The sequence below is a fragment of the Nomascus leucogenys genome, chromosome X (assembly GCF_006542625.1).
Source record: "Nomascus leucogenys isolate Asia chromosome X, Asia_NLE_v1, whole genome shotgun sequence".
In the NCBI taxonomy this organism is placed as follows: domain Eukaryota; kingdom Metazoa; phylum Chordata; class Mammalia; order Primates; family Hylobatidae; genus Nomascus; species Nomascus leucogenys.
Genome location: NC_044406.1, coordinates 6,337,117 through 6,409,205, shown reverse-complemented (window position 1 = coordinate 6,409,205; position 72,089 = coordinate 6,337,117). Strand labels below are relative to the sequence as shown.

The 72,089-nt window shown below is 39.9% G+C and overlaps 1 protein-coding gene across 2 annotated transcripts; it reads left to right on the top strand.

Moving 5' to 3' along the window:
* The first annotated feature begins 39,915 nt into the window (after positions 1-39,915).
* PNPLA4 (patatin like phospholipase domain containing 4) lies at positions 39,916-68,906 on the top strand. 2 transcript variants are annotated; one of them, XM_030807434.1, is made up of 7 exons: positions 39,916-40,039; positions 41,569-41,761; positions 45,591-45,685; positions 45,841-45,976; positions 55,587-55,652; positions 65,517-65,669; positions 66,968-68,906. In XM_030807434.1, the coding sequence occupies exons 2-7, from the start codon at positions 41,582-41,584 to the stop codon at positions 67,097-67,099; spliced, it is 762 nt and encodes a 253-aa protein (XP_030663294.1). In that variant the 5' UTR covers positions 39,916-40,039; positions 41,569-41,581; the 3' UTR covers positions 67,100-68,906. The 2 variants fall into 2 exon arrangements, with proteins under 2 accessions (XP_030663294.1, XP_003261040.1); XM_003260992.3 differs by lacking the exon at positions 39,916-40,039 and adding an exon at positions 40,266-40,423.
* The last annotated feature ends 3,183 nt before the right edge of the window (positions 68,907-72,089 follow it).

The following is a 72,089-nucleotide window of genomic DNA, read 5'->3' as shown; positions in this document are numbered from 1 at the left end:
AAAAAGAGCCCGCATCGCCAAGTCAATCCTAAGCAAAAAGAACAAAGCTGGAGGCATCACACTATCTGACTTCAAACTATACTATAAGGCTACAGTAACCAAAACAGCATGGTACTGGTACCACAACAGAGACATAGACCAATGGAACAGAACAGAGCCCTCAGAAATAATACCACACATCTACAACCATCTGATCTTTGACAAACCTGACAAAAAACAAGAAATGGGGAAAGGATTCCCAATTTAATAAGTGGTGCTGGGAAAACTGGCCAGCCATATGTGGAAAGCTGAAACTGGATCCCTTCCTTACACCTTACACAAAAAGTAATTCAAGATGGATTAAAGATTTAAATGTTAGACCTAAAACCATAAAAACCCTAGAAGAAAACCTAGGCAATACCATTCAGGACATAGGCGTGGGCAAGGACTTCATGTCTAAAACACCAAAAGCAATGGCAACAAAAGCCAAAATTGACAAATGGGATCTAATTAAACTAAAGAGCTTCTGCACAGCAAAAGAAACTACCCATCAGAGTGAACAGGCAACCTACAGAATGGGAGAAAATTTTTGCAATCTACTCATCTCACAAAGGGCTAATATCCAGAATCTACAATGAACTCAAACAAATTTACAAGAAAAAAACAAACAAACCCATCAAAAAGTGGGTGAAGGATATGAACAGACACTTCTCAAAAGAAGACATTTATGCAGCCAAAAGACACATGAAAAAATGCTCATCATCACTGGTCATCAGAGAAATGCAAATCAAAACCACAACGAGATACCATCTCACACCAGTAAGAATGGCGATCATTAAAAAGTCAGGAAACAACAGGTGCTGGAGAGGATGCAAAGAAATAGGAACACTTTTACACTGTTGGTGGGACTGTAAACTAGTTCAACCATTGTGGAAGACAGTGTGGCGATTCCTCAAGGATCTAGAACTAGAAATACCATTTGACCCAGCCATCCCATTACTGGGTATGTACCCAAAGGATTATAAATCATGCTGCTATAAAGACTCATGCACACGTATGTTCATTGCGACACTATTCACAATAGCAAAGACTTGGAACCAACCCAAATGTCCATCATGATAGACTAGATTAAGAAAATGTGGCACATATACACCATGGAATACTATGCAGCCATAAAAAAGGACAAGTTCATGTCCTTTGTAGGGACATGGATGAAGCTGGAAACCATCATTCTCAGCAAACTATCGCAAGGACAAAAAACCAAACACTGCATGTTCTCACTCATAGGTGGGACTTGAACAATGAGAACACATGGACACAGGAAGGGGAACATCACACACTGGGGCCTGTCATGGGGTGGGCGGAGGGGGGAGGGATAGCATTAGGAGATATACCTAATGTAAATGACGAGTTGATGGGTGCAGCACACCAGCATGGCACACGTATACATATGTAACAAACCTGCACATTGTGCACATGTACCCTAGAACTTAAAGTATAATTAAATAAATAAATAAATAATAAAAAAGAAAACGTACCAATGGACATTCATCTTGGCTTTTTTGAGGACAGTAGATTACATTTTTCTAATCGTATCCTCCTATCTATCTTCATTCACAAATATATGTGCACCATTTTGTGTTGATACATTTTTTTGGAAGTTTATATTAATTAACCACCTCTAACAAGTTATTACTCTACTTGTAAAGTAAGGGAGAGAGAAGTACAAGAGGAACGAACAAGACGGATTTCATTTTGTGTCTCCTCTCTGCCAAACCCTGCTAGGTATTTCACACATATTATCTTTCATTAGCTCACATTTATGGTTTAACACTCAAGAGTTACAAAAAAATAAAACGCATAAATTCTGCATAATTAAATGTGACTCCTGAGCAGAACATGCTTTCTCTGCTGAGACTGGCAGCTGAGCTTTGTTTCACCAATGGATCCAGTTGTGACTTGTAGGCTTCCTGATTTCTGGCTGATGGACAGGCTTGCACGTCAGCCAAGCGACAAATCTGAAAACAAACCAAGAGTGGGCATGTGCCACTGACTTCCTGGAAGACAAACATCACAGCCCTGAGCTTAATTCTGACGCCCTGGGCATAAGAAAAAGTTCTGCCAAAGCTAGGTTCAAGCAGAGAATCGCAGCACTGGATGGAAACTGGAGGGAATCATTCCCAGGACATGCAAATTCTAAGATGGCCTAGGATGCTTGGCAATGTTTTATCTTGTGTTTCAGACAGTCTGTATTTTTCATGTGATGCATGTGCATGAGTTCCTGGCCTGCAGAATGAGTATTATGTTAAGAGTAATCTAGTCCTGTCCTCTCCTAGGATTCTTAAATCTCTTCCATGCCTCTGAGCATGTGCCAGCAATGCGGCATGCTTTCCCTAGCCATCCTTCCAAGAAAATCCTTTGAGAATATTAAATTCATTCAGAAGAACATTCTCATCCCAATAAGATTTCTCTGTTTTTCCTTTGAGCTTTTTGGTAAAAGATGTCACATTTACTCATTGATTTATGGCTTCCCAGGAATCTGGAGTCTCACCTTTCACGCAATGGATTCTCTCTGCATATGTATTATTAATTATCTAAGGTTTGTGATAGGACAAACTATCCTCAGGCAACCAATATTGCTTACCTTTAAAATGGGAACATGAGACAGAATCAAGGAATAGGGGCTGACCAAAGGAAAGGCAAAGAGAAGCAATGCCATGATTCCTATCTCCTCTATCCCCCAATCTTTCCTTCAATACAGAAAGCACTGGAAATGATTCAAGCAATGTTAAATGATCCTGGTCGTTTTTCCCTGGGTCTTCTAATATCTGACTCTTCCTCCAGAAGAGAGATTTTTATTATCCAGCACGATTTCCACTGTATATCAAGAAATCTTAACTCCAAACAGCTTTCAAAGTCAGGAAAATTACAATTTTGTAGAACAGGAAATGCCTGGGAAAGGCTGTAGCAACTGCAGCAGCCCAGAGACGTCCTCATCTTTCATGGCGTAAGAGAAGCAACCACAATTCTACACACCACAGGCAGACTGGCTATCACCCAGGAGAAGAGGAACAATTGCTTCCTAGTGGCTCTTAGCACCAGAAATAGCTGTTTTATCTCTTACTCCCTGAGTTCTTCTAAAAGCCAGGACAGTGGGTAAACCTGTGTTTCCCTTAAAACACTCCTACAGTGTTGCTGAGTTCTTCCTCCTTGTAGGATGAGTGTGTCTTCAGGGCATACACCTTCCACTGTGGGGATTTGGCTCTTGAAGGTATCTTCTCCCTCCTTGACTCCTGCCCTGCAAGCCGCCACACATGTGTCTATGTATTGCAATTGTTGGCCCTAACTGAGGCTTCCTGTCCTGCCCCCAGTGTCCCTAGGTCCTTAGATAAATCAGCTGATGCAAATTAATTGAAGGTGGATGGGGAGGTCAAAGCATTATCTAGCGTTGAAAATTCTCTATTATTCTCATTTTCAGCCACATCAGACCTCCTGTCACATAGCATTATCTAGATATTCTGCACACCAGATGTACTCATTCAATGCTGCTTACCATTTATCTTTCTAAAATGAAAATTCTTTCCTAAATATCATTTGTGAATTTCAAAAGAGGTGGCAAATATTCAATGATTCTCTAGGAAATAGCTTAGAAAGTTGGAATAAGACAAGCAAACTGAATAGTGATTTGACTGCAATGTCTTTCTATTCAAGGACAAATTTGATCATTTTTAAAAAGAGCTCTAATCTCCATTATCCATTAAACCTAGGAAAGTCTTAAATATTATTGTCTTGCTATCAAACAGTGTATTACAGGAAAAGAAAGTGCATTTAGTTTTACTATTCAAGGAGTTAGAATTACTACTCATGGAGTACTTAATTTCTCATGAATAAAGTTTTAAAAGAAAAATGTATATATATTGCTATTTAAGGCAATGACTATATACTTTTATGACATCTGTAAATTTGCACTGAGCTCTGCAGCTGACTACATTCTTTCATACACATTAGTTATCTGCAAGGCTCAACAGAAGGGTTTATATTAGCAGTTCCTCTTTACAGATGATTTAGCTGAAAGTCCTACATGAAAATGAACTTTCTGTGAATGAGAGTTAAATGGTAGACCCAAAATACAAACCCAAGACTCTAATTCAAAATTTTATGCCCTTTCACACAACATTTAAAAATTAACTTACAAAAAATTTCTCTTGTGGAAAATACATGAGACAAATTATCTCCATCATTGTACCAATTTTTCTATCATTTTTAAAATTCATAAAATGTTTATTGGAATTAACTTCAAAAATGATGGCTAGTTCACTTATATTTTAATGCTAAAAGCATAAGGACTTGATGTAATGATTTTGTACTTGATTATATTTGCAATCTACTTTATAACCAGTTACCAATTTTTTCATCTTCACCTACAGAGACTTTAGAAATTTAGGCTATTTACCACGCTTGCCTAACTAATGACATTATAAACATAATGCAAGACGGAGAAGGCTGAGGTGAATGAGTTGTCAGGGTAGTGTTGTGTGTAATCTGGGCATAAAACACCCAACAAACGAGCACTGTTATTTCAGGATCTACCCCTTTTCTACATTGCCCCACAGAATTGGGGGATGACTCTCTCAATGCGCCTTGTATAACAGACCAGGTTGAATTAAGAGGTTCCTTTGAAATCCTGTCTAAAAGGTATGGTTAGGATTTAAAAATAGAAGAGTTGAAATGGAGGACCTTCTTTCAAATTCCCTTCTAGCATCATGCTTGATGTTAGAGATTATAATCTGTCATAGTGTAACAGAATTTATATTTAGTGACTCAAAAATCCCCGCATGCCAAAGGTGAAAATGACTTAGGTACCTTTCTTATATCATTCCCTTATAGAAGCCATCTGTTACTTCCAAGAGCTGCTTGGAAACACCATGCAGAATGCATCTTAATGTTGTACTTAAGCACATTGATCTGTTCTTCTTGACATTTTCTGACTCTCTTATAATAGCTTTCAACTCTAGCATCTTTCTTGGACTGGAGTGTGGATGTAATGTCAGCTTTCCCTGATGAACTGGAATTACCAACCTGAGACTTTTGAACACTGCTCTAAGAATGCTGAACCCAAGAAAGATGGCAAAGGAATCTGAAAAGCTATGAAAATACAGATCTCATTAACCAGGTCATTATTTTGACATTGTGCCTTGATTTTTGATCATAAGGAGTAGGTAGAAATGAAATAAACGATGGTACCTGTATGAACAATAGGAATATATTATGGGCCACCTTCCTTGAAGCCATTTCCAAACTGAAGTCAGTTCCTTAGCCTGCCACAGCCTATTTCCATGTCTTCTCCATTCCCCTGAATGCCCAACACTGAGGCCTATGATTGCCTCCCAGCCAAATCCATGTGAGAACTGTCAGCTTCCACTCATTTTGGTCAATGGGACACAGAACTTCATTTCTCGCAATGTCTGTCCTTCACCCAACAGCTCTCATCAGGTGCCACGTTACCTGCATTCTACTTCCTGAGAGCTCTCAAGTCCTTCTCTTCTCTTCATGTCCACCTTCATCTTTCTAGTTCAGGTGCTCTTAACTCCCCCTGACCCAAACTACCAGCTAACTTGTCAGCTCCCTGTACTTTTGCTTCACACAATCCTTGACACCTCCACACACAATTAACATTTTACCAGTTCAGCTCTCCTCATCCCCACCTTCCTCATGCATGTGACATGTCTCCTGCTGCTCACAAGCCCAGTCCAAACACTTTAGCTGATGATGTGCTGGTCCCTGGGTCTGAGTCCATCTGCATCCTGTAGCTCTCCCTCAATGGTACACAACCCTGATTTTCTGACATGGCACATCTATAAATTACCCCAAAGAGAAAATGTCCACTTGTCTCTAATAAATGAAAAAATAAAACTTGAATGTAAATCTTGGTAATTACTTGAGTGTTACTTATTTTCCATTTCATTATCTGTTTACAAATGTGTTTTTCTCAGTGAATATGCACTGCCTTGATAGCAAGAAAGTTCAGAAACTGCTGAGCTATGGGCCACTTACAATTGGGCCTTCCTGCCGTGCTCTGCCTTAATTTCTGCTTTCCAACTTAGTTCCTTACTGGAAATAGGAAATAAGCCCAAATTTCAGGCTAGATGGCTCCGGCAAGGAAACCATGGGGACTCATCCTGCTAGCATTCTTCCCACCTCCCAGAGGGACTTGATTTCTATTCTCCTGCCTAAACCTTGATAGAAATCTCTAACCTTCAATGGCAACTTCTATCCACTGAGGCTTCCAAAAAACCCTTATTACACACTGCCCGACACCCTAGGTTCATGCTCGGTCCTGCCCTCAAATTAGCCAAAAACTGGGATGATAGAGGCTTCTTCACTTTTCTGCTCTTCTGTTCCTCTTCGCTTCTGCACAGATCCTACTGTCAACTAAATTAGTCAAGTTGCAGCCAAACCATGCATTACCATCCTACATATATGTTTGTATATACACAGAAACATTCATCTGTGGATATGTGTGTGCACATGTGCATGTATATGGATATGTGTGTGCACATGTGCATGTATATGTGCATGCATGTGCATGTGTGTGTATTTCCCATCTCCTATCTGAAAAGCAAATACTTTTTCAAAGTTGCCCACTTTATTGACTGCCGTTAGGGAAGAATGAGGTGCACGGACAAAGTTTGAAGTCAGAGAAAAACAGGGCATCAGCAAAGTGGTAAAATTTAGAACCACTACTCTTTGTAGCTGAGTATCTGCAATAGCTAAAATCCTCATATTTTCACAATATCTCTGCTTTATTTCCCAACTAAATATCTTTGAAAGTCTGTAGATTTTGTTTTCAAAACAAATGCTGTAGAAGACCTAAACGTAGGGAACTGACTCATGAGGGTACATGTCACATCCAGTAGACGAGACAATCTTTTTAAGGAGAAAAATAAAAATATATTATGCTATGCATGATTGTTTTTTATGAGTTTTTGTAAACATTTAGGGAAAAAAATTGAAAGGCAGTGTTGTTGAAGTGTCAACCAACCTTATCAGTATCAGACATTCCACAGAATTCCCAAGTGGATACACACATTTGTGATGCAAGAAACAGATTTAGAAAATTCATGTAGTGATTCTGCTCAATGTGACATGAATCATGGTTTATGAAGTGCCATGAAAAAACAATGAGGTGCATGTGAAAATATATAGGACACGACTGTCTCAGAGAAATTAAACAGAAGGGGAAAAAGCCATCTGCAGGAAAAACAAAGAAACATATGGCAAAGCAATGTTCTCAAACAAAGAACAGAACTGTAAATAAATTACAAAGCAGCAGCAAGGTAAAGTAATAGAAAAAAGGCCCCAAAGAAAACAGCATTTCCTTGTAAAGAATTCATTATCTTGAAGGAAATTAAATAGAGATATTTTACTTTAGACAGAAGAATATTTCACATGAAAATGTCAGTCAAAATAAAACAAAGATATTAGAAAGGAAAGAACACAAATTAGTAGACCCACTGTCAGTAATACTTTTCTCGGTAGGGATTTTCTTTTAACTAAATACTAAGCTTATCAGGGGTGGCAACATGGAGAGCCAGAACAAATTACTGGGACCCAATATTATACAGCAGAGCCAGGGGTGCATCTAGGTCATATATTGGTACAGATCCCAAGTACAGATGTTAGAAGTGCAGACTGAGTTGTCTTATTTTGTTTTCTTTAACTAGGACCCCCAAACTGCTCTCTGAGTACCTCTCTATGGTTAAGTGTATCAAAGGCATGTATTAAAGTCTTTTGCACAGGCTCTTGGTTTTACAGGCATAGGGGAAACCCTGTCCCATCACTGGCTGGTTATATAACTTCCTATAAAAGGAAATTGGTTGTGTCTACCATAAGGACTATTGACAGAATCGAATGAATCACTGTGGAAAGCAGCAGGAACAGTGTCTGGGACGTACAGTTGCCCCATCAACACTGTTTGCCTTTTATTTTATCTTTTGTTTTTCCTTTCTAGAGAAAAATGTATTCAAACAAAAATTCCTAAAGTTCTTCATTGCAGGGAGCATACTACTGAGCTGTCAAACAGAAACCTCCTATCCAAGGGAGCACAGGTCAATGGAAGGCATCACCTTAAATGACAAGAGGAGGAGGAGGAGGAAGGGAAGAAGGAAAAGGACAAAAAAAAGAAGATGGAGAGGAGAAGAAGTAGGAAGAAGCGGAAAGAAAGAAAAAGAAATGAGAGAAGGACAAGGAGAAGAAGGAGGAAGAGAGAAAGAAGAAGGAGAAGAGGAAGAGAAAAAAGGGAAGAGGAGGAGGTGGTGAAAAGAAATAGGAAGAAGAAACAAAAATAAGATGACAATAATAAGAAGAGGTACATATATATTAGAAAATACAGTGAAATAAATTTAAGTAACTCAATATTATTAAACTCTTATGTTTCTTTGTTTTGTTTTGTTTTGTTTTGAGATGGAGTCTTGCTCTGTTGCCCAGGTTGCAGTGCGTGGCATGATCTCGGCTCACTGCAACCTCCACCTTCCGATATTAAACCCTTATGTTTCTATTCTGCTTTATGCTTAAGCATTTTCAAATTATTTCTTGTAAAATGCTGGCATGAGATACTATATTATACAAATGAGGGAACTATACATTCAAGGGACATGACCAGGTTATACATCGGGTTAAAGACAAAACTGAGATTCCAACTTCAGTTGCCCCAAAACTAGCCTAATCTGATTCCACTAAACCATGGCCCTCTGAAACTGCTCAGAACAGGACCCTCCACAGCACTCCACATTCATAATACTTGCTTTTGAAAGAGCAGTATAACTCCATCCTAATGAAATGCTTTCAAAGCACACCTAAAGAAAATTACCAGTGCTCTCGTGATAGTCTGGATGAGAGCCACTAGCTTGTTTACAAGATATGACAAGCTTATAAAAATAGGACGTATTTAAAAAATAAGCAATTCAATTATTAAAATAAAAATTATTGATGCTAATGTCTGTGCTTATTGTTCATGAAGGAAGGTCACCTCCTTTAAATCAAAGGAAGCCCAAGGCTGAATACATAGTCAAGGCCCTGAAGTCTGCCTGCAGTGGAAGTGCTTTCAATCATTATTTTGTGGTTAGGATGTACCAGGTACGCTGCATGCTATTAAGACACAAGGAGGAACAAGATAAAATCCAAAATCTGGGCAGGTTCATGTATGCAAATCAGTAGTGACTTACATAAATATCATGTATATGAAAATAACCAGTAATGAACCAATTGATAAGCATTATAATAGAGTATCAAGAAGACTTCTACTTCTCCCTTATGTAGGAAGGACATAATTTGAAATGCCAACTCAAACAAAGAGAAATTTTGCTGGTCCAAAGGACCAGTAGGGAGATTCCAGGCAAACAAACAAGACAGGGGAGAAGGGAGAGTGATATGCTTTGACTGGATCCCCATCCAAATTGCATCTTGAATCGTAGCTCCGATAATTCCCACATGTTGCAGGAGGGACCCAGTGGGAGATAACGGAATCATGGGGGCAGTTTCCTCCATACTGTTCTCGTGGTAGTGAATAAGTCTCATGAGATCTGATGGTTTTATAAGGGGTTTCTCTTTCACTTGGGTCTTATTCTCTCTTGCCTGCCACCATGTAAGACATGCCTTTCACCTTCCACCATGATTGTGAGGCCTCCCCAGCCACGTGGAACTGTGTGTGAGTCAATTAAATGTCTTCTTCTTTATAAATTACCAGTCTCAGGTATGTCTTTATCAGAAACGTGAGAACAGACTAATATGAGGGCATCCTCAGTGAGGTGAAGAGCTTGTACAAAGGCAGAGAGGCACAAGAAAACTTATGATCCTTGCAAATTGAGAATATAGGTTGATTAGGCACTTGACATATGGGAGGGTGGCAGGTGAAGAGAGACAGTGCTATGTTGGGAGCAAGCCCCCCAAAATCCGGCCATAAACTGGCCCCAAAACTGGCCATAAACAAAATCTCTGCAGCACCGTAACATGTCCATAATGGCCCTAACGCCCAAGCTGGAAGGTTGTGGGTTTATGGGAATGAGGGCAAGGAACACCTGGTCCGCCCAGGGTGAGGAAAACCACTTAAAGGCATTCTTAAGCCACAAACAATAGCATGAGCGATCTGTGCCTTAAGGACATGTTCCTGCTGCAGTTAACTAGCCCAACCTATTCCTTTAATTTGGCCCATCCCTTCATTTCCCATAAGGGATACTTTTAGTTAATTTAACATCTATAGAAACAATGCTGACTGGTTTGCTGTTAATAAATAAGTGGGTAAATCTCTGTTCGGGGCTCTCAGCTCTGAAGGATGTGAGACCTCTGATTTCCCACTTCACACCTCTATATTTCTATGTGTGTGTCTTTAATTCCTCCAGCGCCACTGGGTTAGGGTCTCCCTGACCAAGCTGGTCTCGGCAGTGCTACAGTCAGGGAGGGGCATACAAAAGGAGCTCTTCTCACAAGTGCTCAGCAATGCCTCCTGCTCCTCCTCCTCCTCATTTCTCTTAATTTGAAGGTGTAAGATCAACATTTAAAATGAAAAATGAAGACACAGAGAAGAAAGAATGGGGGAAGAGAGATAAAGAGACAGAAGGGGAGAGAGAGACATATAGAGATGAAGAGAAAGAGACTCAGAGATGGAGAGAAGGAGAGAGGATGAATTACAGAGATCTGACAATAACTGACCAGGTGCTGAATACACAGTTATTGGGGCTTATTGAGGAGTGGCATGGGGAACATAATTATTCCTGATAAAGACTTCCACCAAGAGGTGAAAAACACACAGGTGTTTCTGTTCTTAAAGCTCCTGTATCCCTCTGGCAAAGCAGAAAGTCAAGCGTAATAAGGCCTTACATCCATGCAAGTAAACTAACCATGCAGTCATAAGCATCACTGAGAACCATTCCCAGGGAAGCGCAAGGCAAACATGAGGTCAAGGTAGACATGGATGTAAATGTAGGACACGTGGAATTTGATGGAGGTGGGTGAAACAGGAGGACAAGAGTTTCTAGACAAGGAAAATCAGGTGAACAAGAGTTTGAGGTCAGATTGTTCATAACATGCCCACACCCCACGCCAGAAGGGATGAGATGTTGATGGGTCCATTTTAAGAGTGGAGAAGATATAGTGGAAGCATGCTCTTAGCTGGTAAGACCCTGTGGTAATGTGACTAAAAATCAGAGTCAGAACAGGGCTGTAGGAGCAAAGTGGCAGGAAATGTTAATTCAAATGAAATAAGTAAGTATATATTCCATCATTATTACAGTCTTACCACTGTATGAGATCTTGAGAACACAAAGATGATTAAAACCTGATACTGTTTTTAAGGAATTCATAGTAGAACAGAGATACACACCCGAAGCCACCACAATTCAATATATAGAGGGATGCCACGGAGCTTAGAATGATGAAGCCAGGAGGGAAGTCAAGAAAGTCATACACAGTACGTAATGCTTATGTGGGTGATGCAGGTGAGGAGGAGTTAGCAAAATGGTCAGGGCAGAGGGAAACCGGCAGGAAAACACAGAGAGCTGTGTGTGCATATAAGGAATGCATGAAAGAACACAATCCTGACTGAAACATAGGACACACAGAGAGAGAGGCACTGGGTGCTGCTGCTGAAAATGTGGCCAGGTGCCCCAGCCAATCAGACCTCATTAGACCTGGTAGAAAGTAAGTGATGGAAGCAAAGTTCTTAACCAGGAGACATCGTGGATGTGAAGGGTATTGACTTTGGAATCATACAGATCTTTGATTCTGGTTGGTCGAATCACTAGCTATGTCACCGTAAGAAATTCATTTAACTTCAGTAAACTTTAAGTGCCTGATCTTAAAATGGGGATCAAATGACTGCCCATCTTTCACTCAGGCTCTTGAGTAGAATAAATGATAAAATGCTGTCTAGTGTGTATACCTGCCACATAGTGGGTACTTAGAAAATTATTAAAACTCCACATATTTGGATAAAAAGAGAGAAATATGGGATCTAGTGAATTCTGGAGTATCAGTTCAAATAAGTGCCTGCAAGGTAGGGCATCTTGTAGATAACTGCCCTATACCAGCATACAGAAAGGGGTCTGAACCTAGGATACAGCATGGCTTCACAAAATAACACATTAAATAAGGGCTTTGAGTCAGAATTTCTGCAAAGGAACTATGCAATAAACCAAGATACAGAACATAGGATATTTGAAGAAGAAGAGAATTAAGTTGCATTTAGATGCAATCAAGTAAGGCCCTAATCTCTTGAAATCATCAGTCATGTTACATTGGAATGTAATTGCTAGTTTTAACTGATGGAGATTCCTTGCAGCTTAACATAAATATCTGGATATATTTGAGAGATAAGAAGCTGTGTTTGCAGTTACAGAATTTTGCTCTCTTTAGGATGTTGGGCTTCATGAGATTTGAGAACAGATAGATCACCTTCCCAGACAAGGGTGGCAATCCAGTCAGACTCCACCTCAGACAGGAACTGCCATCACCTGCATGGAGTATGGGCAGAAATGCTCTGATCTGAAGAGGCACTGATGGTTCCCTGACAGTTTGGACAAGGACAAGCCAGTAGCCCCAGTGAGTCACCAAATACTGCAAAAAGTTTTATTAGGCACTGTCTGAAATCTTAAACTAAGCAGAGCAGGCAGGTCTATAAAATACAAAAGGATATTCATGATTATTGCAAGAAAGAGCATGAAGCAGACACAAGTATTCTGGGTCATTTACAGTTAGTTCTCTAGGACTGAGAAGCTGCATCTCTCTACTACAACTGTATTAAAAGGCTGAAAATATAAATGGATTTCTGGGTCTTGCATTCGCCCTAGATCCCTTATCGAGCTATTTTAAAAATGGAATCTAACCTCCACTGCAGAAAGAGTTCACATAGTTAGAATTAATACAGTGGCAGGCAGTTCTAATAGTAACACCTTAAGAAATTAATTGAGTATGCTGATTTCCTCATCATTTTGAAAACTGGAATCAATACTATCACAACTATAGAGTGCAGATTTTATGGAAAAAAGGTTTTATTCCTGGGAAGAGTAATTCAATTGCTTATGAAAAAGCCAAAAAATATTATTTTTTTCATAATCTTCAGAAATGTCTGTCCTGAAAATTAGAACTACAGTCTCCTAGTTCTAAAATACATGATTTCATTAGATTAAAAAAATGAAGAACTGACACATAGAAATGAGACAAACAATATTCATATGAACATATGAGGTAATTATTCTTTCACTGCAGCTTATGTATAATATATTCCTGTTAAAAGTAATACTGCTGTCCAAGGTTATTACAATTTAACATCTCTCCTGTGTTTTTAGAAAAACAGAAACATAATCACTTTTATCCAAGTCACATGAAATAGTTTCTGTCATCAGTAAATTGTGAAGTTAATTATTTTGCAGGATTTCTTTAAAGCAGATGGTGGTTAGCAGTAAATATCAACTACCCTTCCCAAGCAAACAGGCAAACAAAGGACACTTGAAGAAAGGAGAGATGAATTAGTCAACTCTGCCACCTCTGCTAGGGCTAATTTCAGGGAAATTTTTCTCTAAATCTGTTTTCTGGACAGCAATACAGTTCCAAATCCCTGTTATTTTGTAATGTTGGTGGTTCGGGGATTAGAGACCTCTGTGTGTGAGGTGGCTCCCAGTAGTCTGAGGTTGCCCAGTAGTTCCTTACATATGCTGGTTTGGCATCCAGAAGGAGGAGTTCCCATCATCCTGCAAACTGGCAAAAGCACAGAGCAAAATACCTCAGTGATGTATAGATGGTAACGAGATTAAAGGGACTGACTTATCCTCGGAGAAAAATTCCCAAAGCAGCCTGTAAACATTACAAATTGTGAAGGTGTAGAAGCTGGTTCGGTTATAAAACTCCCCTACTCCCAGGAGAATTGCATAACTTTATCAATCTACACATTATGCTGGTATATACATGACATTGCTTTTGATTAGTAAGCGAAACTAGTGTCTCGGGGCCATCTGGCATTTTATGGATAGGCACAACTGAACTCAGCCAGGTGGTTTATACTCTTGAATACACACTTGGAAATCAGTAACTGCTTGACATTACAAAAAGCACCTTTCTGTTCAGGAATCCAACTCTCTACTTTTTAAAAATTTTTCTTTACCATGTAGAGGATGCAGTGGCTCAAAAGTGGCACCTTTATGTAAGAAAAACACATCAAAAGTCTAACAGACTCAGAGCTCTTAGATTTTGGAGTTGACAGCTGAACCACCTCTTTAGAAAGGTCTGTCACTGATGAGGCAGGTGATAGTAGGATTAGTAACTCACTTTTGTTTCTTTTTTTGAGACAGAGACCGGTCTCACTCCGTCAGGATAGAGTACAGTGGTGTCATCTTCGGTCACTGCAACTTCTGCCATCCTCCCGGGTTCAAGCAGTCCTCCCACCTCACCCTCCTGTGTAGCTGGGACTACAGGCTCGTGCCACCACCGCCTGGCCAATGTTTGTATTTTTTTCTTGGTAGAGACAGGCTTTCACCATGTTGCTCAAGCTGGTCTCAAACTCCTGGGCTCAAGCAATCCGCCTGCCTCAGCCTCCAAATGTGTTGGGATTATAGGTGCGAGCCACTGTGTCCAGCCTTGTTTCTGATATATGCAGTGATTTTCACTCATATAGTGAGTCAGAATTTTCTAGGCCTTCTTAAAATCTTCCCATTAGGTCATCCTCAGTTGATCTCATAATAACATTGTTCTAGAAAGTTTATCAGTGAAGCTTTGGGCATTTCCATGTTGAAAGACATTCCACACAGATTGGATTAACTCAAAATGAATTTTGATGGGCATGACTGTTTCAGCTTCCTCAGAAGAGTTATTAAAATAAATTGATCCATTTGAGCAAAAACAGATTTTGGTAAGCTTTTCTTACTTCCCTTGCTCTTCCAAGCAGGTATGGTAAGACGGTGATTCTCTCTAGACATTGAATGAGTTTAACTGTCTCATTCATAGGAAATTTCATTTTACCATTTTGGCTTCAGCCTAAATATTATAGCTCCCTGAGTGTGTGTGGGAGGAGGTCACACGGCTTGACTGGATACTCAAGGTGCTCTTCATTTTGTGGGCAGTTATTAATTCACTCAAAGTTTTTGAATATCCATTGTGTTCCAATTTTGTTGCTAAGTGCAGGGGATGCAAATACGTCTGACCTGATTTCTGCTCTCCAGTCTAGTAATAGAGAAAGACTCGCAAATAATTACAGTACAATGTGCTATGAATCATGATAAAGGGATGTGCATACTGCACTAGGAATACAGGGAAGAAGCACTCAACAAGGCTTGAATGAACCAGGAAAAACACTTTCAAGGGTCACATTTCCTCTATGTCTAGGGAAATGTGTTGATCTTTCTTTTTTAATTAGGTAATTATATGAATATAGATTTCCTAGACTCTAAATCTCAATATTAGAAAATACACTTGGCAAATAACAAGAGTTTGTTGAGGGGCCATATGCACAGCTATAACACAGTTCCCAACATTCACAGTGAGGCCACGGAACTGTTTACATCAAAGGAAGTCTCAGTGCAGTTTGCAAAGGCTTTCTTGAGACTTTGTAATAGAAAGAATCTCTGCTACTCAATCAGTTTCTGACTTTCACCCACAATCGTCGATGAGCAAGATGGGTGAATACTCTAGTCTTCACCAGGGTGATGCACACTGGATCCTTGGAATATCATACAATCCCTGGATTCCCCAAGTAGGTGAAGTCATTAATGCTGGGTGAAAAGAACTTATTCTGTCCTTAGTTTCATTCTGATGGGTTTCAATGGCAACACCTCTGGAGGCAAACCTTCACTTTTCAAGATCTACATTTCTGATTGGGTCAAACTGGAACAATATGCCCAATGATGAAAAGAAACACTTAACTATTACTCTAGAAATGTGCCCATATCAACAGATTTTGATGCATACAGAATACAAACGTCCTGTATACTAGCTTAAAAGTATCTTCATTATTCTGAGAAATGCACATAATGGATTATGATGACCTAAATGCTAAAATTAAATTTGACATTGGCTGCAAAAGTCTCAACCAAGAAGACTGCATCACCACGTCCAAATTGCGTGTTCAAGTCTTTTGATTAGAGGTTTCATTAAATGTCATCATTAGACATGTCACATACAGCAGGATCCACATTGCTATGCATGATGATGTTCAGAAAACCAGTTTCAAGGCAGTTGATAAAGCTCTTGATTTGTTTTCTAAACAGAATTTCCTAAAGAACAATTGATAGCATGCATGAGAAGATTTTTCCAGCAATTGTAAGCAATAATCAAATGTCCTCATAAATGAATTTGGTCAGATAACAGACCTCAGTATTGCATTACTTAGTTAAGTGACAGGGAAACACAGCATATTTCTATTTTTAACAGTTTTATTGTCACAGAAAAATTAAGAAGTTCTCTCACCTTAAGAATACCAAGAAACATCCTGCATACCCATATGGTGTTCAACATGACCCCAAAGGAGTCTCTGAAAGCCCAGGTCAGACACTAGATTTAGTTCCTTTTTAGAAGGGAAACGGCCTCTCTAAGCCTCAGTTCCTTATCAGCAGAGGGACTACACAATTTATCATCCAAACTGTGACACCTGAGAGTGAAAGAGGGCAGGACCATCAGATGGGACACTGAGCAACAAGTATCAACTGTAACTGCCCTAGGTAAATATACGGTTACTGTAATTATCAGAAAGAAGTGTGTTGGTCCAATTCAGTCATTTTTGTCCCCCGACTATACGTTAAAATCATCTTGAGAGAATACATACAGACACACACACACACTGAATTGGATCATCTCTAAAACCTTTTCTGGCTTTCAAATTCAGAGGTCATAATTTCTGAGCATAAATTTATGGCATTTGCTATTGGCAAAGTTGTGTAACTGCAAACTATTCTCATATCTAGAACACATAACTACTGAATACCAGTAAGATAATAACCAATATTCATTTAGGAAGAGTTTGCAGTTTGCAAAAACACTTTCTCAGTGTCATCCTTTTTTTTTTTTTTTAAGTTCTAACCTTAACCCTGTGAGAAAGTCAGGTTGGTTTATTATTATCAACTGTTTGTAGGAGAGGAAATCATTGCTTACAAAGTGTAAATATACAGATTTAAGTTATACAAAGAGCAAATGGAATAATCAAGCCCATGTCTTGATTCTAAATGGTGGCAGATAAGAGAAGGTGCCTGGCCCTCTTCCTGTATGGGTTTGAATTCTACTTCTCTTTATTAGCTCAATAAATTGGTTCAAGTCATTTAACCTAAACATCTCTAAAGTCACAATAATATTAATCCTTGCTTCACAGTGATGCCAGTATTTCATGAGGTATTACGTGAAAGGTCTTAGTACTGTCCAATAAATATTAACAATCACTGCTATTAGTGCCATTACTACTCTTCCTCCACTCTTTCTCCTTCCTTTTACCACTGTAATTACTACACTATTATCATTACTACTACTATTAGAACTCATAATATAATCCCTGTTTGCTATAGTCTGAATGTTTGTGTCCCTACTCCTTCTAAATTCCTATGTTGAAATCCTCACTACCAAGGTGATGGGGTCTTTGGGAGGTGATGAGGTAATGAGGGTTGGGCCTCACAAATGGCATGAATGTCCTTATAAAAGGGACCTCAGAGAGCTCTCTTGCCCAATCTACCACGTGAGGACACAGCAAGAAAGTGCTGTCTCAGAACCAAGCAACAGGCCCTCACCAGACACCAAATCTGCTGGCTCCTTAATCTTGGACTTCCAGCCTCTAAAGCTCCAAAAAAAAAAAACATTTCTGTTGTTTATAAGCTACCTAGTTTTATGGTATTTTGTTATAGCAGTTTGAACAGACGAAGACAGTATTATAGGCAGAATAAGTGTATTAGTCCATTTTCACACTGCTATAAGTACCTGACGCCTGAAATCCCAGCACTTTGGGAGGCCAAGGCGGGCAGATCACCTGTGTCCAGGAGTTCGAGACCAGCCTGACCAACATGGCAAAACCCCATCTCTACTAAAAATACAAAAATTAGCCAGGCATGATGGCATACACCTGTAGTCCCAGCTACTTGAGAGGCTGAGGCATGAGAATTGCTTGAACCCAGGAGGCGGAGGTTACAGTGAGCCGAGATCACGCCACTGCATTCCAGTCTGGGTGACAGAGCAAGACTCTGTCTCCAAAAAAAAAAAAAAAGAAAGAAAGAAAAAGGAAAAAAAAAAAAAGAAATACTCAAGACTGGCTAATTTATAAAGAAAAGGTTTAATTGACTCACAGCTCTGCATGGCTGGGGAGGCCTCAGGAAACTTACAATCACAGCAAAAGGAGAAGGAGAAGCAAGGACCTTTTTCACAAGGTGGCAGGAAAGAGAAAGAGGGTGAAAGGGGAAGAGCCCCTTATAAAACCATCAGATCTCTTAAGAACTCACTCACTATCATGAGAACAGCATAGGGGGAACCACCCCCATGATCCAATCACCTCCCACCAGGTCCCTCCCTTAATACCTGGGGATTACAATTTGACATGAGATTTGCATGGGGACACAAAGCCAAACAATATCAATAAGTGTCCCTTCAACTAAACAAGCTTAATTACAATGAAGCCCTTTGTGCTCATCTTTACCCTCCTCCCACACACTCTTAAACGAAACAAACCACACATGAACAGTCTTCAAGTAAGACACTGTAGAGAAACAAACACCCAGAAATGTAGCAATACCGAACTCTGGCAATCCTTGGCATTTATAGCACAGGAACAGACTCTACAGATACTTGAATGGATTTAGAAACATAGGTGACTGGCAGCCTTGGAGATGTGCCACCAGAAGCTCTCTTTGGAAAAGAAGTCATTTACTAGCTTCAGGGACTACAGTTGGCTGGTAGCCTCCAGCTGCAATGCCTCAAGATCAGCTGCTGTGTTTATGTGGAAGTCAAACTCTTCTTGTGGGAGCTCCTAGCCAAGGTGGAGTATGGTGACCAACAGTAGGGTATGCCCATTTCTGTCTTCTGTGTTGCTACCCTATGAATGATTTTCGCATGGAGACCCCTGGGCTGCCTGAACCTTCCTCAGAGACGCAATGACACCTGAGGATCTTCTTATTCAATCTTCCTCCACTCCCACTTCCCTTCACAGGTTTCAGACTGCATCGTGGTCAAAAGCCCCCCAGGTGCAAAATAACAGCCTCAAATATCTCCACACATCTTAAACAACCCTATCCAAGTCTGTACTCTACTTATTTGAGAAATAATGAAAAAAAATTCTAGGGAAACACTTTGTTCCAAAATTCTGTTTTTTCCTGCTTTTCTAATAGTTTATTTTGTCAGTTCTATGGAGTTGTAAGGTTGACTAGCTTGTCTTTTTAATGGAGTGCCTACCACATATGGCTTAGGAAAAAAGTGATTATGGATCATGCTCTTTTCATGTCATCTTTGTTTTGCAAATTAAATTTGTTAAGCCACATTAGCTCAAAGATATGAATATTTTAATAATGTTAGAGCTATAAATTATAGGAAAGTGAATTAGAATTTCAAAATGTATTTAGTTCCAAGGAATTGGATTACTTGAAGATACATTTTTCATCTGGAGAGAGAAAAGGTGTTCTAAATTACTGCTCATGTTAACCATTGAATTTCATTCTTGTTTTAGTAATTTTTATTTTTCAACATATTTAAAACATTAAAGATAATCAAAAAGCTTTATGCTAAATATAGTAAAGTATTTCAAAATATTAGTTTGATCTGGTAATCTAAATGTTTTTAATATAAATATTTTTAAGGTTAACAAAATAGTTGCTGTGTGACAAACAGTAGTCTATACTCTTTGCATATATTAACTCATTTAGCCTTAGATACATTTTAAAGCTTAAGTATAATCATTATCCTCTTAACACACATTTTATTGATTACTCTGATCTACTAAGTTAAATGTTTTTAATGTTAATCTTGTCATGATTTAGGATAACAACACAATAGTTCAACTGTTCTGAACACTTGACAAATACGTGCTCCTTATGTATATTAGGTCATTTAGCCTCATAAACATTCTATAATTTAGGCATAATCATTATCCACAGTCCATAGATTAAGAAACTGAGGGAGGCATGTCGCGGGTGCAATAGGCTGGGGCCAGTGTTGCGTGAGGTAAAGGAATTTACCAAGAGAGCTGTAGGTAAAGAAAGGTAGATTTATTAGAGAAAGTATGAAAATACATTGCAAGGGTGCAACAGGCAGCACAGCAGAGAAGGGGCTGTCTGCCAAGAGGCAGGGGGTGGAGGGAAGTCTTGCAGGGTTGTGCTGGAGGGGGCTATGGGTGGAATGAGGTCATGCTGTTGGGGTTATGTGTGCAGGGAAGTAGTTGTGTCAGTGGGTTGTTTGTGATTGGCTGTCTCTCAATACAAATTAACTGCTCACTCTCACTAGGGGCCCTCCCCCATCTGGGAACCTTCCCGACCTGGAGCCCCTTCCTTGTTGTTGCTTACTTATCAGGACTCCACAAGGTAGAACAAGAGGGCAGAACAGAAAGCTCTACAGATTGTCCCCCAGCAAGGACACCAAGTTAACAAATATTTACACGGAGAAAAACACCTTCATAAGAACTAAATATCAGATGAGCACTCATAGGGCCTGGTTTTAACTTCATATCACTAAAAGAGGCACTAAAGAGAGAGAAAAAAACAGTCCTGAATCACCAACGCCACCCACCCCACGCCCCACAGCAGTGGCACTGAACTCAGTGCTGTTCTATTACAGCAGAAAAGAAAATCAGACCACTGTCACCACCGTTAATTCAACATAATACTGGAAGTCCTAGCTAGAGCAATCAGATAAGAGAAAGATACAATGGGCACCCAAATTGGAAAGGAAGATGTCAAATTATCCTTATTTGCAGATGATATAAACTTATATTTAGAAAAACCTACAGACTGTACAAAAGAACTATTAGAACTGATAAACAAATTCAGTAAAGTTGCAGGATACAAAATCTACAAAAATCAGTAGCATTTCTATATGCCAACAGTGAACAAGGTGAAAAAGAAATTTAAGAAGTAATCCAATTTAAAATAGCCACACATAAAATATAATACCTAGGAATTAATAAAAGAAGTGAAAGATCTCTATAATAAAAACTATAAAACACTGATGAGAGAAACTGAACAGGACACAAAAAAAATGGAAAAATATTCCAGGTATATGGGTTGGAAGAATCAATATTGTTAAAAAGTCCATACTACCCAAAGCAACCTACAGATTCAGTTCAATTCCTACCAATATGCCAATGAAATTCTTGTCAAAAATAGAAAAAACAATCCTACAATTTATATGGAACCACAAAAGACCCAGCATAGCCAAAGCTATAGTAAGCAAAAAGAACAAAGCTGGAGGAATCACATTACTTGACTTCAAATTATACTACACAGCTATGGTAACCCAAACAGCATGGTACGGGCATTAAAGCAGACACACAGACCAGTGGAACAGAATAGAGAACCCAGAAACAAATCCATACACCTAGAGTGAACTCATTTTTGACAAAGGTGCAAAGCATATACACTGGGGAAAAGATAGTCTCTTCAATAAATGTTGCTGGGAAAACTGGATATTCATATTTAGAAGAATAAAACTAGACCCCTATCTCTTACCATATATAAAAATCAAATCAAAACCTAAGACCTCAAATCGTGAAACTACTACAAGAAAACGTTGAGGAACATCATCTCCAGGACAATTGTCTGGGCAAAAATTTTTTGAGCAACACCCCACAAGCACAGGCAAAAAAGCAAAAATGAACAAATGGGACCACATCAAGTTTAAAACCTTCTGCATAGCAAAGGATACAATCAACAAAGTGAAGAGACAACCCACAGAATGGGAGAAAATACTTGCAAACTATCCATCTGACAATAGATTAATAACCAGAATAGATAAGGAGCTCAAATAACTCTCAAGAAAAGAAATCTAATAATCCAATCAAAAGGTGGGCAAAAAATTCAAATAGACATTTCCCAAAAGAAGATATATAAATGGCAAACAGGCATATGAAAAGATGCTCAACATCACTGATCATCAGAGAAATGCAAATTAAACTACAATTAGATATCATCTCACACCAATTAAAATAGCTTATATCCAAAAAACAGGCAATAAAAAATGCTGGGGAGGATGCGGAGAAAAGGGAACGCTTGTACACTATTGGCAGGAATGTAAATTAGTACAACCACTATGAGGAACAGTTTGGAGGTTTCTAAAAAAAACTAAAATTTGGGCTACTGCATGATCCAGCAATCCCACTACTGGATATATACCCAAAAGAAAGGAAATCAGTATATCGAAAACGTATCTGCACCCCTATGTATGTTGCAGCACTATTTACAATAGCTAACATTTGGAAGTACCTAAGTGTCCACCAACAACAACCGATGAATGGATGAAGAAAATGTGGTACATATACATAATGGGGTACTGTTCAGCCATAAAAAAAAATGAGATCCAGTTATATGCAACAACATGGATGGAAATGGAGATAATTATGTTAAGTGAAATAAGTCAGGCACAGAAACATCACATGTTCTCACTTATTTGTGGATCTAAAAATCAAAGCAATTGAATTCATGGAGATAGTAGAAGGATGGTTACCAGAGGCTGGGAAAATTAGCGGGGGTGGGGTGGGAGATAGGTGGGGATAGTTAATGGGTACAAACCAATAGAATGAATAAGATCTAATATTTGATGGCACAAGAGGGTGACTACAGTCAATAATAACCATACGTTTTAAAATAAAGAGTGTAATTGGATTGTTTGCAACTCAATGGATAAGTGCTTGGGGGGATGGATACCCCATTTTTCCTGGTGTGCTTATTACACATTACATGCCCGTATGAAAACATCTCAGGTACCCCATAAATATATATGCCTACTATGTACCCACAAAAATTGAAAATAAAAAAAATTTTGAAAAGAAACTGAGGCAGAGAGAGGTTAAGTAACCTTCCCAAGGTAACATAGACACAGATGGTAGAGTCTGGATTTGAACCAGGTAATCTGCATGAATCAAGAAAAGCAAATGCTGACTTATCTTAAGTCACATCAATTAAACCTGCAGTCTGTGAATGTGTGTACATATGTAAAGGTATTAACACACTTGCAAACTGAGTAATTTTAAAGTGAACTTTATATATATATATATATTTACATATATATATTTAATTGTTTGATTTAAAGTGTATCAGAACGTTAAAATCCAAATGCTTATAGCCCTCGTCAAAGTACTCAACTTGAATAGTCAAGGCATATTCAGGCTGCCAATACTCGGATTGGCAACCTGCCCTCACTTGTTCAAATGAGTCTCTTACTGCAGGAGAGTTCCTGGAAGCAATATAATCAACTAGCGAGCTATACAAGCAAATCTGTCTCAGCACTCACACCTATCTGGTTTTAGACTAGAATTTTCCAGTTGTGCTTCAATCATTTTGTTAGCTGTCTTGTAGTCAGTTATTGATAAGCATCCATTGAGCATCTACTGCATGCTTGGCCCTCTGTTAAAACCCTGGAGCTATTAAAAGGTCAGTGTGACTCTAATACTACACTGACCTAGCAGCAGGTATTACATGTTAGACTTTAGCTTAAAGAAAAAGAATACAAATTACATCAAATGTTATCATTTACTTCCCTATAGGCTATTCAACAAAATACCCTAAACCTTTGAAGGCAATTCCAAAAGAGCTCTCTCCTTTTTCTGGGACTATGATACAATCCTGATTAAGGTACCTTCTCAACTGTTCAGCCATGCCCTGGAATTCCAATGGCCAAGACTGAGCATAGGAATCATGTTGTTTTCACATGTGACCTGACCCCTGGGACTGGAGTGGGTAAGATCCTACATTGTCTTGTACCACCTTCCACTTACAGCTTAGATTCCTGTATTACAATGGCTATCATCTCCCCCCCCCCCCCCGCTTAGACTGCGGACTACCTGTGTCATTCATTATTATGTCCACAGTGCCTATGAAAATGGCAAAACACAGAGCACTCTCAGTTGATATTGATCAATAAATAGATTCACGGAAACACATTCATCAATTACGGAAACAGTTGGTAGGCTCTTAACATATGTTGACGAAAACACTTGCTTGAAAGTATGAGTACTGATAGATGTGTTAAAAAATATATCCTATTACTTTATAGACATCCTCACCATTCGTGCATTTAATGTTTCTAGTATTGAGGGCCCTGGTATGTCATAATTTATAAATTTATTAGGACACAAATTCCACCAGCATCGTTGTTAAAAACAGTGGGTGAGAAGTCATTTCAGTGGTGGCAAAGCCTAGTAAATAATCAAACACCAACATCTAATACAATCTTTGGTCTCCTATCAATAACTATTATGTGCAAAAATGATATTCATGAGTCTAGGTTATTGATGTCTGGAAACAAAATATGTAAAATGGAGTCGTGTATATTTCATAATATTAGGTAACTTACTATGTAAGAACTTAAATTACTGGCAGCTCTTTTATTACGTTATAACTTATATTGGTAGGTTTTGATATAATGTTTTGTATTAAAATTTGAGATAGAAATTTCTGCAAATTACAAAATGCTTTTACCTATATGTGTGTGAATATATCATACATATGATTTTATATAGGTAGTCTTTTAATTCCTGTTTGTATTCTTTAAATTTTCTATGATGAACATGCATTTCTTTGGAAATCAGAAAAAAAAAATTTTAAAAACCTAAATTCCAACAAGAACAGAAATAACATACATTTGGTTTGTGAAATGAATAGTCCCCACTGAGTTTGTGTGTATCCATACACAAACATAATTCTAAAGCCTAGCTTCATATCCTAAAGGTTACATTAGCAGTAGCTTTAATTTTAAGATCTAATGAATAATTATGCTACTTAATGTAGAAATTGTCTTATGTTCACTTTTAACCTTTAGTTTGCTTCACTAAAAAAATAAAATGAATCCATAAAGTGGGCTTAATAAAGTAATTACTATTTGGTAATCTAGTGAACATTTTAAATAAAAATAAAAATTAAAAACAGTCTGAACAAGTAGCTATACTCTATGACTGTTTGATTTTTTAATTCTGGACAAAATCAAATTCATCTATGTTCAAAATCAGTAAGAGCTCTGCAGAGTCAAGGTAAAGGATGCATGAAACAAGAGACACAAAAATGATGAATACTAATCTAAGTTATTCTCTTTTCAATCTTTATCAATTTAATTTTGCACTGAGATTTCAATCATGACTCAGATAAGTAACATAAAGCAGCCTTTTGCCATGCAGCACAGGTAAATGCAAGCAGAGGATAACATTGATCTGAAAACTTCCTGACGCCTTCCTGGAGCTGGTTTGGGAAAGGGTAAAATACAGGTAGTGGGAGAGTCAGTTGCTTTCTGAATGGACTAAGGCCTTATGAGATTGAGACCTCCCTGGCTCTTTCAACCCAGGGAATTGAGGCTTCTCTCTGGCATTTACTTGCCTGGGTCTGTGATTTGCAATATCCAATTCTCATGAGACAGCAGGGGGCAGACTGGAAACGGTTATAGAAAAACATCTTGAAGACACAAAAAATCTACTTTCACACGCAGGTCAGGCCCACCTGGCATTAATTTTTGTGGGATTATGCATGTAATCTTGGAGGACACACTAGCACTATTCTGAAAGTCACTCATTAACTAAGGGCAAACATTTCTGACAATCTGCTGTGCTTAATTGCTACTATCTTTTTAATTGAGTTCCTTGAAAAAATCAAGCATCAGAAATTTTCTGAACTCTGACAGCAGTCAATGAATAACCAGGGAGAAAGTGAGGGCTATAATGATAATGATGATAGTTTCTCAACAGAGTATATCATCAAGCCAGCTCATGTTTGTTATTTTCTAGTAAAAAGAGTACAGGCTCTGAGCACTGATTTGAATCTGGATTTCTTTCCTGGCTCTGCTTCCTTCCTGTCCAGGCCCCTGGGAAAGTGCCTTGGCGTTTTGGGGTGAGTGACTTTACCCAGCTCCAGGGTGCTTATTGTGGACACTGACACAATGAATACAACACAATGAGCAAAGATACTGGTACACAGTGTGGGCTCTGCAACTGTTCCCAGATTATTTTTATTATCTTTTATTTATAAAATGTGCTCATCTTCTGTATTGATCCAGTTACCAAAAAAAAAAAATGTAAACAATAGTAAGAGAAAAAGCAGGTATCTAGATCTAGATGTATGATTTATCTATTAGAAAGTTAACTTATGACCAGGACATTTAACCAAGTACAAAGGGTGCAGTAGAAAACTTCAGGAATGTTGTCCATCCCATGAGCTTCTAAGTCCTGGCCCCCCAGCCCTCACCATTCATCACTGCTAGGACCAGGGACATTTGTCGAATCACATTCTCTCTGCCAGAAATATGGACTAGGAAAAATGAGACTCTACACTGTCTGTGCCATTTGCCTGAGCTGAGGTTGTGTAAACTCCAGAGCTGAAGGCTGCCACGTTTGGTCATGGTGTGCACACTGAGAATCAGAGAAAGTAGATCTCCTGGAATGGAAGCAAGAGATGCTAAGTGAGAATCCACAAGACTCTGGAAATCCAAAGAGGACACATGGTTTCCGGTGGCTTTGCACTTCCTAGTGCCAATCCCCTAGACATCCCCCCTTCCCTGGGTTCTGTATTATTTTTTAAATTGACAAAAATTTTACATAACTATCACGTATAATATGCTTTGAAATATGTTTACATTGTGGAATGCCACATCAACTTAATTAACATGGCTTATCTCTATATTTATCATTTTTTGTGACGAGAACACTTGAAATCTACTTTTTTTAGCAAGTATATTCTAACAGTAATCTTCTTTATCCACATATAATTTCTGCTTTTTCTCTCAGCAACCAAAGCAGTCTTAACTAAGGCAATGAATCTCAGGAATAGAAATTTTAAACAAACAGCCAAGAGTAAATTACTTTGTTCTTTCATGTTATCACTAGTATCTAATAATTACAACAGTCTCATTTCATGCAGAGCAGAAAGTTTCTTCTCTCTCCATTTTCTGTGAGATGTTAACTGGGAATACTGGAAAGCATCCCTGAGCAGGACCAGATTCATGGGGAGGTAGCTGGCACCAGTCAAACAGGGCCCCATGCTCAGAAGGACCCCATACTTGGATTAATGCTCTGCTGTGGCCGTCTTAAAATCTGTAGTAATTTTATGTTTGAACTTGTGTTTTCTAAGGGACATCTGATGGGACACTGATGTATAAACATGAGCAGAGCAGATACTGGCAATGTGCACGTCTGCTGTTCCCAGCTGCCTGCTTCGTACACATAGGGTCTGTGATGCTTCATGAGCACAGAAGAACAATAGACCCACAATGCGTGGGAGATCACAGTCTCAAAGCAAGTACAAACAGACAGTGTTATACTCATGGCTGAGTTAGGAGAAACGCTGCCAGCCTCAGATGCCACATTTTCCCATTTGAACCAGAATTTTCTTTGAAAGCAGAGAGAAAGCAAATGTATACTAAAGAAACACATGTGACCAAGGAAGCCTGTTATAACCTTTCCTATCTATCCATGTCATCTCCTGGATTGGCCAGCCACTTAAGCTCAAAATGATGACACAGAGGAAAGCAAAGGATAGAGGAGCCCACAGTTCTTTTCCTTTCAGGCTTTCCTCACTCAGCAGGTGGAGAGTGTTGGTGCAATGTGTGCATATCAAGAAGTGGAATCAGAAGAATTGGGCTAGTCTTGCACGGCATCCTCACTATTCAGGCCAGAATGAAACGCATGTGCATGTGTAGGCTACAAAACATGGGTTGTGTGATTGTGATAATCCCATATCCTACTTAAATGCTCTGATATTTGTCTTTAAAACTGGCATCATGCAATATAAACATGAATGGTGAAGTTTCATGCTAATTATTTACCATTTTTTCTTTACTTAGACATCAAATAGCAAATTTAAAACTCTTTAACAAATTGGGGGAGATAGGCCACAGAAATAAGGAAAAAGCTAGTAATGGCAATTTTTTTTCCTGCTTTTTGTGCACAGGTTCTTTATTTCCCTTTTGCACTGGACCCTGCAAATTGTGTATCAAGCACTGTTCCTAGGACTTTGTGAACGGGGGAGAAATGGGAGGTGTGATCAAGTACCAGAAGGCTCTGTGCTGTCTCTGCTGGTCTGGGTGGTTCCTGGACTGGCGTTCTCTGAGGTTGCACCTGGCACGTGTGGCACCAGCTATGTTCCTGATGCTGGACTCCATGGCCCTGGTCTTTGCCTCTGTTCTCTGTACCCCCAGGACTGCATCTCCATCTCAGGCCGGCCTGGATTTGCTCGGCTATTCTGTCACTCCTCATTGGGGTGTGCAGAATCTTCCAGATCCCTTGATCACCAGGCTGAGGCTTATGTTAGCTCAGGATCTAGGCATATCCCTCTCCCAAACCTGCATTACAGCCCTGGTGCCATGTTGACCAACCAGAGAACTTCTCTAAGAATAGTGGTTCTCAACCCTAGCTACACATTAGATTCACCTGAGAGGTCCCCTCAACTCCCCCCACCACCCCCACCCCACCGACTCCCCACCACCAAAATAATATTGATGCCTGGGCTCCATTCTAAACTCATCAAAAGCAGCAGAATTGAGAACCACTGTACTAGAGTATTATAGCTCCCCAAGGCCATGTGTGGGAAAACAGGCATGCCCTTTACCTTCCCGTGTGCATCTACAAGAGCACTCCCAACATAGAACCATGAAGGTGGGGGAAGTAGCACATTAATTTTCTGCCTCGGTAGCCCTTTTTCCTTCTCCCACACCTCGACTGTGCTAGTGGGCAGGATGGGCTTTCCCCCTTCACCTAGGCAGGGGCTTTCCCTGAGTTATATCCTGAGTTGGCCCCTATGCACAGGTAGGCAGTTCAAATTAGGAGTCCTCGTGTTACCACACTACCTGATGTGGAGGCCGGAGGCTGAGAGACCACACCAAAGCTTTGGGCAGGAATGGTGTCCCCTAGTTGGCACAAGGAAATGGACCCCAAGTCTAAGTCTTGATAACTCGACATTTAATACCTTGGTAGAGGAGGATGAGCCTCTCAAGATCCTGCTGGGGTACAGCTGGACAGCCTCCTTTCTCAATTCACTTATCAATGTCTATGAAAATGCCTGCCATAAACAACCTGTGAATATGGCTCTACTTTGCTACTTTTGACTTTGGCATTGGGGAGGCACCGTGGCAAAATGGTAAAGAAATGAATCCTGGCTCTGCTACTGATCAAATGTGTGATCTTGAGAAAGTTACTTAGTCTCTTTGTAGATCATTTAGCCACCCTTAAAATGTTAGTTCCAGCGCAGTACATACCTCACAGCGTTATTAAGATGATTAAATGCATTGATATCTGTAAGGTGGTTAGAAGACACACACAGTAAACACCATGCAAGTGTGTGTTAAGTAAATTAAAAAAACATAAACTTAACACTCTTTCCTCTAACAATATAAAATATAAAGTAAATTAAAAGTACATACAGAGAGGTTTTGTGTTGCATACAGTATCATAATAATTTGCCATTCTAGTATACAAAGTAAAAAACAAAATGAGTATAGAAAGTAAAAAAAGAAAAGATATTTGAAAACATGTGTGATGGAAAATGACCTGCAATTTCAACAATCACATCAACAGTTAATGAAAATTTAGTTTGGGTGGATGTTAAGTGTAAGTAAAATTGGGGTCATTGAACCAATGTGTTTGTCTGCATTAACAGAAGGTACTTCTCTTTTAACAATTAAGCAAAAATGTCATTTCAGTTTCTTTTCCAACAGAAGTGAATGTAACTTTTGCCTAGGTTCACAGAATGGTGAAATGAAGCTCAGTTCTCTTTAAAATATTATCTTATAAATGTTTCTATATCCTACAGAATCTGAATTATTTTCTCTGATAAAACTAGAAAAATGTCCTCATCTTTGGTGCTCAGTGAATTTTCTAAATTTTGGTGTAGATATACATGAAGATACAGGAAAACTAAATTCCAGAATGATAAAAAGCCTTTTGAAGAATCTTAACCTTATGGTATATTTATGGTGTGTTCTGCTTTCTACAGTTGCTTTTTGTTTTTTGTCTTGTTTTGTTTTGTTTTTGAGATGGAGTCTCACTCTGTCACTTGGGCTGAAGTGCAGTGGAGCGATCTTGGCTCACTGCAACCTCCGCCTCCCCGGTTCAAGCGATTCTCCTGCCTCAGCCTCCCGAGTAGCTGGGATTACAGGCACCTGCCACTACGCCCAGCTAATTTTTTTGTATTTTTAGTAGAGATGGGGTTTCGCCATGATGGCCAGGCTGGTCTTGAACTCCTGACCTCAAGTGATCTGCCTGCCTCAGCCTTCCAAAGTGCTGGGATTACAGGCGTGAGTCACCGTGCCCGGCTTCTACAGTTGCTTTTTAAGTGAGATGTGAAGGTGCTATGTGGCTACTCAAATGTTTATATTATGAAAGGTTTACTGTCTTAATATGACATTTCTAGTGCATCTTAAGAGTGGGATCATGCTCCCTCAAGATGAGGAGAGAGAATAAAATATAGGAAAGAAAGCTTGATGCTTAAAAAGACAACATAAATAGGGCTCTCCAGCTTCCGTCTGGGAATTTTGAAAATGCAAAACACATCTTAGGCAGGTATAACTGGGGATAGGCTTTCCCATGTAATTAATGCTGTTGGAATGACTTTAAACTTGCCATCTCTTTCCTTCACAGAGGGTGAATTCTGTGTTTTCATTATTTTAAATTTAGCTGCTTACAGGAATCAATGACAGTTCATTAAAGCTTGGGAATTTTTTCACCAGGAATAATAGAATCAATCCATACAATTCAACAAATATTGTCCCATATATTATTGGGTTCTATTAGCCTCCTACTTCTCTGCTGGTTTTCTGAGAATTCAAGTCATAATAAGAGAGCTTGAAACTACAGCCACCTTCTACATGTCAGCCAGGGCCCTTCCGGAATTTCACTGTGACTTCCAGCTCAGACGCCTGGCCCACTTTTACCTATTCTTTTTGTAGTTTTCCAAATGGGGAACGCATCTGTATAGTTTGGGATATTATGTTACTTTTGTTAGAAATTTAGTGAAGTTGTAGAGACACGGATGAAACTGGAAACCATCATTCTCAGCAAACTATCGCAAGGACAAAAAACCAAACACCGCATGTTCTCACTCATAGGTGGGAACTGAACAATGAGAACTCTTGGACACAGGAAGGGGAACATCACACTCCGGGGACTGTTGTGGGGTGGGGGGAGGGGGGAGGGACAGCATTAGGAGATATACCTAATGCTAAATGACGAGTTAATGGGTGCAGCACACCAACATGGCACATGGATACATATGTAACAAACCTGCACGTTGTGCACATGTACCCTAAAACTTAAAGTATAATAATAATAAAATTTAAAAAAAAGAAATTTAGTGAAGTTGTTGTAAAGAACATTTTTGAAAGTTTATGTCAATAGTATATTTATTTATGGCTTTAACACAAAATATGATACCTTAAAGGATGTCCACTAAATGGTGACTATTCTCTTTTTCAAAATGCCTTATGATGCTATGTTCTAAAGTAAGAGATGATGGAGAGAACCTTGGGATCTCCTCCTACTCCTTAAAAATTTTTGGCAGAAAAGCATTATCATTATTGTCACTGATGTCAAAAACAAACATTTACTTAGCATCTACTGTCATCCTATGTGTAAGATAAGATTCTTGCCACCAGTCTAAGTAGCACGGCTCCCTACGGGGAAATTTATCTCAGTGAAACATTCATTTACACTGACTTGGTGAGCAAGTCTTACGCCCCCTCTCACATCCAAAATAGCCCATAAAATTCAAAGAAGCCAAGTAACCCTATAGTTAATTCAATGCTGGACAACATTGATGCCAAGTAACATGCTGTTAATTTGAACATATCTAATATTGCAACTAACTTTTGGTTGTACTAAATATCATACTTGTGTTCCTATTTGCTTGGAGGAATGTGTGCCAATTAGATGTACTATATAGTTTTATGTATCAAAAGGAGTAAAGCAAATTGTCTCATTTTATACAGAGATTACAGCTGCTTTTTTGCTTTCATTGAATTCAACAAATACTTATCAAATACTGCAGTGGACAGGTGGATTGAGTCTGCCAGGCCTCTTCCTAGGAGGGCTTTCCCACCCAACTGTCTCTGGACCTGCAGTGCATCCATTCATATTTACCCACTGTCTGCACAGCCCATGCTCATCTCATCATGGGCTCAAACCATCATGTATCATAATTTGCTGTTCACACTGATTATTGCAAGGACATGCATGTAATAAAAACAGAACCAACAGGAGTCTTTTTCTAAATTTGGGAGGGAGATAGTGATAAAAGCACTTTTCCACTGATAAGCTAAGAAGATGTGGGGCTGCCTGCAGAATGAGACTAAGAAGAGAAACATAGAGAGGAAGTGGCAAAATGGTGATCTGATATGGTTTGGCTCTGTGTTCCCACTCAAATCTTATCTCAAATTGTAATTCCCACCTGTTGAGGGAGGGACCCATAATCTCCATGTGTCAAGGAAGGGAGGTGATTGGATCATAGGGGCAGTTTCCCCCATGCTATCCTCACGATTATAAGTGAGTTCCCATGAGATCTGATGGTTTTATAAGAGGCTCTTCCCCCTTCGCTCACTCCTTGCTCTCCTGCTGCCTTGTGAAGAAGGTGCCTGCTTCCCCTTCTGCCATGATTACAAGTTTTCTGAGGCCTTCCCAGCCATGTGGAACTGTGAGTGAATTAAATCTCTTTCCTTTATAAATTACCCAGTCTCAGGTATTTCTTTATAGCAGTGTGAGAACAGACTAATACATGGCCCTAACAGCATTCACTGAGTGCCTGACTGAGTCATATCTGCAGTTAGCACTACCCCTAGCTCCTTGATTATTTAAAGTAGCATATTTTCCTCTGCTAAAGCTAGTTAGATATCTGAAACATGCAGTTTAAAGATTTTTTTTTTTTTTTTTTTTTGAGATGGAGTCTCACTCCATCACCCAGGCTGGAGTGCAATGGTGCAATCTTGGCTCACTGCAACCTCCACCTCCCGGATTCAAGCAATTCTCCTGCCTCAGCCTCCCGGGAAGCTGGGATGACAGGCACCTACCACCACACCTGGCTAATTTGTGTATTTTAGGTAGAGACGGGGTTTCACCATGTTGTCCAGGCTGGTCTTGAACTCCTGACCTCAGGTGATCCGCCCACCTTGGCCTCCTGAAGTGCTGGGATTACAGGCGTGAGCCACTGCACCCAGCCCAGTTTAAAGATTCTTATTATAAACATTTACTCATTTCCTATGCTTTAGCTAACTTCTGTGTGCTGGAGAAAGCCAAAAAGTACAAGTCATAGTCCCTGCTCCAAATGAACTCTGAACCTAGAGAGTGGTGGCGAGCATATCTCTAACTGAAATAAAAGGTCAGAGATGTTACAGCAATAACGTACACATAGTAACAAAGATGACGGTGTGGCTAAGATTAACAGAGGTGGTTGAATGTATTCCACAAGTAGAGTTTGATTTAGGCCTTGAAAAAAAGTAGGGCTTAATGGGACACAGAAGTATGAAAAGACATTTGAGCAAGAAAATACAGTGAAATAAAGGAACAGTTTACGTTAAGATTCTTTTAAAATATATTTGTAATGCCTAGCCCAGCTCTTTTCATATATTAGACAAAAAGTTTATCTAATGAGAGCAAAGGCGTTAAGACAAATGAATAGATACATAATTTATTTGTAGTTAAGACCTTAGCCGATAACTTAATCCCCTTTTATAACATTGCTCCTAATGGAAATTATGTTTGTTTTACAATCACCTACTTTATGACATAGCTTCCAGGAAAAGGAGACATAAAAAAGAGTTACTGCTGCAAATGATCAATACAGAAGGGTAGTTTTAATTAATTGCTAGGCTTGCTTTATTTTTCTTTTCAAGACGTGAACAAGTTCTTTAAATGCTATAAATAAACTCATATATAACATCTATTAAGACTTTTATCATTTTTAAATTACAAATATCCAGATATGAAACCAATCACAAATTCTGACCCGAGAAAGAATTACAGGAAGAAAGATTCTGAGACTCAGAGTAGCCAAATAACACAAAGCTTGGCACATCATAAGAGCTTAGTATTTTACTAATTTGTGCACAAGATTTAGAGCAGGGAGACCTGGCCTTATAACCTCTGCACAGATATGGAAAGGCTACCTTAAACTTTCATCTATTATATATTTCTCTTTTTATTTGAGTCATCTATTATATATTATTATATATTTCTATTTTTTTTTTTTTTTTGAGACAGAGTTTCTCTTGTTGCCCAGGCTAGAGTGCAATGGCGCCATCTCAGCTCACCGCAAGCTCCACCTCCCGGGTTCAAGTGATTCTCCTGCCTCAGCCTCCTGAGTAGCTGGGATTATAGACACGTGCCACCACGCCCGGCTAATTTTGTATTTTTAGTAGAGACGGGGTTTCTCCATGTTGGTCGGGCTGGTCTCGAACTCCCAACCTCAGGTGATCCACCCACCTCGGCCTCCCAAAGTGCTGGGATTACAGCCGTGAGCTACCACACCCGGTCCATATATTTCTATCTTTTAACATTGTACAAGTGATATGAGACAATGTATATAAAGGACTGGCATGGCGTGGGCAGACAATTAGTGTAGTAAATATTAATAATAAGATTCTAATAATAGGAGTGGATGCTCAGGAAAGCAAGGCATTTTACTAACAAAGAATAGACCAAAATCCTTATTTTGTCTCTTTGAAATGAGGTGATTAGATAATTAAATGTTTTAGTAGTTAGGGTGTTTATTTTGATAACAGCACTAGTAATGACTAGATCTTGTACTCCAAATTAAAATACAGTATTTTGGTGAATTTGATGGAGAATAAGGCACTGAAGCTGTCCACCTGTCACCCAACAATATTACTTATTTGATATTGACATTATTTCCTCAGTAATCGGCTCCATGATAAGAAAAATATTTGAAGGCTAGAAAGGACTATTTATGTCTGAACAATTGGTGGACCCCTAGCAGGCATGTCCACTGTATAGTTGCTTTGTGATGAAGTACACAGAGCAGAGAATACCAGTTTTCTTTGAGTGGGATTTTAAAAAATATTTAGGATTATGTGTACATTTGGTACCACATACTCACCACCTGGCTATCAAGGATCTGAACCCATTTTCTATAAAATATATCGTTTAAGTATAAAAACTCTGAAAGCTTGCCTGCTTTACTATCTCTGTTTTTCAGCTCAATGCATAATATTACATTCAGAACCCTTCACATATTAAATTAAAATGAAGCTTATAAATGTCACATTTTTAAAATGCTTCTCTTTAATAGAAATAGTTTGATATTTAGTTTCAACACCATGTTAAAAGATCTAAAGATTATCATATATTATCAGATATATTGAGTCATAAATAAATTATATTTCCAAAGGATAGCTATTTTGAATTATGTTTTCAGATTGCTTGGTCTGAATGTTTGTGTCCCATCCCAAAAATGTATTTGTTGAATCCTATCCCCCACAGTGATGGTGTTAGGATGTGGGGTCTTTGGGAGGGGAGGAGGTCCTGAGGGTGGAGTCTCATGAATGGGTTTAGTGCCCTTATCAAAGTGGCTCCAGAGAGCTCCCTTGCCCCTTCCACCATGTGAGGACAGGGCAAAAAGGTGCCATCTATGAACCAGGAAATAGGACCTCAACACACACCATCTGCTAGTGACTTATCTTGGAATGTTCATCTTCTAGAACTGTGAGAAACACATTTCTATTGTTTATAAGCCACCCAGTTTTGAGTATTTTGTTATAGCAGTCTGAACAGCCTAAAACACAGATGTTATCAAAGAAAAGTCTTATTTTGTTTCATATAAATATGTAAACATATATATAACAGAAATATGTAATAATGTAATATATATAATATGGTATATATATAAAATTCATATTTTTTGAAAATATTATATTTAGAAAGAATTTACCCAGTCTTCCTTTAAGTAATCAGTTTTTGTAGCATATTTCTAATGGAAAACAGCCATGCACAATGTAAAAAGCACTTATATCAGTAAGAACGGCTTGGTTTGCAAGTTTTAGAAACTCAATGCTAACTAACTTAACAAATAGAAAAGGGTAGGTGCAGTGGGGAAAGCGAGTCAGGAATATAAAATATATTGTTTATGCATGAAACCTTTGAAAGCTTACCTGCTCTATCTTATCTAGAATACCAGTTACAAGCACTGTACTTAAGGAATTCTAATACAATAACAGAAATACTCAGGAAATCCTTACCATCTCTATTTTTCAGTTCAATGTATAATATTACATTTGCATCCACAGGCTCAAGAGGGGCAACCACACTTAGGTGCCTATCTGTGTCTGTCTGTCTCTCTCTCTCTCTCTTTCTCTCTCTCTCTACCTCATTCTCAGCTCTGGATCCGTCTAAGCTGCCTCTGTTTTCAGGCTGCCTCCCTCCACATAGTGGCATTCACACATGACCTTCTTCATCTATTCCCTCACTGTGTTCCTAGAGATGGTGATCTATGGGAAGGAAGTAGCCCCTCTTTCTGTGGTTTCGGATGGGGAGTTCTACTCCAAGATTGCAAAAGTTCCTTTCTCTGAACTCCACGGTGGTCTCAAGACAAGATATTGCTTAAACTAGGCACAGAGGGCATGTTACCATGAGTATTACTTTGAAGCCCCCATGGAAAGGGCAGTGCTCCAGCAGTGTTGCCACACTCCCCTGAAATTAAAGTGCATGTATCTAAGCTCCACAGTTCATCGGGATCAGTTTGCAAGATTTGGGGAGGAAGTGACAAAGAAGAGCAGTTATCAAGTAGGAGGCAGAATAAGCAAAGCGTATTGAATACACATGACAAGAGATTTATTGTTTTTTTAAAAAACCAAAGCACTTGTAACATTGACCGACAAGAGGTATTAAGGTATTAAGATGCCGGCCGGGCACGGTGGCTCACGCCTGTAATTCCAACACTTTGGGAGGCCAAGGCGGGCAAATCACCTGAGGTCGGGAGTTGGAGACCAGCCTGACCAACATGGAGAAACCCCGTCTCTACTAAAAATACAAAATTAGCAGGGCGTGGTGGCACATGCCTGTAATCCCAGCTTCTCGGGAGGCTGAGGCAGGAGAATCACTTAAACCCGGGAGGAAAAGGTTGCGGTGAGCTGAGATGGCGCCATTGCACTCCAGCCTGGGCAACAAGAGCAAAACTCTGACTCAAAAAAAAAAAAAAAAATGTCAAGACTGGAAAATGAAATAACACCACAAGGAGAGTAGTCTGAAAGAACTGATTAGACTCAAAGATTCTGAGATACGGTCCTTTCCCTGGAGCAGAGGTGTGGACAAGTATCCCTTATCCATGTCCATTTCTCCTCCCTTATGGGATAAAGGATAAAATTCCTGAGAGGGAGCACTGGAGAGGAAAAGGAGCCATCAAGCTAGGGCATTTTGTTTCTGTGCTGGGTGCTACTGTAGGCACCTCCCGAAGCTAAAGGTTTCCTACTCCATAGCTGGTGTGCACAACCAGGGCATCTGTGTATAGCTTTGCAATACCACATCATCACACTTCTATAATTACGTATCAGATGTCTCCCTACCCACTGGACTCTGCATCCCTGATAAGTGCTGAAATCTTTCAACTGTGTATGCCCTGTACCAATGTAACACTTGCTATACAACAGATGATTAATAATTGTATGATAAATGGCTAAACAAACCCATTTGAAACTAAATTACTAAGGAAAATAGACGAGCAGAAATAAGCAAATTACAGAAAAAAAGTTTTAAAGGGCAATTAAATTACTATATATTCAGATCACAATGGTAATTTACATAAATCCAACATCCAAAACAAATATTTTTTTATCATATACTATGTGCCAAGTGCTAGGCTTGGCGATGAGATGACAAAGACAAATGTGAATAATATGATATTCTTCCTTACATTAGAAAGCTGAACTTTTTTTGTTTTTTTTCTTTAGAGATGAGGTCTCACTACATTGCCCTGGCTGAAGATGAACTCCCAGGTTCAAGCAATCCTCCCACCTCAGCTTCCTGCGGGGCTGAGACTACAGCACATGCCACCTCACCCAGCTGGGAGCCGAACTTTTAACTAGTTACATGCAGATATGATACGAGATAGAAGGGAGTAAGGAGGAAATAAGTTTAAAATTTTAAGAGTTAAATTATGGAGCATTTTGCTGCTCCAAAAAGACTTACCTTTGGTGAGCTCTCACTCTGCCAGCCAGGTGTAGAAATAGTGGATGCCCTTATCTTTCCTTTAAGTGAAAGATCTCAAAGTTGTGGTGTTCATCCAGGCTGCCTGGTGATAAAGTTTTCATCTGTCTCCTGAATCGACCTGCTGACAGTGTCCAAATGCAGGAAATAACTTGCTCTGTAAACAGCATCCCAGATTCTGGTTCTGTGAATCCAGTCTCTCCTTAAACTTCTGATGCCACTACATCACTTTAAACCAGACCACCTGTCTTAATCCATTCAGGCGGCTATAATAAAGTAGCAATGACTGAGTGTTTATACAAGAAATTTATTTCTCACAGTTCTGGAAGATGGAAGTCTGAGATCAAGGTGCCAAGATGGTCAGGTTCTGAGGAGGGCCCTTTTCCAGTTTGCAGACTGCCATCTTCTCCTTGTACTTTTATCCTTACTTGGTGGAAAGAGACCTCTCTGGGGTCCCTTTTCTAAGAGTACTAATCCCATTCATGAGGGCTCCACCCTCACGACTTAATTACCTCCCAAAGGCCTCCTAATACTATCACCTTGGGGGTCAGTTTTTCAATATGTGAATTTTGGAGGTATACATTCAAACCATAACACCACCAAAGGAGTTAGACCACTGCTTCAGGATTCTGTTAAAACGCAGATGCCGATTCAGGAGATCAGGGATGGCACCTAGGATCCTTCCTTTCTCATGAGCTTCCTGGAAGACGCAGTTCTGGGGAGGATCACACTCGACCTTAAAGAGTTAGAGGACTGTGCAAGGTTTAAGGACTGGAGAGTATCCTGTATTTTCCTAACGTACGTTGTGCCTTCCCTTCACTAAATTCCGGTGGAGGTAAAGAATTCTGAGTAATGCAGTCATTCTACGAACAGGCAATAAGGTGTTTTCAGGATCAATTTTCTCTAAAGAATAGTTATGTGAATTAAAAACATCTTCCCTAATCGTCACATCAAGGACTCACAGGTGTTGCTGGCCAGAGACGACACACCAAAAGAGAAAGAAAAAGCCCAAGCCAGAGGCAATTTGGAGAGCTCCACCCCTCCTCCCTGTTTTGTCTAAGGTAGACACATTCTCGCATCTCCCAAATGCTCCTTTGTAGCCTGAGAAAAAGTAAATCTCTGCCCTTAAACTAGGGGACCTGGAGAGCCTTCAATCACCAAGTCAGAGATTCCTTCAGGCTTGGTTATTAGGATTGGATAGGGAAAACACTGGGGAGAGAAAGAATTACCAGAGTCCTTTAAATCTTGGTGGGCATGGCAGGCATCTTGGCGGTCGTTGAAGCTGCGTAAGTCTGAGCCACTGGTGTCAGAAGACAAACCAGCCACCTGCTCACGGCCCCCTATGTGGAAAGAGCTTTCCAATTTAGCTCTCTCATTTTAGCATCTCAATCTGCACATAAGGCACGCGGGAAACTCAGAGAGGTTACGCTACCTGCTCAAGGTCACACAGCCTAAGGTCAACTGAGGATATGAAAGTTCCCCAGAGCCATAATCCAGTCTTTCCTTTAGATAGCACTTCTTAAAAAAACCAAAGGCAGGCCTTGAAAAGCTGCGGGATGCCCAGCCCCCAAACAGCCGCTGGAGTCGGCCCCTAGGGGCAGCTGGACCGCCCAGGCGGGCGCAAGGGTGGAGAGGGAGAAGAACCACTTCCGGGAAACAGACGCGAAGACGGGAAGGCACCTCCGGGGCACAAAAAAATGAGGATTATTAAAGGTCAGTTGCTCGCAGGTAAGGGCCAAGTAGCGTTAAAAGACACGTAAGGATTAAAACGCCGCTCTAGGGTGTGGGTGAAAATGTCTCTCTAGGTACTCGAAGATAACATGACTGTAAACGAGTAAGTCTTGCCTGCGCTGGAGGACGCTCCGGTCTAGCAGCCAGGTTGAGTCCAGAAGTTTAAATAGAGCAGGCGGGGCCTAGCGGACGCCTGCGTCGGGCGATGACGTCACATACCTGCGCGGGAGGCAATACCAACCCCTGCCGCAGGACTTTCTTGGGCCGGCTCCCGGAGAGCGTAGCGGGGACTTGGTGGTGGAATGGTGTTGAGTGACGGTTCGGCCCCGCCATCTGGTTAAAGGGACTCGTTCAACACGGAAGTGTCCCGGGGCTGCATTGGTACGGAGCCTTGGGGCCCAGCAAGGGTGTGCCCCTACGGGACTGATGCGGGGACCACCCGGCCCCGCCGGCCTCCAAGCCGCCGGAGGGCACTGAGCCTGTGCTGGCTGGGCCTGGCCGCCTGGATGCTAAGCACCCAACCCCCTTCCCGTCCTCATTTGCAGAAATGGAATCAAAACTGGGGCTTGACCCCGGATCGATAACTGGGACTCAGTCTACGGGGACGCCAGCGCAGCCTGCGGCGGCCGAGCCTCCTGCCCTCACAGGGCCTGGCCGGGTGCATCAGGAACAGGCGGTCTTAGGTCCCTAAATTCGAGGCCCTGTAATGTGCCTCATCTTGGGGTACCTGAATGGGGCCCTTGGGCCCCCAAGGAAACCCTGAGACATTCAGAATGGACAGCCTTGTGGAGGCACAATTTCATTCACGTGGGCAAATTGCGCGCACTGAGGCATAGGAAAACATGTAATTTTGTATTTAGATGTGTTGCGAGTATAAAGTGGCGTGGCTGACATTTCATGGAGCCTTTAATTGCCTTCACCAGTCATGACCTCAGTTTGTCTTGAGATACTTGGCAAAGAAATGTATTGCATTGTTGAGTGATTGCTTATTGCGTTACTGAGTAATTGGCGTTCATAAAAGCATGGGTGCTCACAATAGAAATTGGGAAGGGGAGTAGGGAACTATATTTGAAATCTTCTGATACACTTACCAAGAACAAATGTATTGTTCATTTGGAATTTGATATGGTCTCTAATAATTTTCTGTTTCATAATGGTAGTGCCGCCCCCACCCGCAAAACGTTTCAAAGGGTCAAGAGAAAAGACCAAATGCCCTTGTCAACTGGAATTTATACGTCTGTTTCCTGCCAAGTAATTAAATCGTAGATTGCATAATCTATGTACCGAATAAATGTGGAATGTTGTATTTTTTTTTTTTTTTAATGTATAAGACTTGGGTCAAGGTGAGGAGGGAAAGGGGTTTTCTTGAAAGATTCTTGTGTTTAATTAGAATTAATTGAAACCACTGTGCTTAAAACAGAGAATGATGTTAGAAGAAAGCCTTGGAACGAAGATCAACATAAGACTACACAGTACGTGGGATAAACTATTCCAACTTACAGCATTTTTGTTTTTTGTATTGCCAGTGCTGCAGCTAGAATGAAGCACATCAACCTATCATTTGCAGCGTGTGGATTTCTGGGCATTTACCACTTGGGGGCAGCATCTGCACTTTGCAGACATGGCAAAAAACTTCTGAAGGATGTCAAAGCCTTCGCTGGGGCGTCTGCGGGATCCTTGGTTGCTTCTGTTCTGCTAACAGCACCAGAAAAAATAGAGGTAATTAAGTAGTAACTTAGGCTGTGTTCGTCATCAAGAAATTAAGACCCAAAGGCAAACATGAGCATTGACTCATACTAAGTTAACACTGCAGAGAAATAATCCTTTGCTTGGAAACAGAAAGGATTAGGACTTTTCTCTTAAGATATAATTATTAGGGATCTGTGCTCTGGTTGTGGAAAAGATTATTTTGGGTGATAGTGAAATAAGGAAATAAAATGAATTATATTACTCTTGAGTTTTTATTTATCCTTAAGATTCCAGCTCTGTTCCTTTCAAGCAAAGGATATTCTTTCTATGATCATGAGAAGAGCATGGGGCCTGTTTTCAAGGCCTTGAACATGTGGGCAACAAGTCTTAACTCACTGCTACTTAGAAATAGATACATAAATTAAAATGTGGGCATGCGGTTTCTATTAAGTGGAATGGTATAGGAATTTAATTCTTTTTTAATTCTCACAGTAAGAGGTAGCTCTGAGTTCCAAGCAATTTATCCAGAAGTAATACAAATAATTCTTAAGTATTTTATTTAATGCAATCTATGTTTTAAAATCTGTTTTCTGCTATCCAGACAGTGATCAATCATTTGCTGACTGTGAGAGCTGGATTCTGTAGTTGGAGAATATTATATTTGTTAATCATTACATACTCTAGCAGCTTTGAACAATAATGAAATAACAATTTAACACCCTCATACCCAAGAATGAATTTCAGTCACATTTAAAATTCCAAAACTATGCAATTTTAAACATCAGAATCTCATTTCAGATCTTTTGTGAGCTGCTTATCAAAGGGAAGCTAGATTTGAGGCCAATCATTCAGAAATCCACTTATCTTGCTGTCTTTATACGGTTGATTTACAGGGAACTAGAAAAGTGACTTAAAAACTGCAGAGATTAAACAGGATGAGAACCTTAAGCCATGCAAGGTATAAATGAGGTGGGAAAATTCCCCCTAAACTAGCAGATTCATAAGCTTTGAATTACAAGCTACCTCCTTCCCATAACTGTGTTTCGTTTTTGAAGCAGAGGACTTTCAGGGTGTCACTTCTTCCTTTTTACTGCAGTCTTTTCTTGAGCTGTGGCAAATCCTAAGCTTTGGAGTTATGTAGACTTGGTTTCCAATTATCAGCAAATTAAAAAATATATTGTATGATTTAGAATTAACCTGATTTGGAAATACTGCAATAGTACAGCCATTTATACTTAACTAAAATTCTGCCATGTTAAGACATTGAATAATTTACCTGAATTGGAGACTTGATGTCATCATATTCTCAGATTAGTTTACCTGTTGTTATTTATTTTTTGCACTAAATGAGAGACTGGGTTGTGTTGTCTGATGGTGCTGGTATGATGAAAAGGTGTGTGTCTTTATCTGGTGCTCCCATGGGAAGGTAGAAAATAATTTTCTTAGTTTCCTTAGGGCATCCTCATTTGTTCTTCAAAATAATTTTCCAGCCAAAGTAACCCTTTGACTTAAGGTTATTTTAGTTCCTTTATTTTTAGCATCTGAAATAATCCACTTGTAGGATAGCCTTGAGTTTTTTTTAGCAAATGTTTCTACCTACTCAGATTCGCATTCGCTCGGTTCTCGCTGATGATGTAAGTTCCTCAAGCTTTTTAGTGTTGTGACAAATACGTATGTAATTAATCTTCTGAGCTTATGCATGAATAATTAAGAGGAGCACCTGATACTGGGCATATTTTAAGTGGTAGGCAAATTTAGACATTGATGTGGAAGAGCTCAATGCTGCAAGTCTTTCCTCAGTCCTCACAATTTGCGAGGAAGCCATGGTGCTAGACTCAGTGGGGAACTCAAAGATGAATAAGTCCGTCTTTAATAAGTTTACAGTCTGGTCCGGGCTATGGAGAGTATTGAATATAACTAAAATTAGTACAAAGAAATAGGCTAGATGGGCCGTCTAGCTCAGTAGAATGAACATACATTTGGTGGGGCTACCCCCATTTCTCACCCAGGAGCTTCCCATAGCCTATATCAATTCAAGCTCCCTACAATCCACCTATCTCATAGCACTTAGAGTGATGTCACCCAAAGGCACATCTGATCACCTCATTACCCCCGGGGCAAGGGCTGTCTGTGGACTTAGGATAATGTGACCCAGGTTTCTCAGCATGTATCACAAGGCTCCATGTGACTTAGCCCTACTTGTGGCTCGCCATAGGGACACATTTCAGCTCTGTGCTCCTCTCAGAATTGTTCTTGCTGTTGTTTTTACTATCCTCTGCTTTCACCTTCGTCCTCTGCCCAACTCCTGTTTATATTTAAGTCCCAGCCTGGGTGTCAAATTGGAGGGAAACCTTTGGCAACCCACGAGGTTGGAGGTTGACACACACTGTATTCATTTCCTGTTGCTGCTTTGACAAAGGACCTTCAACTTAGTGACTTAAAACAGCATGTGTTTATCATCTTCCAGCTCTGGAGGTCTTAAGTCTAAAAGGGTCTCACTGAGCTAAAATCAAAATGTCCATGCTCACTCTCTCCAGAGGCTCCAGGAGAGAATCCATTTCCTTACCTTTTCCAGTTTCTGGAGGGTGCCCAGACTCCTTGGCTCCTGACCCCTTCCTTGATTTCTAAAGCCATAAGTACAGCATCTTCAAATCTCTCCAACTCCACCTCTCCTACCTCCCTCCTTCCCTTACAAGAAACCTTGTGATGACATTGGGCCTACCCAGGTCATCCAGGATTATCTCCTCATCTCAAGGTCCTTAATTGGATCTACGAAGTCCCTTTTAACATAGAAGGTCTCCTAGTCATAGGTTCCAGGGACTAGAATGTGGACATCTTTGTGGGGAGAGGAGAGACTACTGCAATAATATAGCCACTTAACTGAAATTCTGCAATGTTAAGACATTGAATGATTTACCTGAATTTGAGACTTGATGTCCTCATATTCTCAAAACAGTTTACTTGTTGTTATTTATTTTTTGCACTAAATGAGAGCCAAACACATCCTCATGGGGGCTCTTATAGCCCTCTGTGACCTGCTGTTGGAGGTACTTATGAATCTCATGAGCACAAGTTCTTTCTATCTTGTCCTCTCCAAGTCCCAGTGCCTAGCCAAGTACCTGGTGCCCAGTTAGTTGCCAAATTAATTCATTATTTAATACAAAACAGACTTAGGTGTAAATCCTGGCCCTGAGACTCATTTTTAATGAGATATTGGGATAGGTACTTAAACTCCCCCATCCTCCATTTTCTTGTCTGTCAAGTGGGATGGTTATACCCACCCTGCAGGGTGATGTGAAGATGAACTGACAGTGTCACCTCTGTGGATCCCAGTCCAGGGTAGACACGAGCATCCCTGAAAGACTTTATGAAATACCAGTACCCAAGATGAATCTCCGAAGACTCGGATTCAGTCTGTGCAAACCGTAGACGTCACCACTCCTATTTCTGTCACTGGTGCTGTCATTTGTAATCAGCTTTGTTGCAGGCTTGTAATCAAACTGCTGCTGAGACCACAAAATATGGGTGGGAGAGAAGGTTAATTGCGCTGAGGAAACCTTTTGAAGAATGTGCTCAATTAAAATTCAGATTGAGCCTTCAAGGATTTTCAGATGGGGCAAAGGCCATTTAAGGTGCTTTACAAAGGAAAAAACAAAAAAAGATTAGGATTCTGAGAGTGTATACCTTGCAAAGGGCCTGAGAGTGGTGGGTGAGGCCCCAGCCAGGGGGGGAGTTTGCACACCTTTAATAATGTGACACCCTACATTTGCTGTTGGGTCTATAGAATCCCAAGTTTTAGAAGTGGAATGATTTTTTTCTTTACAACACCTAGGGTCACTTCTTAATTTTCTTTTTTTAGGAATGTAACCAATTTACCTACAAGTTTGCCGAAGAAATCAGAAGGCAGTCTTTCGGGGCAGTAACGCCCGGTTATGACTTCATGGCCCGACTAAGGTATACAGAGTACATTTTGCCCAAAAGTACATGAAGACAGAATGTTGACGACTCTCTGTACAAACTGTGGCAAGCTCAGCATTCTCTCTTGTAAAATATTTACAGGGAGTTCAATAATTAAAGGTGAGTAATTCAGATTGCTTTTTCTTCTTTAGAAGTGGAATGGAGTCGATTCTTCCTCCCAGTGCTCACGAGCTGGCCCAGAACCGACTGCACGTATCCATCACCAACACCAAAACCAGAGAAAATCACTTAGTCTCCACTTTTTCCTCCAGGGAGGACCTCATTAAGGTAACAAAGCCATGTTTCCTATTTGAAGAAATCAGCAAGTGCTGATTTCAATACTTCATATAAAGTAATGAGCATTACCACATTCTTTAGATCCTGTGTCTCTTATCAGGCCCGATAGATGGTTGAGTGCTCAGTAAATTACGTGTTTGATGGAAGTATTCACCAGGATCCCTCCTGAGGCCGCCTTGTGATGCACTGTGATCCAAAAGCTCCCTGTACTTGTTCAGTGTTTTCCTGCAATGTTCGGATCTCTCAGGATTATGTGAGGCAAGTCACTGATGCAGTTTAGTAGCAATAATAATTCCTGAAATTTATGTGGCTAATACTTTGGAGTGTATGTAGGGTTTTTAACATGTACTCTCTTATTCAGTCCTTCAAGTCCTTCTGTAAATCAGGTAGGGTAGGTGTTATTATGACCCTTTTATGTTTTTGTTTTTGTTTTGAGATGGAGTCTCGCTCTTTTGCCTAGGCTGGAGCACAGTGGTGCAATCTTGGCTCATTGCAACCTCTGTCTCTCAAGCAATTCTCCTGCCTCAGCCTCCTGAGTAGCCAGGATTACAGGCATGTACCACCATGTCCACCTAATTTTTGTATTTGTAGCAGAGACAGGGTTTCACTGTGTTGGCCAGGCCAGTCTTGAACTACTGACCTCAAATGATCTGCCCGCCTCAGCCCCCCAAAGTGCTGGAATTACAGGTGTGAACCACCACACCTGATCCCTTTTATGTTTTTAACAGAGAAGTGAATGGAAACATTTTATGTGATGTATGTACCTATGTACCCAAGATTATCCTGCGTGGCAGTGGGAGCTAATTCTTGTACCCAGGTCTCTTAACTTTTCAATCTAATGTTCCATTTTGTTTCTTCCATTTTGTTCTGCTGTCTTTCTATCCAAACACATTTGAAAGTTGGTTGGTTGAGAATTCATTATCTCTGGGAAATACTTCAGCTGGTTGATTTCCAAATACCAATGTGCCTGCTGTGGTAATGCAATGAATATTTGTCGGGTGGAAAGGGTGTACTTCTCTTGGAATTTTTTCTTGTTTTTCCCTCTAGTGTAAATCATAACAAGCTTCAGGTAATATGGAGAATGTATGTTTTCATACAGCAGAAAGTAATGGGTTGAGAGTAAGTGGTAAGATTCCCTATATTCTGATGCTGTCATTTGAAATACTTAATGAAATATCGAATTGACAAGTAAAATTACTTTGCCACTTAATAGATTAGAATATTTTTCCTCGATATCCCTATTACGTCAGTCTCTCACTTACAAGAGTCTTTCTATCTTATAAAAAGACATTATTCTATAATCTTATTACAATATTATGTAGACTTGACAGTGTCAAGGGAAGAGCTGGGCAACCCATGCTAAGTGGTCCTAAGTCATCAATGTCCAGTACAGACAGATAAGGCTTGCGGTGGGCAGACATGCGTCTTCTTGTTTACCTAGGAACAGACTGTGTGCTCTTGTGACATAAAATGAGGGGGATTCTGCCCCCAGCTCTCTTTTTCTCACGGAGTCCATCCCTGGCTTTTCTGTCTACAATGACAGAACTCTCAGCCCCTGACCTCCCCACATCCCTCCTGATTTATATATCACTCTTTAGCATGCTACCTCTTTTACTGCTGTCCTGTTTAGCTTTTATTGTCCATCCTCCTTCACCAGAATGTAAGCTCCAAGAGGCAGGGGTTTCTCTGGTTTGCTCACTGCCACAGCCCAGTACCTGCCACACTGCCAGCCATTGTGTAGGCACTCCGTAATATGTGTGAAACAAATGGATGTGAACCAAGGTTGCATCTGTTACACCGGCTCAATTTAAAACAAAAGAAAAGAAAGAAGCTGGGCCCTCCATACTCTATGACCTGGGCAAAATCACATAGCTGACTGGGGCCCAGCTGTGACTGTGGTCCATGTGTCTAGCATTCTTCCCTAACTATACCCCACGCTGGATAAAATGCTCATCCTCCCTATCCATCCCTTTTATGTGGCAGACAGAAGAATGACACCCGAAACTGTCCTTACACTAATCCCCAGAACCTGTCCAGATGTAACCTTACCTGGCAAAAGGGATTCTGTAGATGTGATTAAGTTAAAGGTCTGAGATAGGAGGATGATGCCATATTATCCAAGTGGACCCAAACTTAAGTACATGAATCTGGAAAATGGACACCTTTCCTGGATTCTGTGTACCATGGCTGGTTTGGAGATGTAGCAACCACATGCCAGGGAGCACAGAGGCTTCTAGGAAAGCAGCTCCTCACTGACAGCCAGCAAAGAAAAGGGGGCATCTACCCTGTAACCTGTGGAACTGAATTCTCCTAACATCTGAATGAGCAAGGAGACACATTCTCCCCCAGAGCCTCCAGAAAGAGATGCAGCCCTGCCGACACCTGGATTCTCCCCAGTAAGACCCATACCAGACTTTGGACCCTCAGACTGTGTGACAATACATGTGTCTTGTTTGAAGCGGTTAAATTTGTAGTAATTTGTTATAACGGCAATAGCAAACTATTGCTGTTAAGAAAACATGACGTTTTTCTAGTTCCTTTGTTTTGGATAATAACTATTCAGAGAATTCGTGTAATTACTTGAGTTCATTGAACAGAAGAGAAATTATTGACACAAATGTGTAATACTTTTTAAGGAGAATATGGAATAATTTACATTTATTCTAGGTTCTACAAGAAACATTCCACATGTTTAGGAGGATGTTTTAACATTTTTCAGAACTAAAAAGAAGGAAGGATGAATAGTTCCTTGATAGCAGATGGTGATTATCAAACTGTGAAACCTATGCCTGGAATACTCATGAAGCATTTAGTGGAAAAGAGTGAGAGTGCGGGAAGACTAGGGATGGTGTAGCAAAGGAAGAAGTGTGAAGAGGAAGTAAAGTAAACCCACTGCCAGGTAGGGACATGATCAAGTATATATGTTCTGGTGAAAGAAGTGGCTGGTGGGAGAATGTTGTCTGAGGTGGTGCCATGGGAGGATGGTGCTTCTGACCTTTTTGGTTGGGACTGGGGAGGCTGCCTGAAGGTCACCCCACTCCCCTTAGGTGGAGACAGGAGGCTCTGAAGCCATGCATTGAAGCAGCTCGATGATGGGTAGCTGTGGGTCTCCCAGGGCTTGGCACACCTGGCTCTGAACACACAGCCTGGGGTCTTGATATGGTTTGCCTGTGTCCCCACCCAAATCTCACCTTGAATTGTAGTTCCCATAATTCCCATGTATTGTGGGAGAGACCCATTGGGAGATAATTGAATTATGGGGATGGTTTTCCCCATCCCATACTGTTCTCCTGGTAATGAATAAGTCTCACAACATCTGATGGTCTTATAAGGGGTTTCTGCTTTTGCTTCTCTCTCATTCTCTCTCTTGTCTGCTGCCATGTAAAACGTGCCTTTTGCCTTCCACCATGATTGTGAGGCCTCCCCAGCCACATGGAATTGTGAGGCCATTAAACCTCTTTTTCTTTATAATTTACCCAGTCTCAGGTATGTCTTTATCAGCAGTGTGAAAATGAACTAATACAGGTCTACTTCCCAGTATCTGGATATTCTGTAGATGGGAGGGGATGGGAGACAGAGAGAAAGAGAGAGGTTGATTAAAACTCAAGTTAGAGTAAAAGAGCATGGGAGAGCATGAAATACTAAACACTGGTGATTTTCACCTTCTTTAAACTTTGCTCCATGTTGTATTTTCTGTTTTTATCATTAACTCATTTATTCCTGCTACTTAATAGTTGAATTTTTTTTTAAATGCCTAGTTTTTCATTATCCACTAGCTGACTGATGCTGTTTGTTACAGAGTGCCTATGTACCTGAAAATCCAACTAGAAACCTGTAGCTTAGAATATGTGAGAGTGTGTGCTTGTGTGCGTGTGTCCGTGTGTGTATTTTGATGTGTTTTTTAATCTCTTCAAGAATGATTACTTGTTTTATGAGTGTCCTGGTGATCATGTCTAGGCCTGTGGTTTCCTGACTTTGTCCTCTTGGACTGATTATTTTTGAGTCTCAGTTTTCTCATCTCTGAAATGGAGTAATTCGCACAGTAATACTAACGAGTGTTACTGTGCAGAATAAATAAGATAAAGCATGTGAAAGTGTGTTTTAAATGATAAAGCCCTTTATGCCTGCTGAATGGAGCTAATATTTCATAAATAATGAACGAATAACATCATAACCCACACACACCCCTGCTCAACGCCCTTGTATGAATCTGTCATGAAATTTTAAAGCCATGTTAAATCACAACTTTCTTTTCTTCAGGCTGGATAGGACTTACTTTTTCTTATCAGTGTTATTCTTTAACCCCTTGCTTATTACCTGTCTTCATGAACAATGTGCTAACCGGTATCTGTAATACTTCAGGAAATGGTTGCTACTGAGTTCTTGCCACCTTTAGGCATTTGATTTTACAGCTCATCATTATAAGCCTTCTTTTTTAAAATGAATAATTTTGTGTGATGATTCATACTTAATTTGTCTTAATGAGCTTCACCTTTAGTAGCATGGAAAAATCACTCGTTTGATAGCTGCAATGCTAGTTGATTGTTTTCTTGGAACCCTTATGGACTGTGTGGTCCAACTATTCATTTTATTTGGGGTTGAATTTCCACAGAATTTTGAATCTTATGTTCATGAGGATTTAACTCAGTCTTTTCTACTTTATAAACTGTTATAAGACAGGTGCAGGCCTTAAGGCATTCCTTTTTTCAGGATTTATTGGTGCCAACCATTCCCCTCCTCACTTAGAGTGACTATACTGACAAAGGGAAACACAGATGATGTCTGCTACTCAGCTGCTTGAAGGCAGCCTGCAGAGGGGAGACCCCTTTATAGAGTTAACCAGAGCCCCAGGAGGCCCCCTCCAAAATCATGTCTTTATTTCCCATCTGAGAGATTTATTTCCAGGTGCCACACCCAGAAAAATGTTCCCTCCAAGGATGACCCTTTATGTCTGTGGGTCGCCAGCAGATCAACACCAAGCTGAGATCAGTTCCTGCCAATACAGATAATTTAGGGGATGGGAAAGAGTCATGGAGGGGTGGTACACATCCACCTAACCCTTTCGTTGGTGGGCTCTGGGACCCTTGGTGAGTCTCAACTTCTTGGAGCCTTGGTTTCTTTATCTTTAAGATGGAGACCTTCAGAACAAGGTCAAATGAAGTATGTATGAAAGTATTTCATCAACTCTTAAGTACACACCAGATGTGCATGGTCACCTTCAAGTGCCTCCACTCTCCAGACATCCATCTCTTCATACTGGTCATTATTTAGCATGATTCCTTCCTGATTCCTCTCCTGGTGTGCCGCTCTACACAGTATCCCCCGAGTGTCGAGTGTGTGCATTTTGCATACCAAGTCATTCATTTCGAGTTCCACATTTTATTGTGGGCTCTTTTTCTTTAGAAGCATGCATGCAACTAGGAAATCCAAACACATTTTAATGTTAGCCTTCAGCAAAGCATAACGAGGGAGGTGAGCCCCTAGGTTAAAAGAAAGTCATATGCAACCTCCAAGGCTGAGCTGAAATGATGTGTAAATTAACAGTGCAATGGCGTGGTAGAGTTCCACTGCTTCCCTGAATTGGTACAAATCATTGAATTCTTCATGTTTAAGACTGATGCACAAGTGTTTTCTGAAAGGGTCTTTTGACACGTGTGAATGTAGAGGTACCCAGGAAGCCTTTCCTGCACCATAGTGTCCCTGGCCGTCTTGAGAAAATTCTACCCTGTCTCTATTGCAGTGATGTCCCGAATTTCTTCGCATGTGTGAGAATGCTCTTAACAAGATCCTCTCACATTTAGCCTTGTGAAGGTGAAATAAAAACTGAATTTAGGATTGGTCATTATCTTGGAAAAACTGAGGAAGATAAATTTGAACCTGTCTTTGAATTTCAACTACAGCAACAAGTTCTGTATAAACAGTTAATTCTCATTAAAGTCCACAGTAAACTTTAGGCATAAATGAAACTTGCTGAGAATTTAATCCTTAAGGAAGCTAGGCCACATAATTTTCTAAACACCTCTTTTCTATAAAATGCAAAATGAAGAGAGTCAATCAGAACGTCTCGGGAATGTGCACCTGGCAATGTTTTATATTGTTGCTACTGGAAGACACTAGCTCTCATTTTTATCATTGTGTATTTAGTAAGAACACAAATCAGTGGTTTCACATATGTCCAACATTTAAAGTGCTGTACCAAGTGATAGGGTGTGAAAAGTACACCCCTGCTTTCCACATCAGCGTTCTCAACCACAAACACTGCACTCCTGGCAGTAAGAGCCCAGGATATTACCCAGATAGTTATTTCTTGTGATAGCTGTCTGTCCTTTGTAGGAATTTGAGCAGCATCCCTGGTCTCTGTTCAGTAGATGCTAGCAGGACACGCCCCCCACCCTCCACCCCAGGTTATGACAGACACATTGCTAAACGTCCCTAGGGGGTAAAATCACCTCCAGTTGAGAACAAGTACTGTAGATGTGTTGAGGTTCATTGGCGAGGTGAATTTCACTGGGAATATTGTGAGGTGAGATACACTAAAAGCATATGTTTAGGCATAATATTTTATTACATGACCTTAGAATGTCAGTGTTTATCTCCTTTCTTAGGAAATCCTATTTGCCTGCAATAAAATGGCAGTAAGCTGACTACAAATAAGAAAAGCTTCTTAGCTCTTAACTATCTAAAGCTAATTTCCCAACTAAACTTGGTTTGATATACAAATCATCAGTCCATATAAAGGGAGAGTCAGCTATGACAAAAACAAATACATTGATTTGGAGGAGTGACAAGTATTTTCCAGTTCATTGCACTTTTCATATCATTCAGGAGGATTCTTACTGTTGTTATCTGTAGGAAAGTAATTGGATAGCATTTTTCATCCAAATACCTCAAAATAGTTCCAAGCATTAACTTGTGAACTTTACATTATACTTTGACATGGGGGAAAAGAAAAAAAAAACATAATTCTAAGGTTAGTGATTTTTTTGCAGTCCACATGTCTCTCTGCAGAATAATGAAATAAATCATTATATTTATGTAGTGTCTTTGGTTCTTTAAAGACCTCTAAGTACTGTAATTTCACAATATGTGTGCTATCTACAAATTGCTCTAGTTATTGCTTTGCAGTGTTGCATTTGCTGAATAACTTCATCAAATAGCTACATTGTGCTTGTGAAACATACCTAGGGTCTGTGATTATTTTTTTAAAAGTGTAGCCAATTGATGATAAGGCCAGGTTTAGTTAGGGTGAATGCAGTTACCTTAACCGTAAACAACCTTTCTCTGAAGCCAATGATGTCATTGCTGCCGGTGGGCTGAGAGGGTTGGAGTTGAAGATGCCTGCTTTCTGTCCTCTCTCTCCTATTGATTTATTAAGTGATCTTCACCAAATCACCCAAGGTGCTACTCACTCCTGCTTTGCCTCTTTGTGAAAGAGACATGATTGCTCTAATGTCACAGTATTGCATTATGTGGGCCATTTAAAGTTGAGATTTTGAGAAGAATGTCGTGGTGCGGGCATGTCCACATTGACATTTTGTAGAAGATTGGCAGACCTTGCGTGAGATTATTATGCCCTGTAATAAATAAATAAACAAGCACATAAAAAATAAATAGAAGTGCCTGCTTTCCTTTGGGAAACAGTGCTGCAAATTAGCATGCTTTCAATATTTCAGTAAACAAGCGATTGAGATAGATGTGCATAAAATTGACCAAAAGATGAAAAAAAGACCCATTGTGAGAAATCTGACATGTGTCTGTTGGCTCTGGTAAAAATATACATTTTATATTAAATTGGTTCTGGGGACAGTCTCAACCACGTATTAGCAGAGAGACCTTTGAGCAACTTTATCTTTTTGAGACAGGGTCGAGAAATAATTAAATGAGACATTATATTTGAGGCAAGGTCTACTTCATGAATGTATGACCTGTGCATTTGCATGTGGCTCCACTATCCAAAGGGCCTCACTGTTGGTTTAATGCTCTGCTGTCAACATCTTAATATTCTCCATACTTTCTGAACAGGGGGCCCTGCATTTATCTTATTTTGGACAGGACCCAGAAATTATATAACTGATTCTGGCACCTAGCACCAGCATGGTGCAATAGAACCCTTTCACACATGGCTATTTCTTACCTTCTTTCCTGCTGGAGTCACTATGTTGTGCTGTTACCCTTGAATTTGCCACTGCTGAAACCTGAGGCCCCAGAAGCTTCTTTGGGCACTTGTCAGGAGCCTGTTGCTGTAGGAGCTGTTACAACCAGGCCTGTGCCTTTGCAACCAACATGCCACCAACAGCACTGGGCAACCTTCTTTAGTGCCACTATTGAGGTAGGTTGAGGAGTGTTGGGTCCATTCCCATCACAGAGAAGGGAGAGAGATACCCAACAGATGTTTGTTGAGTACTAGCTCTGCCAAGGGCTGGACATACCAGGAGAGACACAAGTCCCTGTCCTTTCAGTGGGTTTTTTGGTAATAAGGAAACAGGAGACATGTCCAAGGAAGAACCACTGCATAAGAAAGCTATGGAAGTTCCCTGTACCTGGTGCAGAAATAAACATGGCAAGAGTGGGTTCCAGCTGTGTCGGGTCACAGCTCAAAAGAGGATTTTCCTATGGAAATTGTTATGCTGGTGACTGAGTCTGTAATTTACTTGCAGTTCAGAATAAATAGGCTTTTGAGAGCTGACCCAAAAACTATACCTATAACATTGATTTTTGGAGGAAATGCCTTTTGAGTTCTAAATAATTGTAAATGGATGATCTGCAAGTCAGCATTTGAGCCATAATCCATTTCTGAATAATGTATGATGAAAAAAAATCTCATGAAATCTTTGACAACAAACAGCCAGAGTCTTTCACTTATCAGTTGAAAGATTATAGCTTAAAAAATATTCAGTATCTAATGCTGTATGTTTTCAAATAGAACACTAGTGATTTGGAAACTGCAAAATAAAACATTTACATTTCAGAAAAGCTATCAGAGCCCAGCTTCTTATGATGTATGGAATGGTAATTTCCTAAATGACAATCTTTTTCAACTGTTTAAATGGGAGATAAAGCATAATTGATGTCACTGTTTGCCAGGGTTCCATTACATATCCTGACCACGTCATTGGAACATAAAATATGTCATTCCCTTTGCAAATCCTGGTGACATAAATGAGAACATCTCTGAGCTGTGGACTAACCTCTCTTGTCATAATCAGAGGGCTTTGTTCCTCCAGAAAGCAGGAGTGCAACTGTAACATGATTTTTACAGTATATGATAGAACATTACAAATAATTTATCTGTAACCTTTACATACTCAGGAAGTTAGACTTACCTTAAATTTCATTTTGTAATAACTTGTGTGTCTACTATTAAAATGCTGATTTTCACCTAGGTGAAGTTGATTGAGTCAGAGTATGTCAACTTGTACCTATCTGTTTAGAGTCTTTTCCAATATTAAAAGTGTTATCTTTTATGTAATTATGTGCAGTGCCGCACTTGAAATCTGTGGGGCTTATTTATTGAGATTTTGCTAGTCAATACTACATCAACTGTATTGTCTGAATGTTCATGCCTGTAGTCATGAGCAGCTTCTTTATTTTATCCATGTAGGTCCTCCTAGCCAGCAGTTTTGTGCCCATTTATGCAGGACTGAAGCCAGTGGAATACAAAGGGCAGGTAAGCTTGTTATAACTGAGGAATTTCCCTCTTCCCTATATTAACATGTTTCTTTTGAAACATCCAATTTTATAATTATTCTAGTGGCTTCAAATCAGTTTATGTTTTTTTCCTCCTAAATAGCTTTGTTTCTCTTTAAGAGGGAAAAAAAATACAGGGCCAGTGATAACTTATCATCAAGATCTCGTGAATGGGAATGATTGACTGTGATGCTCTTTATATATATATATATTCTGTTGTTGTTGTTAGCAGTGAACGATTTTTTTTCCACCTAGTAAAGTCCTACTTACAGCCCCTTCTAAGCAGAGTTGTACCACCGTCAGGGTGAGAAAAGGCTTAAGGGCTCCACACCTTGTCCTCCCCCAGACAACGCAGCATAGGTTCCTTCCAGCCTGTCCTCAGCCCCTCTGCTAGGCGACAACCCACTCCCCTCCAAGGCTCTCTACTTACCCAGACACGTTGATCACTGCAAGGCCAAAACCCATTTTGTTTGAGGAGAGTGCTCCTCACTTGGAGCTGGCACTTAAGACAGGATGCCAGTTCTTTTAGGGAAATTTAGACATGGGCTTCCACCTAAGGTCTGCGCTGACTGTGACCCAGCTTCCTTCTGTGATCTACACAGAGTTTGTTTTGAGTATTCACCATTCGACCGAGGCAGCTCCTCCATCGCATGGACACAGGTTCAACATGAGCATTTTATTCTCAAATATGGTGTCTATTTCACACATGTCACAGATATGTATTTTATAGCCAAATATAGTATTTGGTTTAACGTGTTTATTTAACGTATACTGGAAACATGCATTTTATAATTAATACAGTAGCTATTTTACAGACACCAGAGATATGTATTTTATAATCAGAGTATCTGTTTAGCACATAGCAGAGATATGCATTTTGTAATCAAATGCAGTATCTATTTAGCACATACCAGAAATATGCATCTTATAATCAAATGGAATAGCTATTTAACACATAGCAGAGATATATATTTTGTAATCAAATAGAGTATCTGTTTAGCACATATACCAGAGATATGTATTTTATAATCAGAGTTATCTAACACGTACTAGAGATATGTATCTTTTAATCAAATATTATACCTGTTTAACACATTCCAGAGATATATATTTTATAATTAAATAGAGTAGATATCTAACTACTAGATATCTAAATAGAGTAGATATCTATTTATAATTAAATAGGGTAGATATCTAACACATACCAGAGATATGTATTTTATAATCAAATAGGGTATCTGTTTAGCACATACCAGCAATATGTATTTTATAATCAGAGTATCTGCCTAACACGTACCAGAGATATGTATTTTTTAATCAAATATAGTACCTATTTAACACATGCCAGAGATATATGTTTTATAATCAAATAGAGTAGATATTTCATACATATCAGAGATACATATTTTATAATAAAAGAAAGTATTTAGCATATATCTAATAAAGTATCTATTTAGCATGTATCAGAGATCAAGCATATATTCAGGATGAATAAATTACATTTGTTTTTTATATATGTAATATATATTTATTTATTAATAAAAGAGTACATACAAAGTGCTTTAACCATCTTTCATTCATTCATTCACCCACTCACCTTGAGGGCCCAGCACCAGGCCTGTGCTCAAGGAATTGATGGTCTCTCAACAAAAGAACTGAGTTTTACAAACCCTTTGGCTAATAGGATCGAGGCAATGTCTCTGTTCTGATATCATCGGTCCTCATCAATGTCTTTCCTTGAGCTTTGCTGAGCTTTGGAATTTTTTCTTTTCTCTCTGGTGCAAATCATAATAGGCTTCAGGTAATATGGAGAATGTATGTTTTGATAGAGCAGAAGGTAATGGGTTGAGAGTGAGTGGTAAGATTCCACATATTCAGATGCTGTCATTTGAAATACTTAATGAAATGTTGAATTGACAAGTAAAATTACTTTGCCACTTAGTAGATTAGAATATTTTTCCTCTAGGTCCCTATTACGCCAGTCTCTCACTTACGAATTAAGAGTGTTTCTATCTTAGAAGGAGAGGCAGGTGGTAGAGGCTCCAGGTTCTCTTCCAATATACACTTTCTTCTTCTTTCTTAGTAACAGAATCCCAATTTTTATCTGGACCTATGGCTGTGCAGCTAGGTTATATATCGCAGCTTCCCTTGCAGTTAGGTGTGGCCATTTATTTCATTGTTGGGCAATGACATGTGAGCCGAATAACTGTGGGACTTACAGTACAAGGAAAGTTGTATACCTTTCCATTTTTCCTGTTGCCCAGAACTTAGATATGATTACTGGAGCTTCAGCAGCTCTTGTTCATCATGAGGTCAAGGATCACACCCTGAAGATGGCCAAATAGTGAGCTGGAAATACTCAGGTCCTAAATGATTGAGGAGTCTACCTTGCCAGCTTGCCCTCGATATTCCTGTTACCAGAAAAAAGAAGTAAAACTTTTTTTTTGAGATGGAGTCTCGCTCTGTCACCCAGGCTGGAGTGCAGTGGCGCGATCTCAGCTCACTGGAAGCTCCACCTCCCGGGTTCATGCCATTCTCCTGCCTCAGCCTCCTGAGTAGCTGGGACTACAGGCGCATGCCACCATGCCCGGCTAATTTTTTGTATTTTTAGTAGAGACGGGGTTTCACCATGTTAGCCAGGATGGTCTCTATCTCCTGACCTCGTGATCCACCCGCCTTGGCTTCCGAAAGTGCTGGGATTACAGGCGTGAGCCACCGCGCCCAGCCTAAAACTTTTGTTATTATTGTATACACCAGAATCCAGTGCTATCTGCTGTAGGGATTCTTACTTCCAATTTTACATGTGAGGAAATTGAGATGTAAAGACGTCAGTCTACTTCACTGAAGTCACCGAGCTTGGAAGGGGGCAACTTCCCCAAGGTAGTCCTTTATGTTTCTGTCTTTGCTGTGCCTCTTACTCTGCTTTGCCCTTTAGTTCTTTTCAAACAATGCATTCCTTGTTTTCTTCCTGTCCAGCCCCAGAGCCATGTCGTGGGTGTGTGACAGGAAGACTAACAATGTTTGAAAGGGCATGAGTGAGGAATCAGTTTCTAGTGGACTTTCCATGATGTGATTGAGTACTTTGGACATGAACACAGAGTGACAGCCACAATTAAACAGCAGAGAACGCACAGGCCCAGAATTGTGAGGAAGATGGAAAGCGACCCACCCAAGCCCCTTGACCCTGGACAATGTCCCAGGACGGTGTCTTGCTGATCACGTGGTGTCTGTGCATAGGAGGCACATCATAATTACTTGTAGAGTTGAACCTTATGTCTCCTGAAAGCATTCAGTTTTCCTCTGTTGTTTAATGGAGTCCGCAATAAGGGGGCCTCATGCACATGACTGACAGAGAGCCACAGCGGCCTTGCATTGTTTATAACACCAGAAAGCGACAATTTAGAAGTGCCATTCTCTGCTTAACACTAACTCTCCTTAAGCCTGATCACCTCCCACATTCTAATAGGGTTTCCATGCCCAGTTGTTTTCTAGAATCTTTCCATTTTCAGGGAAGCGTGAATGTTGCTTTAAACGCAGTGTTTTAATGTGAGTATAAGCTTTTTATGTGATTTAAATTACATAAACATTTCAGTTGTGCTGAATACACCTCTCATTTTCTAGATTTTCATGTTTTCATACAGCTCAGGTTTTGATGTATTTGTTGTCTTTGGTTATTTTTCTGAAGTGACAAAAATGGAGGTGGCAGAAGGGGAAAAAGGGACTTAGTGTTACTTATATTTGTGGCACTGAGTCAGGAAAGGCAGAGAAAGTGGGACTCAGCCAACAGGGGCAGAGTCTGTTCTCTCCACTTGTGACTTTTGTTAAATACACAGACCTCCTCATTTCTACATTGTGGGTATTACTGGATTTTATTAAGGTATATCTGTGGATCCAGTATGTGCATTAAAAAATGTTTTTATTAATCACTTAGAAGAATCATACCTTAATAAGACTTAAGATTAATTTCAGCCACAGCAAATACCAGTATGAGTCCTTTCAAAACCCTCTACCAGTGGTTTAAAGTGGAATGATGTCTTTGAAAATTGCTTTTTCTTTTTAACTTGGGAAACATGGCAAAACCCCATCTCTCCAAAAAAAAATACAAAAATTAGCCAGGCATAGTGTCATGTGCCTATAGTCCCAGCGACTTTGGAGACTGAGGTGGGAGGATCACCTGAGCCTGGGGAGGTTGAGGCTGCAGTGAGCTATGATCACACCACCGTACTCCAGCCTGGGCAACAGAGCAAAACCCTGTTTCCAAAAAAAAAAAACTGCTTTTTAAAAAATATTATTTAAAAAAGTTCTGTAGCTTTCTCTGGCTTCATCTTATGACTATTTTAGTACCTTACTTATAGTACATACCCATTAATAGATGTGTCAGTAAATGAATGGAAATAAATTGAAGTTTAGTCCTATATTTTTGACTAATGATTTTTCTTTACTACATATGAACTCTTTCCAATGGTAGAATAAATCCACAGGAATATTCACACATTTAGGCCATGTTTTCACAGATTCTTGTCAATTTGGAATAAGAATGAAAATTTTCAAGAGGAATTCTTAACTCATTTGTTTTAAGAGATAGAATTAGCATTGGCAGGTGACTAAAATATCAGAATAAAATCATCTCCAGAACTGGCACATGCACATCAGAAGAAAAGTTGTAGGGTTGGCTGGGCATGGTGGCTCACGCCTGTAATCCTAGCACTTTGGGAGGCTGAGGCGGGCGGATCACCTGAGATCAGGAGTTCAAGACCGGCCTGGCTGACATGGTGAAACCCTGTTTCTACTAAAAATACAAAAAATTAGCCGGGCGTGGTGGCTCATGCCTGTAATCCCAGCTACTCGGGAGGCTGAAGCAGGAGAATTGCTTGAACCCAGGAGGCAGAGGTTGCAGTGAGCAGAGATCATGCCATTGCACTCCAGCTTGGGCAACAAGAGTGAAACTCTGTCTAAAAAAAAAAAAAAAGAAAAGAAGTAGGATTTTGCATTGTTTCCTTTCATCTGAGTTGGAATTCAAATAATATTTTGACTGTGTAGTATTACAAGATCGCTTCTTGGCCTTTTGGTTAAGATTAAGTGTATACTATTACAGGAACGTGAAAATGCACCCTTGTATTACCCTAGTCCATGTGGATTTGGCATTATGGGTCATTTATCCTTTCATTATTGACACTTGTGTCGGAAAGAGAATTGTGGAATACTCCATGTAACTGTGCTTTTATATGAGGTTGATACTGTGGTCCTTAGGCTTCTATTTCCTCATGGCTTAGACTTTTTACATGGAAATGCAGCTCTGTCACTGTCATAGCAAACAGTGGTAGCTGGCCTTGCCACCAGCTAGATTTGGCTGGATGGAAACCTGGATCTCAATTTCTAGTTATTCTGAAATAGACGCTCTTATTCTTCAGTCACTTTTTAGATTTTTTTGCACTGTCTGTTTAATTTTTGAAACAACATGTTGGTCCTCTAGGAAAAATTTTCTATATGGTGTTTATAGATGGTCAACTGTTAACCCTTTAGAGCCTTCTCAAAAAGTAGATATCTGGAGTCATCATTTTTAATCATCCTTCACACATGCAAAAACCAAGAAAGCAATGCACCAAGAATCAATACTTAGTAGAGGTTAGTATGGCGGGTTTCTCAACCTCTCTTTTAGAATTGTATTTTTACTTGTCTTTCTTTGATTAAAAAATCTCATCTGTCTCTTCTTCCCACCGTAATTGGAAGATTCTCGCCTGTGTCTAAGGAGGTGGGTATCTCTTTGTCTCTTTCCCTCTCCCTTCTATTTTAGGAATTGCTAATCAAAAGCATTGTTGGGCATTGCTATCTGTAGGCTATCTCATGAAAGCAATGCAGATATGTTTGCAAATAAGAAATTATTGTTCAAAGCACACTTCTCTTTCACCCCTCAGAAATCAGTTCTAATTTGCCCTGCCCCGTAGAGCATCCCTGAATTTTACAGTGTGCGAGAAAAAAAACCTGAAGTGAAAAGACAACTATCCCTTCTTGCCTGTATATTCTATAGCAATAGATGTTTTATTCTCTGTAAAGTATCAGATAGCAAATACTTTCAACATTGCCTCTGTCAACACACCTACTCAACTGTGCTATAGTAGAGGGAAGCAGCCGCAGGCAATATCTCAACAAAAGGTCCTGGTCATGTGCCAATAAAATTGTATTTACTGAAGCAGATGGTGGGTCGTAGTTTACCACCCCGTGAACTATAGAAAGGAAACCTGCAAGCCTCAGTTTCCTCTTCTATAACATGAGGGAACTGAATATACGAGCATGACCTTTCTGCCTTATAGGGTTTGCATATTAAATTATACATGTGAAATCACTTTTAAACTATTAGGCCCTGTGCCATGGTATTTATAATAATTATAGATAGCAACATTCGTTCTTCCAGCAAAGTATTTTTTATTCACTTGTTTTTTGAGCAAAATATACCTTAAGAAAATGGAGCCCTTCATTGAAGTTCTATCACAAACATATCCCCAGAGTCTACCACACATCCAGACACACACTGGATGCTCAGGGATCACTTGCTGAATGAATAAACTGGCCCTTTCAGTAGAGGTTAACTCATCAGGTCCTTTCTTAAGTTTTCCACTTACATTATATAATAGCAGTTACTTGAATTCATAAGGCATGTTCTCAATAGGTACCCATAACACATCAACGTATAAAGCAAAGTTTAACAAGTACTGCCAGATGAATATTCTAGCCTGTTTAGGTGTAACGGGTAGCCTTATTTCTTTAGAAGTGATTCCATTAATTCTAGTTTTCAGTGCTATAACCCAGAGAACAATCACAGTAGATGTCTGCCCCACAATTGGGCATGAGTTTTTTTGTTTTGTTTTTGTTTTTCTATTGAGCAGTTGCTTATTTCTATGTCTTAGGACTCAGGCATTGACTTGAATGTGGAACACACTTAGAATATGGCCAAAGATTAGAGAAAAGAATAGTAGGTCTAGCAGTGGGACCGAGAGGTGGTCACTGTACAGCCTGTAATGAGTATGATTTTGAAACTATTTTGCCCTGGAATTTTTATGTACTTGCTCTCCCTTTTCCTTTGAGGATGATGGTGATATGTGATGAAAACTGACAAACACACAGGAAAACTCTAACAGGGTAGACCAGCAGCTATTTTTCTTAAGGACAATTTTGGAGTCACAGAAGCTCATGGAAGTAGCTACCAGCATGTAGAATGCTGCCCATGGAGCAAGAAGGTGGGAATGACTCACAGCCATATGTTGTGAACAGCCAGAGAATTTGTGGACAGAAGTGTTTACTATGCAAGATTTTAAATTATCAGTAGAGCACAAGATATAAAATGTTTCTACTTTTAATTTGGAGGTTGAAGAATATTTGTTGTTGTGACGGTTGTTTCCAGAAACTGCTGGAATCTGCATGCCCAAATGAATGCGTGATTGTCCTAAGTGATACAGCTTATGAGAGCATAAATCAGGAGTAAGAGGTACCACATTTAGCATGTCTGAGCAGTGGGGCTATAGCATCAAGGGTTGTGAAGGAGCTGGCATCATTGCAAGTTTAATCAAGTGATTTGATAAGCTGCTATACATTTTCCCTTGTCATTTATCTAATCAGAATAAGCTAACAAGAGTGAACAAAATTTGGAAAAAGGATTTTCGATTCCCTGAAACAGCAGTCATTAACCCCACAGTAAATTAGAACACTTTTCAATTTAATGAGCCAGATTGCCCTTCTTTTCATTAAGTTGAATAAATCACAAGAGCTGTTACTTAAAGTTGCATATCTTTAATTTTTCTTGATGAAACCTATATGAATTTTTACATCATTGATGACAGCTTCTGTTGACATATGAAATAATTTTGGAAGCTGTCTTTCTTTTCCCTTCTGGGTATTATCCTATTTCAGAATTTGATATTCACACCTAAAGCAATCAGGGAAAAAAAGCAAGTTCTGGGACAGAATCGGATATTTTGGAGCCTTTTTTTGCAAACCTCCCTTTTAGATCATACAGTTACATAACCAGCTATATTTTATGTATACATATGGGTACATATATAAACACACACAAACACATGTATACATGCATATACACATACACATATAAATACGTGTATTACACATATAAATAAGTATGTGTAATACACATAACACATAATATATCATAATCTTTATATTCTTTTAAAAATAATTACAATATGCAAATTATGCAGGTCAGTTTTATTTTAATCCAATCTACTTATACTCTCTCCTCCACCAAAATGCGATTCTCTCAAAAGGAATTTTCAACCCATTTTTATCTTTTATTTATTTACTTTTATTTCCTTTGGAGGAGTTTGTGGCTGGCCAGAGCCTTTGTAAATAATGTGATACCACTCATTTTGTCATCAGCTTTAGAAATAAACACAATTGGCCGGGCACAGTGACTCATGCCTATAATCCCAGCACTTTGGGAAGCCAAGGCGGGCAGATCACGAGGTCAGGAGATTGAGACCATCCTGGCTAACCCGGTGAAACCCCGTCTCTACTAAAAATACAAAAAATTAGCCGGGCATGGTGGCATGCGCCTATAGTCCCAGCTACTCGGGAGGCTGAGGCAGGAGAATGGCGTGAACCCGGGAGGCGGAGCTTGCAGTGAGCCAAGATCGCGCCACTGCACTCCAGCCTGGATGACAGAGCGAGACTCTGTCTCAAAAAAAAAAAAAATAAACACAATTAAGAAGGACATGAAAAAGACCCATTGGAAGAAATAAATGCATGGTTTTAAGTGAGTTGAGAACATTTTATTTTGGCCTGTTTCTCCCTCCTCTTGCCACCTTAATGTTGAATAACAAAGGTTTGTTTTATCTGCATTGCATTTTACACATTGAAGTAAAACTCAGTTTACAAACTTCACTAAAGATTCCTGCATACAGGACTTTCAACTGTTACCAGACTTTTTGTTTTTTTGTATATTATGTGAAGGCTATTTTTAATAACAGATAAACTTAGACAATTTGGGTGTTATTTCCATGTGTGTTGTGTTTATTGATTGCTATAGCTTATCATGTGAATACATCAGATCATGGCTGCATTGAGACTGTTTGGCCTTGGAATAGACAGCAGAAGGAATATTGTCTGTGTGGCTCTTCAGTCACCATTTCTCACTGTGCGCTTCTTTAGAGCTAGGGGCTGAGGCTGCACACACCTTGAGCACCTCATTGTCCGTCCTCATTGCCCCAAGACTGTTTCATTTTCTTCCTTGGGAGGCTTCTGTCCTCTGCCTTCTCCATCACTCACTCCCCTTTGGGGTGGGCTTGAGAGCACTGAGTGCCTACTGAGGAATGTGTGCTTTGATGCAGCACTCCCATTCCTTATGGCTTCAGGACATGCCCCTTGCTTCAAGAGCACAGGAACCACTTTGGAATTAGAAGCATTTCTAGTTGCTGTATTTACTTTTTAAGTTTGCCACAGAAAATGCCAGTTTCCAATTCATGTCATAAAAATGGAACCTCCTCTGGTGGTGGATGTTTTGTTCAGCATCCACAGTAAATTTGACTTTTTAGCTTGATTAAATAATGAACCCCAATCTAATTACACATGGCTTCTTGGGCATGCACTCTAGTCAGTAAGAATTCAAGTCTTACAGACAATAATCTAGTGAAATTCTGTCCAGAGTTGTTCTTATATTGGTAAGTAATATGTGTACCAAGATTGGTTTTACCCCCAGAACAGATCCCCAGTGAGATTAGTCCTCAAAAATAGCAATTTATAAGCATATCCAAGGCACACATATTATTAGAAGCTGCTTTTATTTGTGCAGGATGTGTTGTTGACATGTGCTGATGTGAGATGTTTCTTTCCACAGAAGTGGGTGGATGGAGGCCTCACCAACGCTCTTCCCATCCTGCCCGTCGGCCGGACAGTAACCATCTCCCCCTTCAGTGGACGACTGGACATCTCCCCGCAGGACAAAGGGCAGGTGGATCTGTATGTTAATATCGCCAAGCAGGATATCATGGTGAGTAATTATGTTCAGTGATATTTGAAGAGTTCTGATCTACTAAAAATTCCCACAGAATTCAACGTGTTTCCCAAGCACTGGAAGTTCATTGATAATTGTAGGTAGAAGTTGCATCTTCTCCTTAGTGTGTTGTTTAATACTTTACAAAATGTATCAGCCATAGGAACTTGGGTTCCTATGGACTGTCAGCATTAAGTCTTTTTTGCTGCTTTTATTTTTATTTTTTTTATTTTTAGCACCCCTCCTACCTTAGCCTCCCATGTAGCTGGGACTATAGGTGTGCACCATCTCACGGGGCTAATTTTTTTATCTTTTGTAGAGACAGGTTTTCACTAGGTTGCCCAGGCTGGTCTCAAACTCCCTGGCTCAAGTGATTCTTCCACCTTGGCCTCCCAAAGCACTAGGATTACAGACATGCACCATGCCCACCCATTTTTGATGCTTATTAACTGTCACTTCTTTTTCTTCACTTCTTTTTTACATCAATAAACTTGGTAGGATATCAGAGCAATTTTTTTCTTCTTTGAGAGAGGGTGTTGCTCTGTCCCCTAGGCTGGAGTGCAGTGGCAAGATCGTGTCTCACTGCAGCCTCGACCACCCAGGCTCAGGTAATCCTGCCATCTCAGCCTCCCAAGTACCTGGGACTGCAGGCACATGCCACCACACCCGACTACTTTTTTAAAAAAATTATTTGCAGAGACAACGTCTCACTGTATTGCCTAGGCTGGTTTCAAGCTCCTGGGCTCAAGTGATCCACCTGCCTTGGCCTCTCAAAGTGCTGAGATTACAGGCCTCAGCCACCACGCCTGGCCCAGAGCAATTTTAAATAAAATCATTTATTTGCTCAGAAAGATGGAGGTAATGAAATATATAAAAATAGTGGAGAAAAACTTAGGGACCCAAATGAATAATTGACATAAAAATACTGATTCCCTTAATCTAGTCTAATAGTTTTCCACCTGGGATGATATTGTACCTAGACATTTTTGGTTGTCATGTCCCAGTGGTGCTACTGGCGTCTAGTGGGTAGAGGCCAGGAATGGTGTTAAACGTCCTGCAGTGCACATGACTATCCCACAATTAAGATGTCGTGGCCCCAAATGTCAGCAGCACCAAGGCTGAGAAACCCTCCTTTAGTGTATCAGTGGAGGTAACTTCTGAAGTTTAAATTTTTCCTACTGATTTTTTGTTACTACTAATTGTATCTGTGATAAGAAAACCTAGATTATAAAAATAATGTATATTTACCTGTACTGCAATATCCTACAGCTTAAATTTCGGTCTTTTTATTCTAGTTGTCCCTGGCAAACCTGGTGAGACTCAACCAAGCCCTTTTTCCCCCAAGCAAGAGGAAAATGGAATCTTTGTATCAGTGTGGTTTTGATGACACTGTTAAGTTTTTACTTAAAGAAAATTGGTTTGAATAAAATGCCTAAAAGTTTATAATGCAAAACACATTTTAGACAGTTTTTGATGGAAGTTTCTAATCAAATCCTTTTTAGAAAATCTATCAAGACTCAATCTTATTACTCCTTGTAATATTTGTGTTTATTTTTAATATTTGAAATATCACTTAGCACAAGGATATAAGAGGCACTTTATTAGAATTTGAAAATGTCATTAAAAAGGATACACTTAGGTGATAAGGAATCATTTTTGGTGAATTGTCGCGTCCTTTAAAAAATGGAGGAGGATAGGTTCTTTGGGTAAATTGAGGAACATGGAAAATGGAGAGCCACCACTTAGGTGCCATGGAGAATATGTGGCATGATCTTGACATGAAGCATGGGTATTTCCATGACTTAGCTATGTCCCTGTAGCTCTGGAACTGAGGGAACTAGGTAGGAGAGGAAGGATTTGAGAAATAGGCAACTCATGGTTAAAGACCTTTGATCAGGACTGGAGGAACAAAGGTTTATGTATTAGTCCATTTTCACACTGCTGAGAAAGACATACCCGAGACTGGGCAATTTACAAAAGAAAGGTTTAATGGGCTCACAGTTCCACATGACTGAGGAGGCCTCACAATCATGGTGGAAGGTGAAAGGCATGTCTCACATGGCAGCAGACAAGAGAAGAAAACTTGTGCAGGGAAACTCCCCTTTATAAAACCATCAGATCTCTTGAGACTTATTCACTGTCATGAGAATAGCATGGGAAAGACCTGCCTCCATGATTCAGTTACCTCCCACTGGGTCCCTCCCACAACATGTGGCAATTGTGGGAGCTACATACACTTCAGGATGAGGTTTGGGTGGGGACACAGCCCAACCATAACAGTTTGCTTTCCACAGGTGTGTGCAATTGCTCCCAGTGCAGTTAGGGGCAGATATCTAGAAGCCTAGGAGATTTTCAAGAGGCTTATCCCCTCTCATCTTCCTCCCCTAAACCCCACCCCCCAGTTTAGGAGATTATCAAGCTGGTTGTCATTCATTCTCTCTCTCTCTCTCTCTCTCTCTCTCTCTCTCTGGCCATACCTCTCTGAGTATTTAGCTATTGTTCCGTATACTGGATACATCTATTATGGGAACTTAAATAGATAAAATACTACTGAACACAAAGAACCAAGTAGCCTAGTAAATAAGAATTAAATCCAGAATAATCATTCACTTCTCATTTTTAAATCATGTTGTACTGATCCCAGGTCTTTTACTTTCTGAGTTGTCCATCACTTTGAGGACTTGTGTATGGGCTTGTACTCATTTGCTCACACTGTCTTAAATCCTAAATCTGTTTTTATGAGATTTTGCCAAGCATGAACTCTTGATTACTAAGAGGCAGTTAGAGACAAACCAATTTAATTCCATGTCTTCAGTTGTCACGCATTTCTTCTTTTACCCTTTGAAACTATTCTTTGAGTCAATTTTATGGTTCTCAGAAGCCAAAATACACAATTTTTAGCACATAAACACACCAACGATGGCCTCTTTTTGAGGAGCTCTGCACAGACCCACTCTAGAGTAATGATGGTCCCTGTGGTATGTACTTTCTCCTACTCTAGCAAACATGTAGTTTAATCTTAATGTGTTGTTTCCGTAAGCGACATGAAGTGGATAGATTGTCAATTGTTATGTCCACTTATTCACTAGGTAAATTTTCAACTTTAATACTTTTCTCCTTACCCCTTCCTTTGACCGTTTCATGTGAATATTCTATTTGTATGATACACTGTATTTCAATAAATTCCTTGTTGATGTACGCTTAAATTGAAGAAATTTAAGCTGCAAAACCAAATCTCATTGTATAAGACTTTTTTGAAGTATCTTGTATCGACTACATATGTATTTGACCCTGTGGGTGGATGGTACTTTTCTTTTTAACTTTTATTTTAAGTTCAGGGGTATGTGTACAGGTTTGTTATAGGTAAACTTGTGTCATGGGGGTTTGTTGTAAAGATTAATTTATCACCCAGGTGTTGGTACTTTTCTTTAAAAACATTGTAAGATCATTGACATATCAGTCTGCAGCAACTTTCCTACATGAGGGGAATACAGCGGTGTAATGAAACACATACTTGGTACACACTAGGCACTCTCCGGGGCTGGTGCACCAAATTCTCCTGTGAGCACGCTACCAAGCATGCTCTGCTTACCTTTGCTGGAGTGTGTGCTCATGCAGCCATACTAATTGAAAACAGGCATTCACAACAGGATCTGCCTCACTTGTGGGATCAAAATTTTGAGGCATTGTAGAGCTGGCATATAGAAAATCTGAAAGGACTTTCTGACCCAGATACTGATATGTTTGCAGGGTAATTACTGTGATTGGCAGCTTGATAAATTCCCAATTCCCGGTGGGGGCAATTTCCTTATATCTTTGAATCTGTCATTAAAAATGTCATTAGTCTTCCTTTTCTTCTTTTCAGTAACACACTTTACTTTGTAACTATGGTAACCCACTGCTTCCATTGACAATTAGAGAAAATAGATTTGGTTTTTAAGTTAAGTAGTGCTCTAAAGGAACAAGCCATATATTAAAAAAAAGAAAGGAAAAAAACCTTAATTCTGGGTTCTCAATATCAGGCGCAGGGTGTGTATACCAGAAGCTTGCAAAGATACAGTCCACCACTCTGGGCATTGAATTTTGATTCTAAACAAACATGAGCACTCAAAATACACAGATATTAGTGATTATGCTTTTAATTTTTTGGAGGATTAAAAAAGATAAACACAATTACATAAAAACATGTTTATAAATATTAGTTGTAGAAAGTTTTTGGATCCAGTCTATTACTTTTACAATTGAGGAGCCTAACTATGGAAGATCAGTGTTTTGGGATTTTTCTTGCCTAAATTTTGTCTACATGATAGCAAAATAAAATCAGAAGTTGAAGTAATTATCTAAATAACTCAAAGTAGGAAGGAAGGCAGTTATTGCACTTCATGTAAAGTGGACAGATTTTTAGACAGCTATCATGATTCTGATTTGCAAATTGACAGTTTCCTTGGGCAGAATTCGCCGTTTATTTGCTTAGTTCTGCACTTCAATTTTTCTCTAACTGCACAACTCAAAGCTCTGCTTACTTAATGCTAACACACATGTTTATTTTTCCTCACACATATCCCCTAACTCAGTATAATTTCCCCATTTTGACTGACTTAGAGGGGAAAAATATGACTTAACTTCATTCATACTTTAGAATGCATGTCTGAGTACACAGTCATGTACAAGTCATAATATCACATCCAACTTAATCTTGAAATAAGATAATTTGTGAAAAACATGAATGTGAACATACTTGCACATATATATGTATGTACATATACACATACCTAAAACATGTCACAGCAGCTGCATTTTAACTGTGCCTAGATGAAGCAGTATTTATGTAATGCTCGATTTCACTGACTTTATAAATGCTCTTTAACCTTTATATAGTCAGATTCACTTTTGTGGACAGACCTAGTAAAGTGCGTATGCGTACTCTACTCTTGGAAAGCCCCACAGCTCCAGCCAATCCAAGAATATCAGCCCTCCCTTGATGGGCTCAATGGCTTTGCAACATGACCTTCCAGCTATGGCCAAGCTCATGGCCCTGCAAGTAGGTCCTTGATTCATAAACTGTCCCTTGCAAGATTGGACTTGGGCCGTGCAACGAGTCTACTGGGCACTTTTGTGGATCCCTCCCTTCATGGAGCTCACCTGAGCAACTAAGAAAACAATCATGTGAGGTAGGTAATTCAGGCCACACAAGCAATGTGAAAGGGCCAGGAAGCTTGAGGAAGGTTTATGGTGGCTGCTTCTCCTTTTGTCCAACAGCGAGATGTGCTGGTGTCTGTTGCTAGCCAAGACACGGACTTCACTATTACCCCCTCACCCACCACTCACCTGGACACCCACCACTCACAAGAGGACCCCCTGGAGGAAAGGCTCAAGATGACACATGTTCAAATCCTGAAGTTACTCCAGGAAGAAGGTAAAATGCTCGAAGGGGTGATCACTGGGCTTATTGACATTGTGGACACGTCAACCCCAAAACTTGGTTCCTGGCAAGGTCATGGAACTAGGCAATTTAGCTCTACTGATCAACCTCAATCACAACTATCTCTTGACAATTTCAAATCCAAGGGGGTTACTAGTGCCAATCACTCCCAGTGAGGGAAATGATCTGTTCTACTTTGCCATTTCTGGTTCCTCCTTCTACTGGCTGAACAGAATCATGGTAATGGATGATCTTATTGTACTTGTCAAGGGGAGATGGATTTGCTGCCATATGATGGGGATAGGGAGGAATGTGCGTGAAATTGGGGTAACCCCTCCGGTTATCCAGTCTACAACCAGCACTAGTGGAATAGTTAGTGGGAAACCATTGCAACCTTATATGGCAGAAGCAAGGGTACACATCCCTGAGGACCTAAGGTTTGAGTCATGTCACTGGAAAATGGACTCTGATCACCTGACCTGTGCCTGAAAAGGAAGCCACCTGGAATAGAGAATGATTGAGGAAAGTCAATGTCACCTCAGAAACAGTGGCAGCCACAGTGACCTAGGATGGCCAACCTGATGCCAAGTAGCTGAGTTTTAGAAGCCCGTTCTCCTACCAGCTGCCAATAGTAGGAACTGTTCATATCATATCCTTCCAGTACCTGCTCTGTGTGACTTAACACAGCCAGGGTCTATTACTTGCTGCTAAAGGACCCCACTTAGAGTCAATGTACACCTGACCCTTGAAGAAAATGGGTTTGAACTATGAGGGTCCATGTGGATTTTTTCAGTAAAAATTACACCAAGTGTGCCTGCCTCCCCTTCCACTTCCTCTACATCTTCTGCCTCTGCCACCCCTGAGACAGCAAGACCAACCCCTCCTCTTCCTCCACCTCCTCAGCCCAGTCAATGTGAAGACAAGGTCAAAAACCCTTATGATGATCCACTTTCACTAAGTAAACAGTGAGTATATTTTATCTTCCTTATGATTTT

What these genes read in the sequence shown, in the direction of transcription:
- PNPLA4 (XM_030807434.1), top strand. Translation starts at nt 41,582, where the DNA reads ATGAAGCACATCAACCTATCATTTGCAGCGTGTGGATTTCTGGGCATT. An exon ending in CAGCACCAGAAAAAATAGAG is followed by an intron (nt 41,762 to 45,590) that starts GTAATTAAGTAG and finishes TTCTTTTTTTAG; the next exon opens with GAATGTAACCAATTTACCTA. An exon ending in CAGTGGAATACAAAGGGCAG is followed by an intron (nt 55,653 to 65,516) that starts GTAAGCTTGTTA and finishes TTCTTTCCACAG; the next exon opens with AAGTGGGTGGATGGAGGCCT.